The following is a 72,089-nucleotide window of genomic DNA, read 5'->3' as shown; positions in this document are numbered from 1 at the left end:
ATCATGGATTCCTTCTTGCATAGGAACTCTCCCTTTTGTTTCTTGGAGACCAAGCTGAGCAATTTGGAAATGTATTTACAAATATTCCCTCAGAAGGCACCTGTGATTCCAAGGCTCTCAGCTGCTGTTGACTCAGACAGTACTGGGCTGCCAGTGGCCATGTCAGAGGAGTAGCAGGTGGCAATTGGGGTTTTAAGATGTCAGCCCACCAGAAGAAAAACTGATGGGTACATCTTGTTTAAAGCAAGGCTTGGGAGAGTACAGACCCCAGAATCTTTTACTTCTGCTGTACCTTTACGTGCTTTCCTCTGGTATTTGATATGATGTATAGGAATGTGGGGAGTCCCCCACTACCTGTGTTGTGTGTTTATCTCATGAAAACATCCTGATCTACTGGGCATTTTTATCTGGATTGCCAAGAAGATGATTCCTCCTTAAACTGTATAATTTTGATGAATAAAAATAAATGCAAGGATTTGCTACATAGTCAAAGTCCATGTATTCCCCACAGAAGCTGCTTCTGATCACAGCTCAAATTAATGATTAACTGGGAGCCAGAATGGTTCAAATTTCTTTCATTTTACTGCTGAGCACCACTAGGTGATACAAAGCTTCAAAATAGCTTTAGAGTAGCTTCAGATGCCTTGCTAATGTTTTTAAGATAAACATTCCCAACCTTTAGTTCACAAAGACATATAGCTGAGCTGTCTGGCTAGGTCAAATACAAAAACAACCCAATGATTGCTAGCTGGCAAGTGCTTAATTCCTTGCACCCAGTCCTGATCTCAATTTGTGAAAAATTCTGACTAGTCAGGGCTACAGAAAATCATTTGACTCTATAGGACTAAAATGAGGTGGTTTTCTTGGATAGTCAGGAGTTACACACAGGGCAGAAAGTACATTTTAAGATTTAAGTGTTATGTTATAGTATCATGAGCAGGCTGAGGGGATACTAAATATATACAGTTCTTGAGCCTGAACTAGAGGATTTATGACACTCTAGTGTCTTTTTTGTCTGAAACACAGCACTCACCAGGCAACTCTGAAATCTAGAAGAATTCAGAATTTATGACTTCTAATTACAGAGTTGTCCGTTCAAAATGTTGACATAGTCATGGGTTAGTTTGAGTTGCCTTTCCCCTGCCTGGGACATGTTTTTATCTATAATCATTCACTTGAGAACTGTGACCTTTTTAATGATTCTTGTATTGCCTGAAAAAGTTTGTTGGGATATGAAAGTGGTAAAAAGACAAGAGTAGAGAGCAATGAGAGAGAACATTAGAAAATAGTATGATGAGAACATGGGAGAATAAAGAAAAACCATCAGGAGAGTGAGTGAATCCCCCCCCCAACTCCTCAGATAGAAAAGTCATAGCTTCACCACACTGTGGATTTCCTTTTGAGCCCCGAGTGCTGCCTTAGAGGCTAGACCTTCTAAACAGCATTACAGAGGCCAAGAAAAAGTCTATCTTGCTAGTGACACCAAAGATTCTTCTAGTTGAATAGTTACATTCAAGTTCCGGTGCCAGATTCTGGTAGATGTAAGGGAAGCACCATCTCAAAGGAAACCTACAGAGGAAGGCAACACAGCACCTGGCCCCATTGGCGAGAGGATTTCTTGACTCAGATAATGAAAGGTGCATCTCCCAAAGTAAGGCCAGTTTCATAGGGTTCTAACTCGAAGTTCCAAATATTTGGAGTTTTCTACCTTCAAGTGGAAGTGAGCTTTCAAATAACTTGGCTCCAGTATCAACTCTTAGAGTTGAGAAGGCCAGGGTTGGTCCTTAAGACTAAACCACTGAAACCAGGAAAGGAATCAACTCAACTCAGGTTCAAGATTCTGATGTCAAAACCATATTTTCTATATAAAAAAATGGGTCCTTGCAGACTCAACTCAGCACCTGTTGAATAGGCTTGGACCACCTTGTTTAGGTCAACTGGAAATCTAAATTATGAAAACACAAGGTGATGTCAGCCAGGGAAGTGAGTAGGATAACCACAGACTTTCACTTTTTACTCTCTCCTCTCCAAAATCCATTTCCCCAGTCTTATACCCCAGCTTTTTGGCAGACCACCTGCAGCAGTACCCCATGCCCCATCTCTAGTGGATCACACAGATCCACCCCTCCAAATTTCCTTCCCTTTACCTCAGCCTCCAACTCCAGCAGTCACTTCCCAGGAACCCACAAGGCCACTCTAGCCAGAGAGGTAGGTGATACAACTGCATATCTTCGCCTCCCCCCTCCTCTAAATACAATCCCCCAGGTATCTATCTTCTCTACCCCCATTTCCTGTGAATCTTATCCAACCTTCCCCCAACACTCATTCTGTTATCCTAGCCCCACATTCCAGAGGACATTCCCTAGGAACCTGCCAGCCAAATCTGCAGTTCAACTTGGTAAGGTATAAGAGTCTCCCATGTGGTATTGGCTTTGAAAGCATTGAGGGGTCACGAGAAGCAGTTACAACTTTGTAGCATAAGAGGCTGCATCTTCACCAGTGACCTCTCCTGATCTAAGTTATGGTGGAAACCCCAGGATGTAGGAGACCTACAAGTTTGAAGCTTGGCACTGTGTGGTAGGGTCATAGTCCCCAAAGAGGCCAGGAAGCTATTGATGCAGTCTGTAGAGAAGCCAGCATATTGGAGATTCTAGGACTCTGACAACTACAAGGACAGCCGCAGCTGTGGAGTGGAGCTGGCCTGAGCCTTTGGGACAAGCTATGTGTGTGCTCAGGATTACAGCCTGAGAAGTGGAGCTGCTCAGGTACTTTGGAGCCCAGGGCATCATGAATGGGTTCTAGACCCTAAGCACTGAACTTCTTACAATGTTGGGTTTGGGTTTTTACCTAGATTTGATAAGACACCAATTCCTATGTTGAAGCCACTTGGAGTCCCATGTGTCTTCCAAGACCAATAACTATGCAGCTGAAAGGCCCTGTTCTTTCCTCTTGCTGTAAGATAGCATTCAACTTATTTTATGGGAATGCACAGTTACAGAATCCATTTTTAAACACAGGTTAGATATTTTTCCTGTACTTATTATATTTATGTGCACAAGTGTTTTGCCTGCATGTGTGTCTGTGCACCACAAGCATGCCTGGTACTCAGGGAGGTCAGAAGAGGGTGTGGGATCCCCTGGGGCTGGAGTCACAGTTGTGAATTGCCACTTAAGTGATGAGGATCAAACCTGGGTCCCTCTAGAAGAGCATCCCATCTAGTGCTCTGAACCACTTCATTTCTCTGCCCTCCCCACAAAACCGGTTTCATAATATGGTAGTGACTGTGCAGGTTATCTGAGGTATTGCAATAAGCTCTTAGTATTCCTGGAGCTCAATTGTGGGTTATAAGTTCTAAGCCTCTGGTTCTCTTTTCCATATCAGAACTACAAGAACATTTCTCTGATTTGCCTACAGCCTACTATAAAAGGACTGAAGCTACCGTATTCATCAGAGTCACAGAATTTACTGAGTCTGCCCCCCCAACTCCGAATTTACTGAAATGACTTGAGGCCACAGTCCAACAATTGCTAGCTATGAATGGAAAGAGCAAGAATGTAGCAGCTGCTCTGTCCTACAAGGCTGGGTGTGTTTCAGATGGTCTGCTGGGATCTGGAAGAACAAATGGATGTGCTGACGATAGATGGGGCAAGCAGGTGAAGAACACTCCCTTCTCCCATTGTCCTTATATAGGCTTCCAGAAGAAGGTGTGGCCCAGATTAAGGGTGTGCCTTCCAGACTCAAGGTCTGTTGTCTTTCTGCCTCAAGATCCGGATCACAAGTGTGCCTCCATTTCTGGGTTATAATTCATTCCAGATTCATTCCAAGTTGACAACCAGGAATAACCATCACAGCCACATTAAAAAAGATCTTGAAATGATCTAATTGTAATTGCTACTTTTGTATGACCTAGCACTAAGTAATATTTACAATATTTTGTCCTCTAATTTTTGTTTTTTCCTTTTAGTGAAAATATGTTTTCCTCACATTAATATATCCTGATTATAATTTCCTCTCCCTCCCCTTCCACCCAGATTTTGCCTCCTCTGTCTCATTAGAAAACAAACAGGCTTCTAAGGGATAACATAAAACAGAAACATCAGAACGAGACAAAACAAACAGAAGGAAAAGGCACAACAGAGACCCACTTGTTTGCATGCTCAGGGATCCCATAAAAACACCAAACTGGAAGCAATAATATATATGCAATACAGGGTAAATATACATATATGTATACATATATATTTGTAAGATTGGGGAATGTTTTATATTGTGGTATTAACATGAACATTTTGAAATAAAGGGTTATTGGTTTACTAGTGTCAATTTGACATAAACATGACAAAGGGTCAATTGTGCTGGTTTGTTTTTGTCAAATTGACACAAACATCTGAGAAGAGAATCTCATTTGAGGAACTGCCTCCATTAGGACTGGTCAGTAGGCAAGTATGTGGGCAGCAGGAGGGGGCATTTTCTAAATTACTGATGTGGGAGGACCCTCTGAGCAGGTATATAAGTAGGCTGAAAAATAGGTGAGCAATCCAGTAAATAGCATTTTTCCATGGCCTCTGTATCAGTTCCTGCCTCCAAGGTTCCCCCAATGATGGGCTGGTGCTGTAAGCAGAAATAAATCTTTTCCCCCTCCAAGTTGCTTTTGGGCATGACCTTTATACAGCAATAAGAAACCTAGTTGTGGCACACCCTTAGCTCGGGATATTTATCCTAAGTGTGGGCAGTATCTGAGAACTACTCATGACGTGTATCTATTTGTTATGCTTGTACTTGGACCAAACAAGCTGACTTGTGAGTTCTAGGTGCATCTATAGGCATCTGAACCTTGCCCATTCTCCTGAAACAATGCGCATGTGCAGGGACAGTCCATTGTATGTGACAGACCTTTGGATCTAAAGTAATCAATGCAGAAGGGCAACTTCAATAGTCAGGGCACATTTTGGAGTCATTGGATAGGCACGACTTTGTAGCATAGGGTAGGGACTTGGTTGATGCGGCTCACTTTAGGAGTTCTACCATCATTCTCTGCTCAGAACGACATCCTGAGTCATGTAAGTGCCCTTCTAAAGCCTGCCTTGAGAAGGGCTACTTCCTCCTACTCCTCTAGATTGCTCCTTCAGCCTTTATTAGCGCCAATAACCACAGCAAAGGTGAGGCTGGGCCACTCTTGACAGTCCAAGCTGAGAGCTGTCCTGTGGACAATACCAGCGCCGATTTGTGATTCCATTAACTCCTCATGTCAGTTGCTGTTTTCTGTACTGGTTTGTCACAGACATTAGCCTTCAGAACTTAAGCAGACAACTTTTCCATCCTTTCTGATAATTGGAAAATTACCTGCAATGTCCCGTGATTATCAATGACCTCAAATATTATTTGAGGAGCCTTAAGGCATTCCATAATTGTGATGAAAGGATTATTTATATTAATGATTCCAATATCCAAGGCTGGGCTTTGAGCATCACTTTCTCAGCACCTGACACCTGTCATGTCTTCCGAGAGGAAACACCCAGGATTCAAATTCTTCACCTGGTCCTATAGCCTCAGCCAGAAAATATGCTCAGTTTCCATACCTATGGTATATGGCAGAGAAGGCTGAGGGGGTCTCACCTAACAGCTATGTTGATGTGGGGATCCGCACTCCAGGGATCACGCCCTGTTCTAGACCAACAGGGTTATTACTATACCCAACACCTTTAGCTCAATTTATCCAGTCATGCCCTCTACCCTTTACACTTTCTTTTAAAAAAAGTGCATTCAGTTCTCGGTGGCTTAAAAAGGTCACTCCAGAATTTCCCCCAGGTTCTCTTTAGGGATCAGGGCATGGCTAATCTCTTCTGCAAGCCCCAATAATTAAGGCTAAATTCTTCACCCTCCTGAACGTAGTTGAATTTTTAAAACTCTTGAGGGAGACTTATTCTTACTTATGAATGCTCAGGCTTAGTTTGTTTCTAGACAGCTTTTCTTAAGTTATCCCATCTACCTTTTGCCTCTGGACTTTTTACCTTTCTCTGTTCTATTCTACCTCTCTTTCCTTCTTACTGTGTGGCTGGCTCCTGGCATCCTCTTTTTTCATTCTCTCTCCTCTTGACCATTTCCCTACATTTCTCCTATTTCTTCTCTCTGCCCACCAGCCCCACCTTTCTTTCTCTCCTGCCTAGCTACTGGCTGTTGAACTCTTTATTAGACCAATTAGGTGTTTTAGGCAGGCAAAGTAACACGGCTTTATAGAGTTAAATGCAACATAAAAGAATGCAACATATCTTTGCATCATTAAACAAATATCATGTAGCAGGAATCTAAGAAGGTCTTATTAAAAAAAAAAAATCAAACCTGAGGCAGGTATTGGGGTGAATGATGGAAGGTCAGAGAGAGAACAAGCCACAGCTAACCTCACCTGGCCAACTTCTCAGCTGATCTTGTTTCCTCAGTCTGGAAGCCTCTGAGTCCTCATCTAAATGAATCTCAGCTGAACTGCTGCTAGAAGCCTGAATGCTTAACTAGTCAAATGCCTCTAGTTTCTGGTCCTCACGCCTTATATATCTTTCTGCCTTCTACCACCATTCACTGGGATTAAAGGCTCGCTTTCTGGTATTAAAGGTGTGAGTTACTATGCTTGGCTGTATCCTTGAACAGATAGATTTCTGCCTCTGGAATGCTAGGATTAAAGACGTGTACTACCACTGCCTATCCTAAGTATCTAGTGGCTTTTCTAGTCTGACCCCAGATAAATTAGAGTACACAATATTTTGGGGAACACAATACCACAATATCCCACAGCATAAATGAATGTAACACGTCTTAAACTGATACTCCACAACACCTGAACATGTTCTCAAGTCTGTACTTCAAAGGGAGTTAGATTCCAGAGCCTACATTTCTGCCCTTCTACAGGCCTAAGGGATGTCAGGGATAGTAGTGCTTTCTGAGAGTTCATATCTAAGAGCTACAGTGTCATGGTTCTCAGAATACTGGATTTAAGCCCCAATTTGGCCTTGGTGCAGATGCCATTATGTTCCACTATTATCTTTAGTGGTCATCTCAACTTGCTCAAGTCCAGGCACTATCCACTGTGATCTGGTGATGCTGTTCCTCTGCCTGGGCCAGGGGCCAGAAGAACTCAGTCATCAACCCCTTCATCTGGGACACACTTGCCAATAGGCTCCATGGCTACCATTCAGCTTCAAGGATGTGCACACAGCACCAGCTTTAGCTTTATTATTAAAGGTTACCTTACAAAGAGACAGGAGGCCAAGTCAGAAATTTCCATTGTCATTTGCCAGTGAGGAGGCTCCTATGGCTTTGTGGATTCTATATGGCAGCAGCCTTGGGTCTTGATTGGATGCAGTTAAGTTTTACTCTTTCAGCCCTGTGGTATATTTTGCAGCAGAATTTCTAGCTCTTGCCTTTCGTACCTGCCTCTTGCAGTCCTGAATCAAAGATCCTGCTGATTTGCATTTTTAATTGCATTTATCCTGTGGTTGCCACTTTGAACTTAGAATACCCCAGAAGATGCATTTTTTCAAATATCTTCTGGCCCAGGTAGAAGTGGAGAGCTTAAGGGCTGACAGTAGAGGAATGGGCTGAGCTATGGTCTGATGTGGCCTTTTAGTAGGTTCATGAGTAGGAAGGGTGTGCAGATGACACTTGCTGAAGTACATCTGGGTATACCAGCTGTGTTAACTGGGTGGTGCTCGTCAATGTCAGGATGCTATCCCCTCCCCTAAAATTCTAGGGACAGATTGTACAACTTTGAATCAGTGCAACTAGAGAATGGCTGGGTCTTCTGGGCACTAGGAAATACCTGCTTACAGCTGTCAGCACTTTCTTGGTAAATGCTTCATAGAAGTCCGTGGCCCATCAAAGGCTGAGACAGAAAGGCAAAGCTTCAGCATTAGGCATATGGTGACATCGTTCTGTCCTCAGCTTTGTCCTAAGCTCTCTTACTGCAGCCAGGCCAGCTACAGCAAAGTACCTCACCCTCTCCCCATTCTTAGGTCAGCATTAGGCATCTGGCCATCTACTCAACTGCAGAAGACACTCATTCACATTCACAGTGCTAAGAGTGATTAGTCATCACTAGTTTACTCTTCACAAAGCATGGCTACTGGGTTGGTACCCCTTGTTCCTATCTGCTCCCTTCTACAGAAATACATAAACTCTTGAGTGACAGATGGATGATGCTTACAAACACTATACTGTGTCCTTTATGTTGCCTTCCATCATTACATATTACAAATGCCCTGCCACCTCCCCAAACAACCCAATCTAGATCATGTGTGTTCATTGTTGAAATGAAGGGTTCACATGCCAAGTATGGAGCAATCTTTCTAGGGTAGTCAAACCAGCCAGTCGTTCTGCAACAATTTCTAACTTTGATACAGCAAAAGCAGAGGCTCATGGTAAGAGCCTTGTTTCATGCTCCTGAACTACTGAGAGCTGTCTGCTCTTCTATAGGGTGTAGAAGAGCCTAGCTCCCACCCCACGTCTCTCACAATAGTGAGGAAATGCTCCGACTCTGTGCAAACTGGGTGGAAAGCGGTCATGTAACTTGTGGGTCCAGAGTAGTGTGCTCTGTATTGTGTTCCACAGGACCAGTGTGCTCAAAGCAGTGCTTTCACAGGCGCTCCAGTGTCCAGTGAGTTAACAGTTTGACTCTAATACAAGGTACTCCTTGAAGCTCAACCCTTCATAGTCAGTGTACTCATTAAGAGTTAGAAGCATTTCAGGTTAAGTAAAAGATTAGAGTTATTCAGTGTGGGGGCCCACAGAGGCTCACTAGTAAAGCCTTACTCAAGGTCAGAAAGTTTGACCTTGCTTTGCCCAGCAGGGCTGCATAATAGGATGATTTGGCCAAAGGTGTGGTTACCAAGTGTTTTGAAGGATCTATAATTGTTGATCCTTTATACCTTGACCTTCAAAGGGAGAAGGTCATTTGTCCCTCTTCCCTTGCTGATGTATGTGGTGGTATTGTATTCTCCAAAATATTGTGTACCTTAATAAACGTACCTGGGGTCAGAGAACAGACAAGCCACTAGTTAGGCAGTGATAGCACACACCTTTAATCCTAGCATTCCAGAGACAGAAATCCCTCTGGATCTGTGAGTTCAAGGCCACATTGGAAATAGCCAAGCATGGTGACACGCCTTTAATCCCAGAAAGCCAGCCTTTAATCCCAGGGAGTGGTGGTAGAAAACAAAAAGATATATAAGGCGTGAGGACCAGAAACTAGAAGCATTTGGGCTGGTTAAGCATGTGGCTGGTTAAGCTTTCAGGCTTTGGAGCAACACAGTTCAGCTGAGATTCATTGGGATGAGGACACAGAAGTTTCCAGTCTGAGGAAACAGGACCAGCTAAGGAACTGGCAAGGTGAGATAGCTGTGGTTTGTTCTGTCTCTGATCTACCAGCATGGACCCCAATAACTCGCCTAAGGTTTGATTTTATTAATAAGAACTTTTAAGATTCCTGCTACATCTGTATTAAAAAACCCATTAGAAATAAAATCCATTCTTGCCGAGGCTGTGGGGCTCGGTCAGCCATGGAATACTCGGGCCCCGGCGAATCGCCGGGCGCAGACGCGGCGGGACCCGACCCTCAGCTGGCGGTCACCATGGGCTTCACAGGGTTCGGGAAGAAAGCTCGCACATTTGACTTGGAGGCCATGTTTGAGCAAACTCGAAGGACAGCTGTGGAAAGAAGCCGGAAAACACTGGAAGCAAGAGAGAAAGAGGAAGAAATGAACAGAGAGAAAGAATTAAGAAGACAAATTGAAGATGTTGAACCAAGACCGTCGGGCTCAAGTGCAGTCAGAGAGCACTCAAAACCATCGCCCAGGGACACAAGCAGCAGTGGCAGTGAAGACAGTTCTGACTCTTCTTCTGATGATGAGTTAATTGGCCCTCCTTTACCCCCTAAAACGGTAGGAGAACCAGTCAACACTGTGGATGAAGATATCTTGGGCCCTTTACCTCCACCTCTCGGGGAAGAAGGAGAAGATGATGATGATGATGAACTAGAGGATGAAGGAGAAGAGGAAAACCCTGTCCAAAGGATTCCTGATTCTCACGAGATAACACTGAAGCATGGCACTAAAACGGTTTCTGCTTTGGGTTTGGATCCCTCAGGTGCCCGCTTGGTCACTGGAGGATATGACTACGATGTTAAATTTTGGGATTTTGCTGGAATGGATGCTTCTTTCAAGGCTTTTCGATCCCTTCAGCCTTGTGAGTGCCATCAGATCAAGTCACTACAATACAGTAACACAGGAGACATGATTCTTGTTGTATCTGGAAGCTCACAGGCCAAGGTGATTGACAGAGATGGTTTTGAAGTAATGGAATGTATAAAAGGAGACCAGTATATTGTAGACATGGCCAACACCAAGGGTCATACAGCAATGCTTCATACTGGCTCGTGGCATCCCAAAATAAAAGGAGAATTCATGACTTGCTCAAATGATGCGACTGTAAGGCTCTGGGAAGTTGAAAATCCAAAGAAGCAGAAAAGTGTTTTTAAACCTCGGACAATGCAGGGTAAAAAGGTCATTCCCATGACGTGTACGTACAGTAGAGATGGGAACCTTGTTGCAGCTGCCTGTCAGAACGGAAGCATACAGATCTGGGACCGGAACCTGACAGTTCATCCCAAATTCCACTATAAACAGGCCCATGACCCTGGTACAGATACTTCTTGTGTGGCTTTTTCCTATGATGGTAATGTCCTTGCCTCTCGTGGAGGTGATGATACATTAAAATTATGGGACGTCCGACAATTTAATAAGCCATTATTTTCAGCCTCAGACCTTCCCACCTTGTTCCCAATGACCGACTGCTGTTTCAGTCCTGATGATAAACTCATAGTCACTGGTACCTCTGTGCAAAGGGGATGTGGCAATGGCAAACTTGTCTTCTTTGAGCGCAGGACTTTCCAAAGGGTGTATGAAATTGACATCACAGATGCGAGTGTTGTCCGCTGCCTGTGGCATCCAAAGCTGAACCAGATCATGGTTGGAACTGGAAATGGATTGGCAAAAGTGTATTACGACCCCAACAAAAGCCAGAGGGGAGCAAAATTATGTGTGGTTAAAACCCAGCGGAAGGCCAAACAAGCTGAGACACTCACCCAGGACTACATCATCACGCCTCACGCCTTGCCCATGTTCCGTGAGCCCCGCCAACGAAGTACGAGGAAACAGCTGGAGAAGGATAGACTGGACCCCCTGAAGTCACACAAGCCAGAACCTCCTGTAGCAGGCCCAGGTCGTGGTGGCCGAGTTGGAACTCATGGGGGCACCCTGTCGTCCTACATTGTGAAAAACATTGCTTTGGACAAGACTGATGACAGTAACCCTCGAGAAGCCATTTTGTGTCATGCCAAAGCAGCCGAAGATAACCCATATTGGGTTTCGCCGGCGTATTCCAAAACTCAGCCTAAAACCATGTTTGCCCAAGTGGAATCTGATGATGAAGAATCAAAGAATGAACCAGAATGGAAAAAACGAAAAATTTGAAGAATCTCATTTAAGAGCTGTTTGCATGGTGCAAGAGGATAGGGTGCAGTGTCCCGCCCCGCCCCCCAGTGCTTATGAAATAAAAAATACATTTTTTCAAAAAAAAAAAAAAAAAGAAATAAAATCCAGGCGACTGGGTTTTGACCCAGAGTACTCCTGAAGCTATGTCTTTTTTATCTCCATCTATATTTCTATTTGATACTTCCTCATTCCTCTCTCCCTCCAAAAACCTTTCAGTAGGTCAGAGGTGGCCTCTGATAATTCAGTAGACTCACATCACAGTTACCAGAAAGGATTCAGAAAGAACACCATTGCCCAATTAGAATCAGTTATGATACAATAGAAATGGACTTCAAAGCAACCACATGGACATCTTGGTAATGAATACATAAAGTTTAACGAGCCGGGTAAATAGAATAGGGATAGAGGGGCCAGTGTATCTGAAAGTTGATCAATAAAGGTAATAGTATCCAAAAAACACTATTGAGGTTGTCTATACAACCAGGAACGACTTTCTAGTAATTTCTATGGTCCCATTCCCATTTATGAGGGAACTTGTGTCAGTCTAGAGATTTTTACTTCTCCCCTTCCCATTTTTCTATGGTTCTTCAATCTCCCCAAACACCCATTGAGCAGTGAGAAAATTTCAAAGAGACCGAGACTCAGCATTTTAATGGAACTTCAGCTCAATTTAGTGTAAACAATGTCATTATAAAGAACATCTCAACTGTGGCAGGCTCATGTCACTTCTGTCAAGGTTTCTAGGATAAACAGGTATCTCAGACATACCATGATATCTCTCCTTTAGCCTTCGGGTACATGAACAATGCAGATACAGAATCCATGGCCTTAGTGGATGATACAAGATGATAGTGGGCTCCCTGTACCACACTCAAGCTAACTGGAGCAGAAACATCTGGGACAGGTGTTTCATAACAGCTATTTCATACTGGCCGCAGACTGATGAGGAAGGTATGACTCTTAGTTTTCATCTCACTGACCAGTCTGGATGATCATTTGTCAGGAAGCTTGCCTGTACTGATCAGAGATCTTTCTCCAATGTTCAACATAAGCAAAACATATCTAGGGATTACAAAGGCTGTGAACACTGCTTTCCACACAAGTGTAAGAGTTCCTTGGAGCAAAGTTATCCCAAAAACCTGCTAAAATCAAGGGTGTTATGTCACTGTGGTTGGTTTTAACATTAACTTGCCACAAAATTAGAATTATAGTAGGGAGTGTCAACTGAATGACAGTCCGATTTTCTTAGTTGAGGCCAGAAGACCCACCCGGATTGTGGGCAGCACCTTCTGGTAGTAAGCACTCCAGATACAAATGGTGTTGCAGAAGGAAGATTTCTTAGCCTTTTCTTGTTTGGCCTTTTCTTTCCATCAAGAGGATTTGTGATGCTCTTGCTGTTGCTGCTTCTGCTGCCTTAAACAGATAGCAGAACCAGAACTTCCATGCTTGTATTGTGGACTAAACCAGTGGCTCTCAAAGAACTTTCAGATTTCTGGGATCTCATTGGGACTACTGAGGCACCCAGCCTTGTGGACTGTGCAGTGACTGGATGGTCTGCTCTGTGGGGCTACTCCCAATGCTCAGATTCCTTCCCACAAGGACCAAGCAACTACAGGATTCTCACCCTCTCAGGTATGATTCAGACGTTATTTTACTATAAGGAAGCTTAGTAAATTCACATGCACACTTTCATTTAACTTGACTGGTTTTGGTCCTCCAGAGAACCCTGACGGATGGATGTGGCTCTAACTTAGGATATCCTCACAAGAAATGAGGCAGAGCGGGGACACAAGCAATGGAGATACAATAGCCATGTCCTTAGAGGATGCTACAAGAGGAGATAGAGTGCACAACACTCTAACCTGAGCATGTCCTACAAATATGCATAGATACTCTTTGGTGGGCCTCTTGTGGTATACATGAGCCACCTGTGAGTATGACCCTCAAAGGCTGTAACTAGCTCCCTCTCAGAGCTGCCATCATTGACACCGGTACAGTAGGAGCCAGAACTTAGATGTGAATTTCCTTGCCAGACTTTGCCACAATAGGTGTGACACCTGACATAAGGAAGGAAGAGATAGTAACTGTGTGGATCCACAGGAAAGCACCTAGAACTGTGCTCTCATTTACCAGTAAACAGTATACTTGAAAACCAACTTTTCATCTGTTCCTGGGTCTCCACACCCTGTAAACACCTGAGGATAGTTAATCCATGGAATATCTGGTGGGACATCTGCCGAGGGCAGTCTTTGGGTACACTACATCAGTGTTATTGTACTGCTCAGCAGATCATGCCATGAAGAAACACAGACTGTCAGAGGCTCATGCTGGAAGGCCCAGGCAAACACTCCCAGAAAGAAGTTCCTATGACAGACATGGAGCCATTTCTCACATTGAGTTCCATTTTCTACCCCATGGTTCTAAGGAGGGCAAGGGAAACCTAGCAGCTATTTCATAAATTCATCTTTCTCTTTGACCTCTATGTGAAACATGGATTACCAGTTTAAAAAAAAAAAAAATCACAAGCCGGGCGGTGGTGGCGCACACCTTTAATCCCAGCACTCGGGAGGCAGAGGTAGGCGATCTCTGAGTTCAAGGCCAGCCTGGACTACCAAGTGAGTTCCAGGAAAAGGCGCAAAGCTACATAGAGAAACCCTGTCTCGAAAAACCAAAAAAAAAATCAGAATATTTGGGAAAGCTAGTCAACCTTATTTCCTTATGACAGTGATTATGTCTACTCAAGTGTGCAACCTACTACTGATGTTCTAAGTGAGTAGATATATAGCATCACATGAGGCCTAGAGGATCATTTTTGTGATACTACTAAATCCATTATATATAAAGGACATTATCAGGCACTTAAAGACCTTGACAGCAATCAAGTCTATATGGCCTTAAATATCGATGTAGGATTTCTGTGAAGACTTCCAAGTCAGGATCTCACAGGTTGAGTTTAATGTGACCTCACCAATGGTGACTGATATGGAAGTGATTTTGTCATTGAAAGTTAAAGCATATTAAACCATGGCAAGTCAGTCAAGGTATGCAGCCCCAAGACAAAAAGAACTTGGACTCATCTATTCCAACCAAAGCCTCCCATTTCTGAGGCTCTCTTCTGATGCCATATGTAACAGACCCCAGTCTAGAATGCCTCAGCTGCTTGAGTCATTGTGGGAAGACTATGGTGCTCTGCTGGAATACCTCCTCGTGAAAGGCAATTTCCAAATCTTAACATGCTTGTCCCGATTTGCCCCTCACAGGGCTCAATGGTTTCACAGCAGCCAATAGAACTGTGGCTCCATGGATTTCTGATGCATCAGACAGCTGTCACTAAGAACACAGGACACTAAGGTAAGTGGCTCAAATAGTTGTTTCCAGAGAATAATCCATATGGAACAATGCGAGCAGCTGTGATCTCTGGGGTACCTAGCCTCAGTTTCACCCATAGCAGACATGCTCAGCCCTTGGAAACCACCTGCCTTTCCCAAAGCATGACAGATTTTTAAGCCTCACCCAAAATATCGTTTGGAGATTGGTACACATTTCTACTTCTAAAACACTCTCAGGTAACTGATGGTTTATCAAATAAACTAACAGTGCCACATGCAGGGTTTATCCATCCCAGGCCAGGGACACAGAACAAAATCCACTATCAAAATGGAACAATGGAGGGCAGGAAGTATGAGAGATTTGGATTCTGGAATATTCTGACAATTAAGTAATTACAGAGCATATCTAATCCCCCACTCGGTATAAACAAATTTGTATGAAGAGATCATAGAACTAAGACCATCCTTTCACAGGGACAGATATGACACTCGAAGTGGGGATCCGGGTCCTAGAACAGCACAATATACCAGTTATCCCAGAAGCTTTATTAGATGTCAATCTCACAGTGGGGAAACTAGATTAAACCTATCACTAGCTTGATAGGTGTTTTAAAAGATTTGGGGTTCATATATAGAGACAGGATCCTATAGTGTTCTTTGGTTTAGATTGGATGCTATTAGTCCAATATTTTAATCTGTGCTATACAAAGTTTGGGTTTGTGCAGTCCTCCCAGTCCTGAGTCTAACTTATTAATTTGATAATTTACTCCCAGCTTGTAGTTAATTCAAGGTTAGACCATGAGGAGAATCACACGTGGTTCTATAAAACTTGTCATTTTTACCTTTGGTATATGATATTTAAGAATGCCTGGCAGAGGCCGATTTGGGTGACCAGTGTTGTCAACCGGGGTCATGGTATTGTCCGGACTAGGGCTATGGTGAAGGGCCATGTCTGAGTCCATGGCCCTGCTGCATCAAGGGTCTGTGTTCATGTCTGTAGCTCCTGATACTTTCAAAGACCAAACTGATGCTGGGGGTCTGGGCTACCACCTGGGACCATCTGTGCCTGGGCTGCTGCTTAAGACCACATCTGGATCCATGGTCCTACCACAGCCAGGGTCTGTATTGATATCCGTGGCCCATGTTGCCACCAAAGATCACATAGATGACCAGGGTCTGGGCCACAATCTGTGGCCATGAGGTTGTCAACGGGTTGTGCAGCCACCAGGGACAGGCTGATCTGAGTGGCTTGCATTGTCACTCAGGGCCATGGTGTTGTCCAGGCCAGGGCTGTGCTTCTGAGGGCCATGTCTGGATCTGTGGCCCTACACCAGCCAGGGTCTGAATTGATGTCCATGGCTCCTGTTACCAATGAGGGCCATGCAGATGACTGGGGTCTAGCCAGCCACTCGAGACCACGTCAGTGTCTGAGGACCATGCTGCTGCTGCTGGGGCCATACTGATCTGGGTGACCTTTGTTACCAGTGGGCCATAGTGACATCTGGACCTAAGCTGCTAACCGAAGGTCATGTCTGGATACATTGTCCTGCTGCAGCTGGTGTCTGTGATGACGTCCATGGCCCATGCTAGCACAAGGGCTCATTGGAGCCATGCTGTGCTGACCCAGCCCCACCCTTCACTGACCCTAGGATAGCTGACTGTGCCCCTTGCTGGATACTACAGTAGGAGAGCCAGCCCTGCCCCCTCAGGGAGAGTTCACCCCATACTCAGGGAAGATGACCTTATCTCTCACCACAGCTGTGCACCTACAGCAATTGGGAGGGGGACCCTGCACCTTGCCTGGGCAAAACAGAGCTGGCCCTGGTGATGTGTGGGGAACCCAGATCTCCTGCTCTCAGGTCCTCAGAACTGGTCCTGCTCCTTGCTTCAGGGCTGCATTGGGTGAGCTAGCCCAGGCAGCACTTGAGAGCTCACCTGACCTGGGTAGTAACCATGAGGAAAAGGTGGGCTGACCCACCCAGCTACCATTCACGCCCAGAACCAGGGCTATCAGTTGGCCCACCCAACATCCACTGAATCGATGAACTGTTGGAGCATGTGAAGGGGTTGAATCTATAGATCCAAAACAGGATTCTCCATGTCACAGGAGAACAGGATATCCAAGAGGACCCCTAGTGAGAGACCATTATCGGTGATGAAGAAACCAGAGGCCTCAGGCCAGACCAATGACTCAAGCCAATGAACACTTGCAAATAATGGACTAAAGAGTAAACTGTGACTCAATGGGCCACAACTTCCATGACAAGATTTGTTTTCTTTTTGTTTTTATTTTTTTCTTCAATTTGGATTTGGTTTGTAAGGGGCAGGTTGCAAGGGCAGAGGGCAGATGTGAGGGGACAGGGAGATAAGTGAGATCAGAATGTATGATGTGAAATTTAAGAAGCATCAATAAAAGGTTTTCAAACTTTTAAAAGAATGCCTAGCAGTAGGAGAAAAGGCTGTGCTGCATTCTGGCATGACATTTTAGAGGGGTCAAAGGACAAAGGAAATGCAAAGGGCAGTGGCTGGAGAGCTTTTCCAGGAGGAGCCAGATGTTTGTTGGCAATAGGTCAGAATCAAGTTGCTGTTCTCCTCTGGGGTCGAATTAAGTCACGGTTCTCTTGAGTACAACTTTATAGAATCTATACATGGAAAGGGAATCTATGACAATGACTTATAAGACTGTGGTTCAGATAATCCAACAGTAGCTGCCTATGGATGGAAGACCCAATGATCCAGTAGTTGTTCAGTCCATGAGGCTGAATGTCTTAGCTGGTCCTTCAGGATTTGTTGGAATTCTAAAGAAGTAGGCTCTAACGTCAGTAAAGAATGGACTTGCTAGTGAGGGCAAGAGCAAGCATACTAAGAGGGAGGCTTCCTTCTTCCTTGCCCTTTATATAGACTTCCAGCAGAAAGTGTGGCCCAGACTAGAGGTTGGTCTTCCCACCTCAAAAGATCTGGTTTAAAAGGTGTGTCTTCCCACTTCAAAGAACTAGGTTAGAAGTGGATCTTCCCACTTCAAGTGATTTATATAAAACAAAAATTCCTTACAGGTGTTCATAGCCATTTTGGGGTTTTAGTCCATTCTAGATATAGTCAAGCTGACAACCAAAAATAGCCATCACAGAGAGTACGGAGACAGATCAGTCTTTGAATGACTGCATACTAGAAAATGCTCAGGTTCTTGATGTTTCTGGCATCCAAGAAACACTTGCTTACAGTTAGTGCTTTTTGGTCAATGGTCAGCAGTTCATGGCCAAACAAAGGCTTAAATACAGAATTATAAAGTTGTCAGGGCTGGGCACAGATTGCCTGCTGTGCCCCAGTCTTTCCCCGAATCCTCACTCTTTAGGTCATCTATACATGAATGAAGGGTTTCACCCTCTTTCTACATTCACATCATTTTCTGGTCACCTACTCAAGCAAGGCAGTCAGACATAGTGTATGTGTGTGAGTGATAGGGGTCATTGTTATGGGAAAGCCTGAACTACTACAGTGTCAGAATTTTAACTCTTACACCCATAGGTCATGGGAACATTAATCTTGTGACTTCTAGACAACACTTATGATATGTTGTATAACATTTCACATCAATATGAAACCAAAGGATCAAAAGATTACTAGAGCACTCTATGATCCTTGAGGAAATTAAGCATAGTATTTTCAGCCATAATGGCCTATTTCAAGTGTAGCCTACTTAGTTTCTATCTTTGTGGATGCAGCTGAGGCTCATTGGAAGAGCCTCCTGTGGATCTTCTGCCTTCTATCATAACTTCCTCTCAGTGGATACTCTTATGCAAACTAGAGGCTGACTACCTAGGTGAAGGAGATGGGATTGGCTCCATAGTGCTAGAGGACCATTTTGCTCAGAACAGAGGAACACAGCCCTAGGAAGTCATTTGGAGTGGAACTACTCAGACGTTCACTATCAATGTCTCTTAGGAAATGCATGAGGAAAACGTTAGGTGCCTTCCCCTTCCATGTCCCCTTCAGCAATTTTAAACAAGATCTCAAATAACTGATAGCTGAGGAAAAACTCTTGGGAGAAAGCTCACCCAGAAGTTAGCAACATAGGTTTTTGACATCAGAATTGTAGATTTCGAGGGTAGGAGACATTTAATAAAGGTTCATTCTAGAATATTGAGATATAATGTTTTGCATTCTAGCAATTGTCTCATGGGACATGGCCATCTGGGGATGATGACCTCTGACAGAGGCAAAAGCAGCATACACTGATGTTGCTGTTCTCCACTCTGACCAGAGAGCCTCCCCCCCCCCAGACCAAACAACAGGAAACAGAACATAGACAGCTGGTAGAGTAACTCCCGTGCAGAGGTAGCTTGTGTCAGGTAGCGTGGTGGAGAGGTACTGAAGTCATCACAGACTAGCAGAGCTGCCAGCAAATTTTGTGGAACCAATGTTTCCTTTTATGGCCAAGCTGCATGCATCCTCAATCTTGTCAGCAAAGGTCAATGCAGCAGTCACCCCTAAACTTGGTGTTAGAGGTACACACCAGGAAAACGTATCCCCAGGAGGCCTTCTTGAAGCTGTCATTCCCCTGTGTTACAGGATGCATGACCCCATTTGCTCTACTCTACGTGTCCAGGAAGACACTTGCTTCTCATGACCAAGCATCCTTGGTTTCATGGCCCTAGAGGCATGACCAGCACTAAGGAAGCTCATCTGGTTTCTGGGATCAGACATCTGACACCTGTAAGGTAGAAGCCAAGTCTGCAGGTCCTTGCTGTACCGTCATTTGCATCTTCACAGTAGAAGGCAGCAGTTCCCCATGACCTAGATCTCAGAGCTCATATTGTTCAGTGCTCAAGATAGCGCCTCCCCTCCACAACCCCCACCTATCCAGGCTTCTGCGTTGCTCTGCTTCCCACTTTTACTCCCATGATATAAGTCTGACTTTCCATAGACTTGCAGGCATTTTCAGCATCAGAGATTTCATAGTAGGCCTCTGCACAACCTCACAGACTGTTCAGTCTCAGCTGCACAGGTGACACATCCATGTGTCAAACTGAGGCGGTTTCCATCATCCCTGAGAAGGTCAAGACCTATGTTCATGTGATCCTTTCTCCACCCCACCAAGGATTGCCAACAGTGGACCCTCAAATGTTAGTACTCTTCTCTCTCTGGTATGCAAAGGCTCTGCCTTTAGTATAAATTGATCCAGTTAGAAGTTTTTATGGTAAATTTTTATTCAGAGCTGAAAGCCAGCAAAGTCACCCCTGTACATGTGGCCTTCAGTTGTGTTATTTCTGGATCTAATTCCAGTTACATGGTTTTATTTATCTTCTATCCAGGAACTTTCTGGTTTGAACTGATTTCTCTCCACATAGGACAAGAATCTAATGTGGGCACAGGGAACTCAGAATGCTAACGGCTGGTAGGGGGAGAATTGGAAGAGCTCCAAGTTCTCAGTTAAGGTTCCAATATATCTTCATCTGAATCAGGTTTATAAGGGTCCCACTCTGTCCCATGGCTATAAACCTAAGGTGGATGAATTCTGTCTTCATAAGGGACACTTTGGTTAATTTGATATGGAGTGTCTCAACCTGCACTTTTTCTTGGCTTCTGATGTAGGAAGTCCTACCTGCCTCCTACCCAGTTAGTTTCCCATTTCTCTGGGTTGCAGAATATTTGATTAACTATGCAAAGATGTGTTGCATTTGTTAATCTTGCCTGCCTAAGGCATTGATTGATCTAATAAAAAGCTAAATGGCCTATAGCTAGGCAGGAGGTACAGGCAGGACTTCTAGGCAAAGAGAGTAAGTAGGAGGAGGAATCTAGGTGAGAGAGGGAGGCGCCAGGGAGATGCCAGGGGCCAGCCAGTCATTAAGGAAGCAGGAAAAGACATACAGAATGAAAGAAAGGTAAAAAGCCAAGGCAAAATATATATGAATAGAAACAGAGGTTAAGATATAAGAGCTAGTGGGGCAAGCATAAGCTAAAAGCCAAGCTTCCATAATTAATATGTCTCTGTCTTTATTTGGGAGCTTGTTGGTAGTCCAAAGAAAAGTCCAGCTACCTCTCAGTCAGGGCATCAGGCACTTTCCAGGGCAAAAACTCAGTGCACTCTATGGCCAATTTTCTAGTATCACCTGTCACAAAACACCTCTCTTCTCCCCTGCTACATACTAGAACCTCATGCTTGAGGGGACCACCCTATTCTTGTGAAGAACAGGATGCCCAAAGGGCTTGCTTTCCTCAGCTATGCTAAGGACAGCTATGGCACCAGCTTTTTTGAATAAGTATTAAAAGGTTACCTGACACAGAAGACTTATGTCAAAACTGTCACTGGCTGGTAAAGAGTTCCTAAGAGTGGCATCATTTACAGCCATAGAATCCTTAAGTGTCTTGGGTTGACTAAATGCTGTTATAAGCATAAACCTAATAGCAAAGACCTCTCTCTCCCCAGGGAGCATCAACCTTGGTTTGGGGCTGTGGCCTGAATTTAAGTTCCTGTTGATTTGACATTTTTTACCTTACAGTAAGTCTTTGGTCAGGTATTGGAGGAGGAACCACTATGAGAAGTGGTTTAATCTTAAACCATAGTTAGAATGGTAATTAAAAAATTTGGAGAGAGGAAGGGTTGAGTTTTGCCCCAGTGTGGGCAATGGCAGAGTCAGGAATCAAAAGAGCTCTTGCTGGAGTGTACATCTAGAAGACGACAGTGGTGTTTGTCATCTTGCAATGACCAGTCAGGATGCTGTCTTCTTCTGGAGTCTCAAGACAGGTTATACTCTTTGGAGGCCTACTGTCTTGGGAATGATGCCAGGTCTTGGATAGATGCTTCTGGGCTCTGAAAAGCACCTGCTTAGAGCTGTCAGCTCCTTTTGGTAAATGCCCAAGCAGAAGTAAGTTTGTGTCCCATCAAGCAAAGGCTCAGAGAGGAGGCAAAGCCCCACTGTTACAGTAGAGGGTGATAGCCCCATTCTGCCACATCTTGAGGCCATCACTATTGTCAGGCTGTCTCCAACTAAGAGTGTCGCCTTTTTTCTCTTTATCATACCTCACTTTCTAGGCATCTGCTCAGAAACAGGGAAGACAGTGCTATTTGGAAAGTCACCTGCAGGTTCAGGAACATTATGCCTTCCTCCCTGTTCACTGTCATAGGAGCATTAAACCCAGGAGGCTGAATAGTGTCCTTTCACATCTTGCATCGTCAATACACACACATCCCTCCTCACCTAGGAACAAAGTCACCTGTGGCTCCTGATGGTATTAACGACCAGGATTCTACCAGTTATAGGGATCACACTTCAGTGATTGAGGCTCAACTCTTCATCTTAAAATAGTTTCTACATCTTGGATACAGAAAGCAGAGGTTTGTGAAAAATCTTTTACTACAGTCTGATGAAATGAAGGCCTTCAGGGAGAAGTCTGTCTCCCACCAACCTTTCGTTTCCATAGCAATGAGATGGTGTCCCTTTCCACATAGGCTGGGGCTTAGGAAGCCCTACATAGACTCTGGTCATTCTGGAACAGGACAGATTGTATAGAACTTAGAGATCAGTGGGTTTAGAGGCATGTACTGTGACAGAATATAGATCAAGCATCTATGGAGTTGACAGGGGAACAGGATACCCCCAGGCTATGGCCTTGGTGGCCTGGCTGCTAGTGGTTTAAAAGCTCAGCCACTGTAACAAAGGTAGAACAGCACTGGGCTTCATGGATTTCTGATGTATCATCCAGTGTCACCAAGGAAACTCATGGCTTTGAGTTCAAACAAGGGTTTACATACTAGGTATCTTGGGTGGAGGGATGTGAGCAGTCAGAACCCACAGGGAATATAGCCACGAACTGTGTTCAGAGCAGCAAAGGGGGGGGGTGTTCAGTCTTTGAAACTCTTTAGGAGACATTGACTACTAGACAGTTCTTGCCCTCTTTAAAATTTTACTTAATTGACCCATGAACAGATTTCCAGGTGAGTCATGCCAAGGAAATAGATCGTACAGAGCTCTATCCCTGTGGGAGCGATGGATTACCACCAGTGCTAAACTATTGAAGAGATGCGTTCTTGGAGATTTTGACAAATGATGCCTCAGTTTACTTTGTTATGGATAACCTTGGTCATTAATTTGACACACCCGGCCCGGACACGGACAGGATTGACAGATAGCTCTTTCTCGATTCCGTGGGAAGAGGAATTGTCTATCAGATTGGCTTTTGATCATCTTGCAGGGCATTTTCAGTTGCTGGTTGGCATAAAAGGGCACATCCTGCTGTATGCCGTATCATCTCTAGGCAGGTGGTACGGAGAAGTAAGCTCAATGTAAGCCTTGGAGCAAGCCACTACAGTTAGCATTCCTTGATGGTATCTGCTTTAGTTCCTGCCTTGAGGCCATTCTGGATGAACTAGCCAGTTTTATGATCAACTTGACACCAGCTGGAGTCAGTAAAGAGCCTCCATTTAGAAAATGCCTCTATTAAGATGGGGCTGTGAGCAAGCCTATAGGACATTTTCTTTGTGAATGATGGGGAAAGGGCCCAAATCATTGTGAGTGATGCCATTCTTGGGCTTATGGGTCCTGGGTTCTAAGAAAGCAATAAGCAGCACTCCTTCATGGCCTCTGCATCAGCTCTTGCCTTCAGATTCCTGCCCTGGTTGAGTTCCTGTCCTGACTTTTTGATGTTACACTATGATGTGGAAGTGTAAGCTGAAGAAACCTTTTCCCAAGTTTTTTTTTTGGTTATGGTGTTTCATCATAGCATAGTAACTGTAGCTAAGACACTGGATTCCCTCAATGACTACGTTCAATAAAAACCTTTCCTCCCCAAGTTGATTTTGGTCACAGCAGAGAGGCAAACTAGAACAGCTTCACCGAGGGTCACTGGGTGGCTGGAGATCAGCCCTGATGGCTGAGGCAAGGGACACACACCAACCCCACTGCTTTCTATTCAGTCTCCGGTGGAGTCTGCTATTGGCCAAACCCAGGAAGAAGGCAAAACACGGGCAGTGGCAGTGAGTAGGAGGGAGCTTGGGTGGAGAGAGAGAGTCGAAAGGAGGGCTCTTTCCCATATCAGGAGTCTTCAGGGTGCATAGTTGCTTCAGAGGAGCCAGTGTTATCCCATCCCCAAGCTGAACTTCACATTTCATTCTCAGCAGAGCCCATGCTGCAGAGTCTGTCACACACAGTGGTAGCCAGGTGTTTATAGAAGGAAGTGGTACCTAGGGAGGCCTTCCTTTACCCTAGAGAGACTGCTGGAGTTTCTCCCATTGGGAGTGGCTCCCAGTGGCCATCTCACTCTTTGAGGTTCTAAGAGCACTGGCACATTCCTTTCACAGACCAGGCTGACCCCCCACATAATCAACAAGTCTCCATAGTGGGATTAAGCAGTAAAATGTCTGCACACTAAACTGTTTGCATACTCTGTCACCAGCTCTATCCCCATCTTGTCCTCAGTGGAGACAGATGTGCAAACTCAGAAATCCCAGTCATTGGCTCCACCAGGGACAGTTTATTGGTGGAACCCCCCCCCCAAAGCCATGTGATGCAATCCCGGCATCAACATTAATAGTGCCCGAGTCCCTCCCTCTTTCCAGGGTCATAGGAGATGAGTCTGGCTATCAAAAAGCTGGGTTGATGAATTCCACTACAAAGAAACAGTATGTGGGGATCTAAATGCCCACCCAATGACAAATGACAAAAGGTTAAATTGAGCTTTGGAGCACTTAGACCTTAATAGGACATCTTTACCAACCTCCTACCCCCATCAAGATTCATGGATCTATATGGAAGAGTAGTGAGAAAAAGATGACCAAGGAAACAGTGTCTTCCAACACAACAGGGCTGATGCACATATGAACTCAGACTGACAGCAAGCACAGGACATGCACAGGTTCATGCTAGAGCAAATCCCAACACTGAGAAGTTGAAGTGGGTATAAAGTTCCATACCTTAACCAAGATGCCATTTACAACTAATTATAATACACAATTAACACTGAAATGGCAAACCAGTTTTTTTCCAGTGGATGTCACTGGGTGTTATCAAACACACTGCAGGGCAGGCTCCATGGTTAGACTTCATATGTGCTTTACTTGGTTTTACTGTGGTATTTTGTTTTGATATTTTTTATTTTGTTTTCAAAGACAGCATGAAGTTGGGCGGGTAAGGACATGGAAATATAATTGATATAATATGATCAAAATTGTTTTTGAAAAAGTTTTTTTTGAAGCATTTTAGTTACAGAATTAGTAATAACTTATAAAAACTGTTTAGTTCCGAATAAAAAAGAAAATTAGTTTGAAAAGGAGTGTTCAGTTTTATGCACAATTAACTACAAGGCTATTCCTTCACAAAAGGAAATGCAATGCCCAAATTAAGTGTTTAAAAACGTAGTTTTAATTTTGTATTTTTTAGCTTTAATCATCATTATACAATGTATTTTGATCATTTTCCCCCCTCCAACTCCTCTCAAATCCTCCCTACCTCCTTTCCCCACCCAAACTTTAATCTTTCAACAGAAGCACCTTAAGGAAAATACCAAGCCAAAACATTTAAACAAAACCAATTTTAAAAAATAGAAAGCCAAAACACCTCAGAAAGGCCATCAATAGACATGGCAGGACATGACCAAGCTATAATTTAAGAGTCACCCCTCACAGTAAGGGAACTAACTGTTTCTTCACCTGAGTTTCTGAAGCTGGGGCTCAGTATGTTATCACTTTTCTTTCCTGACATTTAACTTGAAACACTTCATTCCCCAAATTCAAGTGGATCCTATTTCAGTAGTCATAGCACATACTTTAACAGCCAGGGAAAGCTGTGTGTATGTAGCCTCTTACTATTGTCCTCTGAGTGTAATAAATATCCAGTTTCTATCTTCCAGCTGTATCCAAGGCTTTCCTCCTCTGACTAGTCCTCACAGGATGCAGCTATAGCCCAACCTCCAGCCCAGTTGGCTCTCAGGGTCCTTGGTAACCACCCCTCCCAACACACACACCAAGGGAAGCTACAGATAATGACTTCCCCTTCCTATGGCTCCATTTGGTCTCTTCCCTTTTCTACCAGTAATCATGATAACCGGAGAAAATAAGTCCTTCGACAAACCTCAAGGTTTAATTTCTCTTTTGAGACAATGTTTTACAACCACCAGTCTGCCTGGGATGACTGCCCATAGCACCTCCAAACTCTACCTCATAAGAGGATCCAGAGAGAAAAGCATGGAAGTCCATTGCCTGAGGAACCCCATTCTGGAAAGTCTTTCCTTTTACCAGACCTCAATGGGACCCCAACACTGAACAAGGTAAGGGGGGCTCTCAATACCTATTGCTGGACTCTGGTGAAAAGTCTTCCACAATGCTGCAGAAAGCCCACAGATCTGTCTATAGTTAGTGAAGTTTTGCAAGGCCCAGCTGAAACTTCTATGTTTCTGAAGAGGCCTATTGATCCCAAAATCCCAGAGAATAGAAGGCCAGTCAACATAGCCTTTGTCACCCAGTTGGCCCTCCATATTAAAGAGAAAAAACTTCAGAGGCTAGAAGGATTTGAAGAAAAGATATCAAAGTTTTTGGAAGTAGCTCACTGAGTCTTTAATACTTTCCAGAAGACAGGCAGGCACAATGGTTAGGCAGAGCAATTGTGCTAGTGCTGAGAGAAGTGGATGATAGTCCACCAGAAGGAAGTGATGAAGCCTCCAGAAGCAACCAGGGGATGGAGCAGGACCAGACATTCTCTAGCCTGAAATCAGTGTGTACTGATTTCAGAGGAAACCTTTTCAGAAGAAGACATCCCCCAAATCCTAGGACTACTAGAGGCTATCTGGCTATCAAAGAAGGTGGTCAAAATATACTGTAAAGGACATCAGCAAGGTCACTTTTATGAGACTATAGCAAAGCAATCAAGTTTGCCAATCAAGAGGCAAAGGAGGCTGCCCTAGAACCAACGGGGGTGGGGGTGGGGGCTCTGCAAAATTCTTGTGACCATACCCAAGTCAGTTTTACTGCTTCTTCCCATGTACAGAGGAACAACAGCTATCTATCTAGCTCTAGGCCACTTGTCTTCTATCAAGTCAAGACAGGATGGAAAAAACCTTCCAGATGGACATCTTTCCCTTCCATTAAGTGACCTGAGTCACCAACTCCATCAAGGAACCCACTTGGAGAGAATAAAACTAGTAGAACTATTAAGTTTTATGTGCCACATCTAGAAAATGATACCGGACACTGTGCACAAAACTTGTACACCACCTAAAAATCACTGGGTCACCATCCAAGATACCCAAGGGAGTTAGAACTCCAGGCAAGATACCTGGATAACACTAAGTGAACTTAATGAAAGTAAAACTAGGCCAAAATGGGTATAAGTATCTCCTTGTATTTGTAGATACTGTCTTGGGTTGGGTAGAGGCTTTTTACTACTAATCAAACACAGATAATAAACAAGCCATTACAGAAGTTAATCCCCGAATTCAGCCCAATAATTGGGTGTGAAAGTGGCTTGGTTTTCATAGCTCAAATCTCTAAATTACTGGCTAAGTTCTTAGGAATAACCTGGAAATTACACTGTGCTTACAGTCCTCAGAACTTAGAACAGAAAGGATGATCTGAACCCTGAAGGAGATTCTAACCAAATCAATAGAGACACTGGTGAAGGTTGAGTGAGCCTTTTTCCCTTTACCTTCTTATGGGCCCTATATATTTCCTTGTAGAGGTAGATTTGTAGAGGGGATTTTTGTTTTAAGTTTTTGGCAGACTTCCCCCTCTCTCCAACCTATAAGATGTATAAGATGTACATTTATCTGGAATTTTTAACCATTCCCTTCTCTAATCCCTCCAGACTCTGCAATATGTTTTACAGCATGTCTGCAAAACTATTAGAGACCCAGCCAAGGGACTCCCAACCTAACCCCACATTGTCAGGCCAGCCACACTATCTGGGTTAAGAATATCATCCAAAGACACTTGAGCCTTGCTAAAAGGGACCATATCCTATAGATCCTTTACCATACCCAGTGTATAAAGTTGCTGGAATCACTCCCCCAGATTCATGACAGCCAGCTCAAGTGGGTAATTGTAATTGGTTCTTACTCTTTGGGGACCTGCCACCTAGCTCCCAAATAAATACATGGAGACTTATTTTTTTACTTATGAAAGCCTGACTTTAGCCTAGCTTATTTCTAAGTCAGTTTTTTTCTAACTTAAATAGTCCCATTTCTCTTTACGTTTTGCTTCTGGCTTGTTTTTTACCTTTCTTTATTCTATGCTATCTTTCCTTCTTATTCTGTGGCTAGCTGTGTGGCTGAGTGGCTGGCCCCTGATGTCCTTTTCTCCCCTTTTTCCTTGCTCCTCTCACCCTAGATTTCTCCTTTTTATTCTGCTTGGAACCCCCACCTAGCCCTCTCCTGCCTAGCTATTGGCCATTCAGCTCTTTATTAGACCAATCAGGTATTTTGGGCAAAGAAACAATTTTACAGAGTTAAACAAATGAATTGTAAAAGAAGGGAACACATCTTTGCATGTGTTTAAAACAAATATTCCACAGCATAAATGAATGTAACAAATCTTAAATAACTATTTCAAATAGGCAACAGACACTGACTGGTGGACCATCCATCACTTGTTTGGTGAACCCTTTAAATCCACCCAGCTCCCAGAGGTGGATCCTGGCCCACAATTTCCAGTAAGACATAAAAATGCCCTGAATCCCCTTCCCCTCCAGGTCCTTGGACATTCCCAGCCTTCCCAGGCCCACAAAACAACCTAACTTAAGCTGGGAAGCAAATAAAGAGATTTCATCACGCTTATCAATAAAAGGCTGGAATGTTAAGATTCAAAGGAAACACTAAATTCCTAAGGCAATAAAGTGAACTCAGCCTGGACTATATAAGGCTTTCTGGTGGCAAGATTAAAACAAATAAACCAGCATTATAAGCTATGAGACTGGATCCCCTCTACCAAAAGGGGTCATTTTCCTTATATCTGGTAGAAAGGCATCACTGGTAACCATTTGTCCCATTAGTATACTGAAGCTCTCAACATGCTGGTGACTCCAGGCTCCTTCAGGTATCATAAATACCTGTTACACATTTCAAAGTCCATGCTGGCCTCCTATTCCTTCACCTCCTTCCCGTCTCCTATACTTAAAACTCCATCCAGGTCACATGCTGCCCTGCCCAAAGCTATTCATTCTCCTTATAACACTACTATTCCTGTTAAGAGCAGAGCATAGAGTGAAAACTTGTTTCTCCCCATGTTTCCTCTATTCTCTATACCCTGCTGTTCTCAAGCTCTTGCAGATAGCCCTGACTTTGTCAAATAGGATGTCCATGTTCAATCTTCTGTCTCCCTAGAATCTTCCAGATGCCTCTGGATATTAGCAAGTCAGGGGGAAAAGTTATGAGAACTTTCAGAAAGGGTTACTCAAGACGGAGTGGGGGGAAAGGGGGGCTGGGATTTGATTGGCTTACTTCATGGTTACCAATTTTTACTCCAGTAAAGGTGTTTTTCTATCTTGCTGTTTTATGCACCCTAACTCTTATTTCTGGATGTCAATTGCCTACTCCTTTTTATTCCTCCCAGCCAATAAAAATCCTGTAGAGACCAGGGGCCCTAAAATTCCCCAGACGATGACTTGACAATTTAACTCATTCTCCTAGAACCAGTGGGGAATAGAGTGGTGTGGTGGTATTGTGTATTCTAATAAATTTATCTGGGGTCAGAGAACAGACAGCCACTAGATACAAAGGCTAGAAAATGGTGGCACTCACACCTTTAATCCTAGCATTCCAGAGATAGAAATCCCTCTGGATCTCTGTGAGTTCAAGGCCACATTGGAAATAGCCAAGCATGGTGACACGCCTTTAATCCCAGAAAGCCAGCCTTTAATCCCAGGGAGTGGTGGTAGAAAGCAAAAAGATATATAAGGCGTGAGGGCCAGAAACTAGAGATTTTTGGCTGGTTAAGCATTCAGGCTTTTGAGCAGTAATTCAGCTGAGACCCATTCCGGATGAGGACTCAGAGGCCTCCAGTCTGAGGAGACAAGACCAGCTGAGGATCCGGCAAGGTGAGATAGCTGTGGCTTGTTCTGTCTCTCTGATCTACCAGCATGGACCCCAATAACTGCCTCGAGTTTGATTTTATTAATAAGAACTTTTAAGAATCCTGCTACAGAGTGGGCTACTGAACTTAAAGTTATGCCATCTCATGGAAGTATTCCCAAGACTGCTTGAAGTGCTAAAACCATCTTGGGTAAATTGATCTCTAGTCACATAGACCAGCCATAAATTCCCCATAAATTCCTAGAGTAAACTAGTCTTTGTGCCAGCCACAAATTCCTATAAAGTGTGCCCCTGACCTCTGGATTATGGAAACTACCTGACCAAACTAACTGCTATCTCTCCACTTCTGTAAACAATACTTGCTTGTTGCAGATGTCCAGATGCTTTCCTGTATATGCCACTGTGGTGATATTGTGTTCCCCAAAATATTGTGCACCCTATGGATATAAGATAAAAAGGGAGATTATGGAATCTACTTTTAAAAAGGAACTACTTGTTTTAAATAAGATAAGTAATGCAAATTTTTTGGTCTGAGTTTATCAGATGTTACTGGACTGGACATTGTTAATATATATAATGGGAGTTTTTTTGTCTGGATCTGTCAAATGTTAATGGACTAGACATTGTTAATGTATTCTTGACTGTATATTGCATATACTTATTGAAGATAGTTTTTCTTGTATTAGTTATAAGCTTTTTTTAATTTTAGACAAAAAGAGAGGAAATGTGGTGGTATTGTGTTCCCCAAAATATTGTGTACCCTAATAAATTTATCTGGGGGTCAGAGAACAGACAGCCACTAGATACAAAGGCTAGAAAATGGTGGCACTCACACCTTTAATCCTAGCATTCCAGAGATAGAAATCCCTCTGGATCTCTGAGTTCAAGGCCACATTGGAAATAGCCAAGCATGGTGACACGCCTTTAATCCCAGAAAGCCAGTCTTTAATCCCAGGGAGTGGTGGTAGAAAACAGAAAGATATATAAGGCGTGAGGACGAGAAACTAGAAGATTTTGGCCTGGTTAAGCTTTCAGGCTATGGAGCAACACAGTTCAGCTGAGATTCATTCTGGATGAGGATTCAGAGGCTTCCAGTCTGAGGAAACAGGACCAGCTGAGGAAATAGCAAGGTGAGATAGCTGTGGCTTGTTCTGTCTCTCTGATCTACCAGCATGGACCCCAATAAATCGCCTCGGGTTTGATTTTATTAATAAGAACTTTTAAGATTCCTGCTACAGCACCCTAATAAACTTATCTGGGGTCAGAGAACAGAACAGCCACTAGATAGACAGAGGCCAGAAAATGGTGGCCCCCACACACCTTTAATCCTAACATTCTGTCTGCATCTCTGCGAATCCAGTGTCACACTGGAAATAGCCAGGCATGGTGACACACGCCTTTAATCCCAGGAAGTGATGGCAGGAAGCAGAAAGGTATATAAGGCATGAAAACCAGGAACTAGGGTTGGTTAAGCTTTTAGGCTTTTAGCAGTTCAGCTGAGATTCATTTGGGTGAGGACTCAGACTTTCAGTCTGAGGAAACAGGATCAGCTGAGGAATTGGCAAGGTGAGGTGGCTGTGGCTTGTACTGATTTTCAGCATTCACCCCAATACCTGGCTCCAGATTTGATTTTATTAAGACCTTTTAAGATTTGTGCTACATGCCACAGTGGTTTTTGTTTTTAAAAACTTGAACAAATTGGAGCTTGCTGCTACTGCTTCGTCTACTCTACCTGGGACAGGCCCCTGGAGGTGAATAAAAGTTTTGTATAATTTGACTTATTCAGCCCTCTTTTTTCTCCTTCAGGTGTCCCAAAACATTTGTTATTTGCTCCTTAAAGACACCACTAGTGGACTTTTCTGACTGCTCTGCCTTAGCTATGCCGAAAGTCGTGTCCCGGTCGGTGGTTTGCTCCGACACCCGGGACCGCGAGGAATATGACGGCGAGAAGCCCCTCCACGTTTACTACTGTTTGTGCGGCCAGATGGTCCTGGTGCTGGATTGTCAGTTAGAGAAATTGCCCATGAGACCCCGGGACCGGTCTCGCGTGATTGATGCTGCCAAACATGCTCATAAGTTTTGTAACACAGAAGATGAGGAGACTACCTATCTTCGGAGGCCTGAGGGCATTGAACGTCAGTACAGAAAGAAGTGTGCAAAGTGTGGGCTGCCGCTCTTCTACCAGTCCCAGCCAAAGAATGCTCCTGTGACCTTCATCGTGGATGGAGCCGTAGTGAAATTTGGCCAAGGCTTTGGGAAAACCAATATATATACCCAGAAGCAGGAGCCTCCTAAGAAGGTTATGATGACCAAACGGACTAAAGACATGGGCAAGTTCAGCTCTGTTACTGTGTCTACCATTGATGAAGAAGAAGAAGAGATAGAGGCTCGGGAAGTTGCTGACTCCTATGCACAGAATGCCAAAGTGATTGAAAAACATCTGGAGCGCAAAGGCATGAGCAAGAGGCGACTGCAAGAGCTGGCTGAATTGGAAGCCAAGAAAGCAAAAATGAAGGGGACCCTGATCGACAACCAGTTCAAATAATCTGGATCTTTTTGTGTTCAGACTGGAGGCTAGCACTTAGATCAAGATGAAATAGCTTCTTGATTTCATGGTCTAGTTTCTATGTCCCAGGAAAAGATTGTCTGACCATCCCATTGATTTTTCCTACATTGTTCTTCTTTTCTTTCATTGAAGTCCTTGACTCCATTTCACTTGCTTTCTGGGTGGCAGATTGTTTTCAAAATCTTTGTATAGGCCGGGCGATGGTGGCACACACCTTTAATCCCAGCACTCGGGAGGCAGAGTGAGGCAGATCTCTGTGAGTTTTTGAGGCCAGCCTGGTCTACAGAGTGAGTTCCAGGAAAGGCGCAAAGCTACACAGAGAAGCCCTGTCTTGAAAAACCAAAACAAAAAAAAACAAAAAAAAAAAAAAAAAAAAAAAACAAAAAAAAACAAAAAAAAAAACCTTTGTATAAATAAGTTTTCTGTCTTCCTTGTTACATACTGGAGGATAGTCTTGAACTTGTGATCCTGTCTTAGCCTCTCCAGTGCTGTAATTACAGGAACGCACCATCGTGCCTGGCTTCTGTACCAGTCCTCTTCATTTGAAGTACCCTTCTTCTGTGATATATTTAGGGCTAGCTAAGTGTCTAGTTTCTAAGGTAGGTGTTTTTTATTTCTTCAAAGCTAATACAATGTCTAAAGACTTTTGAAAAAGTATGGTATAGGAGGAAAGTTGCAGGAATTAAATTTAAAATTAATTACTTTTCATTTTTAAAAGGTGGATCCTTTAAGAGACTCTGTCTCTGATCTTCGAACTGTTCTTAGAATTGACTATGCTTTGAATCTTTCTCCTGTCAGTAGAAATCAGTCAGAAACCTGAATCTGCAGAAATATTTCTGTGTGGTGGTATTGTGTATTCTAATAAATTTATCTGGGGTCAGAGAACAGACAGCCACTAGATACAAAGGCTAGAAAATGGTGGCACTCACACCTTTAATCCTAGCATTCCAGAGATAGAAATCCCTCTGGATCTCTGAGTTCAAGGCCACATTGGAAATAGCCAAGCATAGTGACACACGCCTTTAATCCCAGAAAGCCAGCCTTTAATCCCAGGGAGTGGTGGTAGAAAACAGAAATATATAAGGCGTGAGAACCAGAAACTAGAAGCATTTGGCTGGTTAAGCATTCAGGCTTTTGAGCAGTAATTCAGCTGAGACCCATTCGGATGAGGACTCAGAGGCCTCCAGTCTGAGGAGACAAGACCAGCTGAGGATCCGGCAAGGTGAGATAGCTGTGGCTTGTTCTGTCTCTCTGATCTACCAGCATGGACCCCAATAACTCGCCTCAGGTTTGATTTTATTAATAAGAACTTTTAAGATTTCTGCTACATTTCTGTACTTAAAATATTAGCGTTATAGGTGAGCCATGCCATATCAAACTTCAGAATTAAAAAGGAAAAGCCATGTGGCTGGGGGTGTAGCTCAGTAATGGAGTGCATGCTAGGCATGTGTGAGGTCATCCCCAGCACCGGAAAAAGAGAGCCAGATTGCAGATGCAGGGGTAGGATAGCTCAGGTCTGAATTGAAATATGGCCTTGCTAAGTAACCCAAAGGAGCTAGTCAGTCATCTGGGAGAATTACTGTGTGAGAACACAGGAGGGGGCATCGCGAGAGTAGCTTATCTATTGGGTGTCTTGTTTTACATTTGCTGTTTGCAGAGGACTGTTTGAAGTGTCGCTGCTTCAGTGAGGTCACTATCCACGTGGTTCTTCCCATAGTCTTATCTGTTTGCCTGGGATACGAGGTGTGAGCAAACATGGAGTGTGTTGCCCTCCTCCCGTTATCCCTGACCAATTGCACTTTTTAAGCACCCAGGGCTTGTGTGTGAGGTGCTGCCGGGAAGGAATTTTCTTTGCCTTTTTTCTGATTTCATTACTTGCAGGGAAAAGTAGGTGAGCGTAGAGGTACAGTTGAGCTCGCCAAAGCTCGGCTAGAGGATTGGGGATCGCGGCAGTGCGCAGAGTGGTACCGTGTTACTCCGCAGCCAGTGAGGAGGGTCCTTTGTGACTAATTCTCTGCACCTCAGTTCCTGTCCTAGTTGGGAGACAGAATTACTATTGTATGAATGACCAACTGTGTCTACCAGCCAGTGGCCTCTACCTTTACTCCACTTTATCCCCAAATTCCTATATGCAAAGCTTGGATATACCTACACCACCTCAGAAATTCAGGCTTCTAGTCTCAGGCCACAGCCTCTGATTATTGTTAGTCTCCTGTACTTCCTTCCTTGTAGACCTTTTGAGGTGTGTGTATGGATTTGAGGGGTGGTTATTTTGTTAGTAATGCAACATAATAGTAGTAATAGCAACATTAATACTCCGTACTCTCCACTGAGTACTTGGTGTGTGTCAGATGCTGTGGAAAGCACTTTAGAGGTATTAGCTCTTTCTAACAATACCTCCTATGAGATAACTCTTGTCATCACGTTTTTCAAATGAGCTCCTGAAGCTCAGACTTCAAGTTCCAAGAGCCACCAGCCAGTAATTGGTAGAGCCAAAAATCTGACTTTCAAACTCAAACTCTTTACTATGCTGAACTGCTTCTGTGGAATCCTTATTTATATGTATATGTATAGTTAGATCAGAACGTAATTCATTTTGCAAAACCAAGTGAAGTGCAATGTAAAAATATTCAGCTAGAGAACCCCCTAAAGCAATTCTGTGGTTATACTTCTACATATTTTCTGAAATATTTGCTCTTAGATAAATCCCAAGCATTTCAACATCTGGCTCAAATTACACATTTTGCTTTCTTATAGAGGAAGATGTATGTTTTGCAATATGTCATTAGTATCAAGTGAGCTTGTACCTTTCATTATATTTTATTCTTTTTATTGAAAATTATTAAAACAATATGACGTACTTTCTCTTATTAGTTTCTAGTGTTTTTATAGCAACAGTGTTTTAATAAAAAGAGCCCTATTGAAAAAAAAAAAAAAAGACACCACTAGTGATTAGAGGGACAGAGCTCTTAACCTTGCCATAGACTCCATGTGGTACTTATAGACAGTAGAATAAAGAATCCTGGTGTCTAGTGAAGTCACAGAATCCTCTCTTCATGAGGACAGGGAAGGCAACAGAGCAACCCTAGCTTAGCAGGGAACCTAGAATAAGCAGGCAAGTGCCATCTTATGAATGGTGACCTGTTACGTTTAGTCTGGCTTCAAACCCTGGTCATTTTTCTGCCTGTGTTCCTACCCAACCTAGGGGTTTAGCCTCTGATCATTCTTTTTGTCCATTTGAACTAGGGAGGACTAGGGTTAGCACTATATGCAGAGATGCTCAAGTCCCAAGTTGAGGAAATGAAGGGGAAATGGACAGTTGGGGTGAGGACCAACCCAGGTCCAGGATTTCTGATGTTAAGAGTTCCCACACAGATTAGCAACACCCTTTTAGAGGCTATGTTTAGCATCCTAGGTTCTAGACGGATCCATATCATCCCTATTACAGTTCCAACATCTTCCTTTATGGTTCTAGGAAGACCTAGTTTCCTACTTACTGGGTGGGCAAAAAAACTAAGAATGGAGGGCTCCACCATGCCTGTGTCTACAATAAGGGACCAAGACCTGACCTAAGTCTGTGATCTGCTGTCTCAAGCTATATAGCACATGTAAGGAAAGAGGTATCTTCCATGGCTCACTAAGAGACAGGTGGTTTCTTGGCAATGGTTAGAGAGCAGTTGTGAATCCATGGAGAATTGTTTTTATCTGAATAGTTATTACCCATGGATGTGGGTCACATCTTTCCAGAGGCTGGGAGAGGCTGTTCCCCAACATACCATACCAAATCCTGTGGTATGTGGGACCTGAATGAGTTTGCCCATCCAGATTTGGGTTTTATAATGGAAATGAGGTATGTCATAACTTCTGATGCTACACCACCCTCCAATTCATATACCACAACAAACACTCTGTTTGTCATAGTGACCACTCTGGACTAACCAGCATGCAAGAAGTCTGCTCACCAGGCATCTGTTAACCAAGCAGTTCCATTTTTTTGATAACCCAATATGTTTACTTCCAGATACCTCTTGAAGACACCATTACAGAACCCTAAGAGGCTGGCAACCAGAGCAAGCAACTTAGAGGTGCTGCCCTATGCAGCTGCCATGGGGTGGGCTTCTTGCTCATGAGAAATAAGTCATTCTCCCAATATAGGTCAAAAAGTGACAGCAATATGGGAGAACAGATCCATGTAGGATGCAGGTAGCCTGAGTTCAGACAAGCAAACAGGCACTGAGACCCACTTTCTAGAGCCATATAATCAAGTGACCCCCGCCCCATGCCTGTGGTACAGCCTTTAATTCTAAGTTCAAGGTGAGAGATGGGTTCATGTTGACGTTTTCTTAGTTTGACTTTTGCTTTGTATACACGTGACCACACTTCTGTGGTCCTTAGTCTCCGCTTTCATGCTCACTTGACCAAGCTTCCTAGAGTGAAGCTGAAAGATGAGTAAGAGGTTCCAGACCTGGATCTCTATGGCATCCCTTGACCAACTGAGATTTAGCCTTTGTCCAGCCACTCTTCTCTATATACAGTGGAAGCCTGGCATGACTGCCTTTGGATTCCTGGACCACCATGAAGGAAGGTGTTGAGTATTCAGAGTTCTATGGCTACATCATCTGTGTTCTAGACTAAAAGCCTCATTAGTTAGAGCAGACTGGCAAAGAGGATCTCAGTACACAAAGTTGATAGCCATTCCATACTCACATGGACAACAAGGAGATTTTTATTAGGCCCCATAAAACCCCTAAATTCAAGGTCCTTCATCCAAGATTTCAGTTATCAAAGTTCTGACTGTTCATCAGAAGAAGGATGCTACCATGTGGAAGCCCTTGGCCCCATGAAGAGACTCACTTCTAACAGAGCGCATGTGACTAAGGTTAGAGTTGCAACCTGCCTCTGGCCAGCTGCTCACGTTGTAGCCCATGATTCTTTCTTCCACTTCATAGCCAATGCTTGGCCCCATTGTGTTTGGTCTAAATTCAGATTTTCCCACTGTGTTCAGTAGAAGCTTTCAGCTTAGGAGTAGAATCCACAGGAGTGGCTGGTTCCTGGACTCAAGTGAGACACAGGAGACACATTGCCTCCAAGGCCCTGGAGATACTATACGTGCATGCATCTTCGATACCAAACCCAGACTTGGGCCACAAAGTCAGAAAAGGATAAAAGACTGAACTTCAGGTAACCCAGAGCCATGAAGGTAACAGTTATGGCTCCAGAGTCACACTTGTTTAGAGCCTAAACAAAATCAAATGACAGACTAGACCAAGGGGTTTTCAAGACCCTATAAGAGACATGGTTTAGACTGTAAACCAGGAGTTCCAGATACTTGAACTTAGATCCCTAACTTAGAAGCCATTGACATCACTTTCAACTGTAGGTACAGTGATGTGAAGGGAGCCCAGGCTGTGCTATCCCTGTTGAGGTTGGGAGCATGCCAAGCCCTGATATTTTTTAAAATTAGTTTTTATTTTATGCACATTGTGTTTTTACCACTGATGTCAGACTCATTGGAACTGGAGTTAGATCGTTGTGAGCTGCCAGGTGGGTGTGGGGAATTGAACCTGGGTCCTCTGGAAGAGCAGTCAGTGCTCTTAACTGCTGGGCCATCTCTCCAGCCCCCAAGCCCGGATCTTTTACTCAATACTCTTGAAAGCTCCTTGGCCAGTAGAATCTGTTTTCAAATACTTAGACAAAGAACTCATGCTGGCCAGGCTACCTTAGCCTATGTTGCCCTAGAGACCATGTGGATGTCGGCTGTTCATGCTCCTATTGAGTGTAGAGAGCAAGGAAGCTAACTTTTGCAATGGCATCTGTGGACTGAAGACTCAGTTGAGAGAGAAAGTAGGGCTTTTGGGACAACCACCACCCATCCCCAAAGTAACAGCCTAGACAGATAGCCATTGAAGAAATTCCTAAGAATTGTGATAAGGATGCTGAACTGTAGCCCTTCACTATTGATGGCTTCTGGTGGGGGTTCGGGTGGGGAAGGGCTTCGTTTTAAGTGGCTGGCTGCCGAAGTTTGACCATTTCCCAGTGAGCATATGGTCAACCCAAATTGGACTTTATTGGGGGGTGTCACTCAAGGCCAGGAGGGACAGACCTGAGAAGACTGGGAGGTGGGTGATCGGGTGTAATCAGGGTACATGATGTATAAAATACCTGAATAATCAATAAAAATATTGTTAAATCTAGAAATTCTAGACTGTGTGTGTGGGGGGGGGGTGGAAGTCAGGACGGTAAAATCTCTTTGGAAAAACTTTCGTCATGGATTCTACACCTGAGCAGCTATCTCCAAAGCAGTAATTTTCAAAGTTGTCACTACCTTCTGGAAAGGTCTTCCAGGCTTTTAGAATTACCAGGGACAGGCCTCACTTCTCTGGAGCAAAGTCTGTCTTCTGGAAGCTTTGAACCTTCCAATTCAACTACTAGGATCATTTGAAGCCACCAGGTCCCTAATAAGCAAAGCACCCGAGTGGTTCCTGCCCATTTGACACGCTGTAGCACCTCAGAGATTGACCTCTCAGCTACACGCATGACCTCAGAGGTCAGCAGAGCACATCTCTCTACCGCAGGAGAGGCCTCTACACAAACTCCATGTGTATAGGCTTCGCTGTACGGAGGTGGCAGAGGTGTTACTAAGGTGTTTCAAGACGTTTTTAAGAGACATGCTTAGACTGAACCGTGAGTTCGAGAATACCTCAACTCTAGCCACTGCCAACACTTTCAACTGTGGGGACAATGACGGGAGGAGCCCAGGGCTGTGCTATCTCCATCCCCTCAGGTTGGGAACACGTCAAGCCCGGATATTTTTTTAAGTTTCTTTATTTTAGTTAGGCACATTGGTATTTTACCATGTGTATCTGGTTCACTGGAACTGGAATTCCAGTGGACATAAGAACTTGTATTCTGCCCATGTTTGTTCCCTCTCCCCCTGCCTCCGGCCCCTGCTCACACTTCCCTTTTGGGTCTTGCTCTCATTCATGCAAATGCTAGAACCACTGCCCATGCTGGTGCTGCCTGAACTAAAATAGAGATTTCTATGCAACTAGACTAAGCATTCTGCAAACAACGCTGGTTTCCAGTGTACTAAACTGGAAACTTGTCCAAGGTGATCCTTGGAAGCCTTTGGAATTCACCGTTCAGCCTCCTGTAATTTTTTTTTTTTAAATCACTCCCACGCTTTCATGTCTGGAGAGTAGATAAGAGCTATGGAGAAGCCCCCTAGAAATGGGCTTTGCTTTGGAGGAGTCAGCAGAGAGAACTCCAGTGACAAGAAAAAAACAGGAATCTGAAGATACTCGGCTATGCCCAAGTTTCAAACAGGCCAGCGGAAGTACCCCCACACCTAATGTCTTACTCTTCAGGGAGCATGTCAAGACCTGCCCCTTAGCCCTCCTGTGTCTCTACCTTCATGAGGTAGAGGTGTTCCTCATCTGATCACTGACAGCAAGCTGCACCTGTGGGTAGCTTTTATAGCAAGGAGGGGGATTGCCTCTAGCCGTCTATTTAGCATCCATTCCCAGCTGCCTTTGTGTGGCTGCATCCACAGAGGCCTTTCAGCTGTTGCACTCTGAAGTTAGATAGCCGAATGGATCTCGGGAATGATCATCCCGGCTCTCTCATCTCTCAGGTGAGGGCACCTGTCCGTGTAGGTCGGACCCCAGGTTTGTGAGTTAAAGAACCAAAGCCGTAGCTCTGTCTATTTGGCTCTTGGCATAGGGTTCAAGGGTTGGAGGACTGAACAGAGGTACATTTACATCTCTCCTCTACCAGCTGCTAGTTGGAGAGCTTTTGAGGAAGGTTCAAGGTGGAGAGAAAAAGCTCTGCTGACCTTGTATGTACAAGAGGACAGAAGTATGACCACATCTCCATGAAACAATGGCCTGTCTAGAACACTTTTCCTCAAGGGTGGCCAGCATCTTGATACAAGTATTGCTGCTGACAAGGTACACTGAATGCTGCTTGGCAAGACAGTCTGGTATTTGACCTTGTGTCTTTTGAAAGAAACTCTACACGTCTCTAAATACTACCTAACAAACGAGCTGTAGGATGCCGAGTATCTAAGTCCAGGGTACGTGTTTCTGTAGCAGAAGCGGCAAGGCCCCCACTTCCTAAGCAAATGGGAAAGCTTTTTCATTACTTTCCTGGCTTCCAGGAACAGCCCACAGTGGCCTCAGACTCCTCAGTTCTTAGCACCGGGATATTTGGTCTGACTTCCTAGGAAGGCTTAAGGACCGAATCTACTTTCTTTAGTTAGAAAGGCAGTCAAATGTCTGGAACTTCAGCTCCTGGCAAAATCTGAACTCCATTCTGCTGGGAACAGCCTTGATCTGAGATTTTTCAGATCAAGGGGCTAGTTTGCTGGTTCTAGACGTGTGATCAGGGTATGGGGTTTATGCCCAACTAAATGCTACATCAGGGCGCCTTGCCTTATGTCCTGTAAAGTGAAGCTCCCATTTCAGGAACCCCCAAGAGGACACACACTTAGGAAGATCTCAGATACAGGAGTCCTGGCTTTACGGCTGACCTCACTGTTTGGGAGTTGAACAGCCTCAAGAGAAGGAACGTGACCCGACTTCTTGGGTTAGTCTCCTGTTCCGAGGCACTTCCCTTTTGATCCAAGGAACCGGTCTCAGGCACTGGATTGTTGAGGTTATGGAATAGAGTTTGCCACAAGATTCAAAGCCCAGGTCCCCCTATGTTTCCCAGCTTCTGAGCTCTTAACATGGGGGCAGCCCACCCTGCTCTTAACACGGAAGGGGCTTTCCCCCCCTCACGCCCCCCTCCCCGGTTAAGGTCTTATCCCCACCCCACCCCCCCACCTTTGCATTGAGTTTTTTTTCCTGGTTATAAGGTCCCATCCCCACCCCACCCCCCCCACCCCCCACTTTTGCATTTGCCCAGCCTGCTCCTTCCCAACCTTCTTTGAATTAAACACCCAACCATCACTTCCACTTTCTGACCCAGCCACTTTGGAAGAAGAGACCCAGAAAAACTTTTTTTCCCCTCAGGTCTTAGAGGTTGAGAGAGAGAGAGAGAGAGAGAGAGAGAGAGACAAAGTCAGGAGCATTCTCAGAGAGTGAGAGCCGAGCTCTCTCTCAGCAAGCTGACAGAAGGAGTGAGTGAGGAGAGCAAGGCTTACAGCTTTCCCTTTTATACCCTTCCTGTACCACCCTCCCATTGACAGGCTGGAGCACCTGGGCCCCAGCATCTCACCTGTCCTAACTCTTCAGCATCCTGATGGCCTGACTTTCTAGATGGATCAGAGGCAGCAGCTGGGCACATTGCTAAACTTACAACTTGAGGCTTGTGAATAGTTCCCAGAGAGGCTAGCAGCCGACTTGGGTCGATGCAAAAGCAATTCTCATCTCACAGGGAATAGGAAATGGATTTTACTGAAGCTAAGTATGAGTGATCACAGCTTAGGAACACATATTTAAGTTACTCTAAACTCTAAGTTTTGCTAGCAAGGCTAACAGTTTCGTGAGATTTTAAAAGTATGTACCCCGAGTCCTTGTTGGAAAAAAGTATGTACCCCACTTGTGTCCATGGCCATTAGTTTCTAGAAGCCTGGTTATTATTCCCTCTTGAGGGATTTAAATGTCAGATTTTCAGTGTTATGATTTTGTGTGAAAAAAAAAAAAGTTGACCCCATAAAGAAAATGTAAGTGGCTAGAGTTAAGGATTTGGAATATTAATGCTACCATATGTGGGGTTGACTTATTTTATTTGACTGAGGAATGCAGCACACTCCAGGAATTAAAATAGTTTGTTTCTGTTGCCAGTGCGGATGCTGGAATCAAAGCGGCTTGAACTGCCTTAAACTGTGAAGCTGTCCCTTAGTTGGTACATATGTTGCTGAATTTAGTTCGTAAACTTTAAACAATCTTTAAATGCTACATAAGGGCGCCTTGCCTTATGTCCTGTAATAGGCATGTGTAAGCAATACAGGAAGTCTGTGTAGGTGAGTTAACAGTTAAAGAGACTAAATGAGTTTCGAAACCACCTTCATGTGTTTCTAAGAAGCATTAAAGCAAGTTTGCATCTGTGCAAGGAGGCAGGTGGTTGGCTTGAAAGAATGTGTTGATGCTGCTCTTGTGTGACAGTGAGCACCTCATCTCTACCCCTTCCTGAGTATAAACTGAGTTTAGAGCCCCTTACTAGCCTGGGTCCTTCATTCCCAGCTCCCACTCTTCACAAAGTAGGTGCAAGGTATCGCCGGCTGTCATCATATCTGCCTCAGAGTGAAACTTTGACCCTCTTTTTGAATCCCTGAACAGACTGTAGACCTTAACTTCCCCTGAAGTTTGGAAAGCAGGGTGTGGGGCTGTTGGGGGTTTGATTAGTTGTAAATGCTTGTGTTTATCAAAATGAGCTGTAAAGGCATGGGGTGCTCTTCTGGATTGTATGCATACATCCAAACACAGCATGCCACATGGTGAATAGATTCCATTTTTATTTGTCAATTGCACTTCAACAAAGTTGGAGTGAAGAAAAAAAAACAGGCTCTAAGTCATTATTATGATCATAGTTTGTAATAGGGTTTCAGGAGACCCCCTTATGGTTCTGCCTGCTTCTGTATAGGCCTAGTATTGATTTTAAAAACATAAACATTAACAACATAAAAAGTGAACCATTGCTGAGTGGTCCAAATGGCCTTAAGTGATTTTGAAATAACATTTTTAGTAATCCCAATTTTTTTTTCTTGTACTTGGCTGACTTGGGTTTAATCATTTGGACTGAAGAGATTTTTATGAAATTGGTTCTTTATGCTCTGTTCACAGAGCGGCTTGATGCCAGTGATCAAAGGATGTATGTCAGGCCAGCCGGCTCAGATCAGGGCATCTCCTTGTCTTTAAACACTTTGTCTCCACGATTTGCAGAGCACCTCTGCTGTACAGAGAAATGATGTCGCTACCCCAAAGAGCAGTGGATGTAATAAACACCAACCTCGGCGTTGGCAGAACTTGCATTTTAGTGGGGGAAGCAGATAATAAACAAATGATATGCATTCCCACTTGTCAGAGGGAGATAGGGCTGGAGAGAGAAGCAAAGCAGATTGATGGTGTTCCAGGATGTGTGTGGGATGCAATTTAAAACTGAAGGCGAAGGTGACATTTGGCGAGGGTTGATGGAGGGAAAGGTCTGACCCTTGTGTCTATTCAGGGGAGAACCTGCTAGTCAGGGGAAATTATTTCTGCAGATCTCTGGGTGGATTATGCTTGGCTTATTCTAGAAATATCTATGGGTCTAACACTTCTTGTCAGTGGGAGGAAGAAGATTAGGGGATAAGAGAGAGAGACTTCAAGGCCACACCACATGGGCTTTCAAAAGCCATTTGTCAGTGGGCTGGGGAGGACGGCTCAGTCAGTACAGTGCCTGCCACAGAAGCATAAGGGTGTGAGTTCAGATCCCCAGCACCCACATAAAAATCCAGGCATCCCTGAAGGGGAGGCAAAAGAAAGAAGGGTCTCAGGTGCTTAGCTCCTGGCCAATCTTCAGCTGGTGAACTCCAAGTTCAGTGACTGACCCTGTCTCAAAAACAAAAAGAAGAGAAATGACTGGGGAAGCCAATGGATGCAGATCTCTGGCCTTCACACTCACACCATACAAACAGGCACCCTCCCCTCACACACATGTACACATGTAAACATACACAAGGGGGCACACCCTTGTTAGGATGTTATGTTGGCTTTTCCTATGACAAACTTAGAAAGCTCTAGAAGGTTTGAACAGCACAATCTGACACATTTATAAAGAGACAGAAGTGGATTTCAGTATCTATGTGTCTCTGAATCAGCTAAACCCAGGGGCCTGTTAGAAGAGCACATTCCTGGACCCTGCTTCAGGCCAGGTGACTCAGATGGAGCAGTCTGAATTTTAGCACACCCTCCCGGGATGATATCAATTACAGCATCCCCAGTTAAGTTTGAATTTCAGATGACAGTGACTAATTTTTTTTTTTTTTAGAATATCTCATGGAATATCAAGTAACCATTAAAATTATTTGTTTGTCTGAAATTCAAATCAAACCAGGAAGCTTGTGTTTTTTAAGTTGTTAGCCCTGTAGCCCCACTTCTGATGCCTGTGAGAACCACAGTTCTAGAAGATGCTGGGGTCTGACCTAGATGCCTTCACGTGACCAGGATAATCACTCTGGCTTCTACCACGTTGACTGCTGATGGTGCTCAGCTGTCTCTTTTCTGCACAACTGCCTAGAATTAACCAGGATCAGTCTCCATGGCTCAGTGACTGAAGATTGCAAAGGGCTGGACCTCCTGCTTGGGGCCCGCCACGTGGTTTAAGTCGCAACCCACCCTACCACAGGTGAGTCAAGTCAATGTGCCTGACTCCCTTGGCTCTCCTCGATCCTTAGAAGAACTTAATACATCAAATGAATCCAACATCTCCCAAGCACTACTTCTAGGCTCCTTCCTCCAAGGTAGATGTTCTTTGCTATTTGGGGGGTCAGATCATTGAGGCTCGTATAGAAATTGGCATTTGACCCAGTGGTGTGGCTGGGGTGGTGGTGGAGGAGATGGTGAAGTTGAAAGAGGTCTGGAAACCAAGACATTTGACTTTTGTGGTAAGTTTGGGTGAGATGTGAGAGAAGTCATTAAAGATAAATCCAGGGCTTTGCCTTGGGGGAGAGGCAGCTTCCTCCGGCAAGCAGCCACGGCTGCTTTTGCATGTAAGTTGCAGCTGCCTTGCAGTGGTCCAAAGAGATGTGTTAAGGATCACGTGTTACACCACTCTGAGACTCATCTAGATCAATTCAGGGGCTTTCAGCACGACAATAGAAATTTCTAATGTGACAGGGATCAAGTTCACCCTGGATGGAGTCATTGATGGAGGATGGAGTACCTAGAGAGAAGTCCAGGGTCTCCTTGTTCCTTGTCAAGACCCACGAGGCTATGGAGACACTGAAGGGAGCAAACAGGAGGAGCCAACAGTCCTACAGGGTGTCATGGCTAAAGCCGTCTTAGTAATGACATGAAGCACTTATGGAGACACCATGTGCTGAAGTCCACAAGTGCCATTTCACACATCGGCATGCCCCCCTCCCCTGCATTCATACATAGCCATACAAAATAACAGACAGGCATAGGCACCACCCCCAAATACTGGCGACTGCAACCATGTGCATCCTCATGGGAATGGAAGAAGGATACTAGGGTGAACCTGGGGAGAGCAGCTGAAGGAAAAGACCAAGGGGGACTTGACTGACAACTGCACTGATGTCCTGTGCAGTTGTCAGAGGGGACATCAGCGAGCCCATCCAACCTGTAGTCCACAGACCACATGCAGCCCAGAATACAGCCCCCCACAAAATCATGAGCTTACTTAAAACATTATGAGCACTTTCTTTCTCTTTCTTTCTTTCTTTCTTTCTTTCTTTCTTTCTTTCTTTCTTTCTTTCTTTCTTTCTTTCTTTCTTTCTTCCTTCCTTCCTTCCTTCCTTCCTTCCTTCCTTCCTTCCTTCCTTCCTTCCTTCCTTCCTTCCTTCCTTCCTTTTTTTGGTTTTTCAAGACAGGGTTTCTCTGTGTAGCTTTGCACCTTTCCTGGATCTCGCTCTGTAGACCAGGCTGGCCTCGAACTCACAAAGATCCGCCTGCCTCTGCCTCCCGAGTGCTGGGATTAAAGGCATGCGCCACCACCTCCCAGCATGAGCATTTTCTTGTAATTTGATTATACAGTTCGGAAGCACAAACTTTATAAATGACAATGTCCCATCATGAAGTCAATGTCCTAGTCACACCAGACACATTGCTGGCTTTAATCCACTAAGTTTATGGTAGTTTCTTACAGTTCTACTCAGTCCCTCCATGCAAGGGGGTGGGTTAGTGGGGTGGATGTGGGTGGTAGGGTGGGTATGGGGGTGAGCTCTATCTCCTGGCCTGGGCCCTGGGCTCAGTGGCAGGGCAGAGGGTGAAGTCTCTTTCCTTCAAACTGGGCCAACCAAATCCAGGATGGGTAGTGATCTTTGTCTTATCAAGGACCTGCCTATTCTGTCCAGTGCACAGTATTTTCCTCTTCCAGCTGGGGAGGAGAGCACACTTTCACATTGTCTCAATGGGTCGATGTATTTTCAGTGGGCACCCTTTGATGGCTGTTCAGCTATTCCCTAAGCCCCTAGAAAGTTGCTTCTGTGTCTGGGATAGCAAAGATGAATGGTTAACCTATGAATAATGCTTCCTTAGTAAAAATGGCTAGAATGCTAATGATCACCAGTTTCTGAGAAGGATTATCTGCAAGATAATGCAAGAGGATATCATACCCTCACCAGCACATCCTATATTTCCAGAACACAACACACAAGGCTGTTCTGAGTGATCAACCTGGTTTGGGGTTTTTGTTTGTTTGTTTTCTTTTTCTTTTCTTTCTTTTTCTTAACCTCATATGAAGGACCTGAAGGCTGGGGAAGAAGCAGGAGGGACTTGGCTATAATCTCTGCCTTCAAGACTCTAGGCTGGTCCTATGGATGTTGCTATCACCCGAGCCAGGTTTTGCAATGCATGCTGCCCGGGTCTTTTCTCAATGGAAGACCAACCTTGAAGGGTATTGCCAGTCCTCAGCTTCTTCATCTTTGGGGTTGGTGGTCCTGTTCTCTAACTGCTTAAAGTGACAATGAAGCATGATGGGGACATCAGAGCCAGACTCCTCTACGTGTGGCCTTTGCCTTAGGCCATCCTGTTGGCCTAAATGGAGCTATACTCAAGTTTTTTTCTACTTAATTTCCTCCCCTCCCTCTTTTCATAGGTAATTGGCCTGAAAGACCCCTTCCATGCCTATGAATGCTCCTCCTTCATATTTTTCATAGATTTTCCCCAATTAACCTTAATCATGATGAATTCCTTTAGCATCTGCTCCCTAAAGGACCCTGACAGTCACACCCACATGTGGAAATGTGCGTTTTCATCAGTATACAAAGCCCACGAGTTCTCACAATTCGAATACACCCACACCCGCAGCACCCAGATCAAGAGAAAAACATTGCCAAGTGCCAGAAAAGTTCCCCCTGCTCCTTTGCAGCCTCCTCCCACATAAAGTAACGAATCACCACAGTCCCGACTCTTGAGCAGCACTCTGAGCTGCAAGAAGAATGCCGCGAAGATGGGAAACGAGAGACCACCGTACCTTCTGGAGACACACGCACTGCTCCTCAGCTTCCGCAAACCAAAGCCAGCCATCTGACCACTTGGGACGGTAGAGTAGCTATAACTGCTGTCCTTGTCACCATTCTTTGGCTGTAAATGAAATTTGGAAACCCCATGATGGACTTCAAGAGCTTTCTCATCAGTGAAGACTCCTTTCTGCCTCAGACGGAGTGACCAGCCTTGACTGTCGTGACAGCCTCTTTGATTTTCCTTTTTACAACACAGGGATCTGTTGTGGTTTGAATGGGAAATACCCCCCACACCCCCCACCCACCCCCACACCATAGGTTCATGTGTTTGAACACTTAGTCCCCCGTTGATGGAGCTTTTAGGACTAGATGGAGCCTTGCTGAAGGAAGTTTGTCACTGGAGGTGGGCATGCTTTGAGGGCTTATAACCTTACCCCATTTCTTGTCTGTCTGTCGGTTCTGTCCCCATCTCTGTCTGTCTGTCCCTTCCTCTGTTTCCCGCGTGTGGGTGGAAATGTGATCAGTCAGCTTCTTGTTTCTGCCACCATGCCTACTTGCTCTGATAGTCTCCATCCCTCTGGAACCATCCGCTAAAACAAACCTTTTCTTCTCTAACCTTGCTTGCCATCCTGGTATTTTATCATAGCAACAGAAAAGTAACCAATACAGGAACTCACCCAGGATATCACATGTGTCAAGCACGTGCTCTACCGCTGAGATACATCGCAGCTACCATGAGGAGAATCTTGATGGCTTGTCCAGGCTAAGCAGTGACGGATGACTCGGGAAACCCCAGATAGCTGCAACTGAGAATTGTATGAGTATCATATCCCTATTAGATTCTCCTGAGTGTATTATCCTGGCTTAGTGTCTTGCAGGCTTTCAACTTGCTTGACCTCATCCCATGGTTGTTAACCAGTCCCTGGTGATACCGTGATGTCTACATCTGTCCCATGTCCCCTGCCATGTATATTCTACTTGTAGTTTCTCTGATCAAACCTTAGTGGGAACAATCACCCACTGCCGAGGCAATTATTCTGCTTGCAGTTTTCAAAAAGCCCCCGGGTGATACCACCATTATAGGCCAGGATATATCTTTAGTGACAAGTTTGCAATGTGGTCTGATGGAGACCACTAGACACGTGATAGAAGAACTCTCCAACCCGCGAACACTGTCAGGTGAGTGGACAGCCTAGAAAAGACCTGTAAGTCCTCTCTGGTGTGCCCTGCCTTGTGGGCAGAATTTGAACTCTAGCGTCACTGTTCTCTGCATGGCTCCTGTAGCCTGGCATTCTCTTGGGCTCTATGACATCTGTTAGAGCCCGTGAATGGATAGAGATGCAGACAGAGTTGTGACTTTGTGATTTCACTTTCTTATTTCAAGGTTGCTCTTTTGTTCGGTGACCTCTTCCATTCATCATGTCGCTTGGAGTTTGGGCTTCCTTGCTGCAGCAAAGAGGGAAAACAGATCCTTAAGAAGGTGAGTGTACTGGGGACTAGTTTGAGGGCGGTAACTGTCAGTGGATGGTGATGAATGGTACATTTAGTACAATCGATGACAAAGTTATAGATCTTATTATTTCATACTTCGCATTCGCAGCCCTTGCTCAGAGGCTCCAGAATATGAATAATGACCCTTTTACTGTGTAAGGGTCTAACCTTTACTTGGCAAATGAGATTGAATAAGGCGTATTAGGAATAATTTAAAGGACAAAACAGAGGAGTTTTTGACATGAGGTGGTGACCCAGAAAGGGGATAAACTTGTCATCTTTCTTAGCCTTACTTGACTGCCTGGGTTTCTAGAAAGTTCTTCCCACCAGGGAAGACTTGAGTCCAATGATTGATTCCAGCAGGGTATCCTTACCTTCCAACATGGACTGTGGTCCTGACCTTGGGCAAGTGATAAGAAGTCTCCCAGCCCAGACTCCCTCTTAGTAAAGACCAAACAGTATGATTCCTATGGCCCTCACATCCTTGTTCAGAGTTTCTCTGAGCATGCACTCTGGTTATGAAATTTCAACATCAGCTTTCTTTGAAAAATAGAATATGGAGTAATGAGAAAACCTCTCTGGCTCATTATTTGAAAAATGAAGGATTGGGAAGATTGATGTGTTTGCTTAGAAGAAAAACAAGCTTGGAGGTAAGGTCTGTAGAGTGTACCCTTTATGAAATTGTGGTTTTGATCACGAGGAAGAAGTTCTGCACTCCTGGGGTTGCTGCCTGACAGGAAGGTACAGGTTATTTATAGCTCTTGCCAGGCTAGAGAAAGGAGATGGACAGAGGGAGGGAGGTAGGGAGGTAGAGAGGGAGAGAAGGAGGGAGAAAGAGAGAGAGAGAGAGAGAGAGAGAGAGAGAGAGAGAGAGAGAGAGAGAGAGAGATCCTGCCAGCTTTGTGTGTTCTGCTTCCCGTCTCCCACTCTCTCACTGTGCGGGTCACATTGTCCCCTCACCTTGCTATCTGGGTCACCCTGCTCTACCCTGCCTCTGACTCTCTATTGTCACAGTTAGCCCCTTTGTCCTGTTGGCTCACATTCTTCCTGTGCAGGTTAGGGGAGGGTTGTGTTTTGCTAATCCCCCACCCACACAAGTTACAGAATATGGGGGAAGTCAAATGCCAACTAAGGCTGCAGAGATGTATAAACGGAGTTAGGTTCCACCAATATCTGCCACACATGTACAGGGTTCCCTTCTACTGACTGAGCTTCCAACTAGACTGCTGAAGCCAGCACTGGCTGAGGTAGAAGGATCACCACAAGTCTGAGTCCAGCGGGTTCCAGGCCAGCTAAAGCCATATGGTGAGAGCTTGTCTTGAAATACTCATATAAATAAAATAAAACAAGTAAATAAGCATGCTACCCGACAGGAGTCCTGTGGTGCAGAATGCTACCTCACCTGACCTGAGATGATGATACATTCATATCTACTCTCCAGACCTATGAGTTGTCTCATTTGGAAAGAGACCTTTGTAGATAGAAAGGATCTTGTGATATAATCATCCTGGGTTATCCATGGCCCTTGACCAACGAGTGTCTCATCAGAGTGAGGCAGAGTGAGATTGACACAGAAAGAGGTCCAGTCAGTGTGGCCAATAAGGTCGAGCTTGGACTTGGGCAACCACAGCCTAGGGTTACTTGCAACCACTGAATGCTGGAAGAGACAAGGCGAGCCTTCAGAGAAAGCCTGGCCCTGTCAGCAGCTTGGTTCTTGGCTCTGATCTGCAAGAAAATGACTGTCTATGTTTTAGCCACTGATCCATACAGGTGCCCACCACAGTAGGTGTTACTATAGCAGGGGTTACCAAGAAGAACCCTTGATAGCCCCAGTATCAGATTAATTTGCAACTGAGGTGTCTCTTTTGTAAGCCTGACTTCTTCCTTCCCAGGGAAACCTGCTTCTCAAGAAGTCCCAGAGACAGATGACCCTACCTCAGCTTGAGGGTGTGCACTCATTTCTCACGGGGGAACCTATGGCCTCATCCCAGTTCGATGAGCCTCCTGCAGATATTCTTGGATGTTCCCAGACAGCCCGGAGGTTCCATGAGCTATCACTGGGGTGTGGAAGAAGCTAAGCTAGTGGGCGTTGAAGCAGTCCTCCTCCTGGCATGAGGGTGAAGCCCTCACCCATGACAGCCAAGTGGAAAAATAAAAGCAACCCCAACCTATCAACCAAAAACCATCCTCGTGGATGTCCTGAAGGAAGTGCAGGTCATTTTGTATCTGGACTCAATAGCTCATGAGTTGATCAGGTTTCTAATTTTTACCCAGACTCTTCCTGATGGGAAAGAGGCTGGAGTATATTGTCTTCTTTCTTGGCTTTTCAGATACTGAGATGCTAGAGAGAGGCAACTATGCCTAGCTTCAGCATCACGTTAAGGGACAGCATGTCAGAAGACTGAAGGGATTGACCTAATTCAGTATTCTGCTGAAATAAACCATTGAAAATTAACTTAACATCTCGTATGAATTTCTATCTTAAGAGAAATCTGCAGGGGCTGGGGAGGTGATTCAGTGATCAAGAACACTGGCTGTTCTTGATGAAGACACAGGTTCAGTTCCCAGCACCTACATGGTCACTTACAAGCTTTCATAACTCTAATTCCAGAGACCCTGGTGCCCTCTGCTGACCTCTGAGAGCACCAGCATGCGCGTGGTGTGCATATATACATGCAGGCAAAACCTTCACACATATAAAATAAAGATAAATGTATTTTTTAAAACAGTGGTCAATAAATTTGGGGGTAAGAAAATATAATAGGGCACAGGGTGTCATTGTGGAAACAGCTTGGATTTGGTTCTGGCTCAGCTACTTACTAGAGCCTTAACTTGAGACTTTCAAGCTCTGTCAAGCTTAGTTTTCCTGTCTGCGTACTAGGGACTTCTCCCTAGCCCTGTTCTCAGGTTCACACAGGCAAATGTGCTTATATCATAAAGACAAGAATTTCGTTGTTAGCCCCTTTATTATTCCCCAGCCTGTCTGTCAGGAGAGCTACCACAACAGCTATTTGCACAGCACACATTTAATATAAAGAATTGGAGCCTAAAGTTGTTGACTTAGCAATCGGGAGGGTAGAAAGGGCATGCCCAGGACCACAAGGCATTGCAGGGCACAGCATAAAAACAGGCTACAATGATGCACGTTGAAATCTGCATACTAGAAAGAGGGGTCATGAAAGCTTCTGGAGATGGGGCTCCCCAGTTTGTGCTCATATCTCTGAGGTTAATGGACATGACAAAGTTAGTTGTTTCAATGTTGGGAACACTGTAAACTGGATTCAACTCTTCTTGTGGTGGGAACATCAAATAGGTACTTACAGCAGAGCAGAGAAATCACAGCTATAGGACCCAGATGCTGTCTGATGATACTTAACCTTTTGGTTGGTAGACGCTATGGTTTTGTTATATTAACACATTTCCAAAAAAAAAAAAAAAAAAAAAAAAAAAAAAAAAAAAAACTTTTTTTAAAATCTGTTAGTCATAGGATATGGGTCTGTCACAGAAATAGGCAAGGGATGACTATCTAGAAGGCTAAAGATAGCACAAGATAATTTGTAATTAAGCTCTGGATCTGCAACATTCCAAGCTCTCCACGGCCATTGATGCTCTAATCAGTCAATCAGCCTTGGGAAGGTTCAGTTGGAACTTCTTTGTAGGAACTTACCCTCGTGGAAGGAACAAATCCCTGCCAGGCTGAACTTGGGGGGCTGAACTCCTGGAAGGTGGGGATAGGTAGGAAGTCAACAGGGAAGGGAAAGGAAGGAAGCAAGACCCCTTCTTCTGCCTCAGGCCTATCAGCTTGGCTCTATTGGGCTGCTGTTGGCGGCGCTTAACGTGGAGCCAGGCAGAGTCAGTTGTCTATGTGAGAAATTGTACAGTTTTAGCCTGTTTACCGAGACACAGTAACTTAACAGTTGGCATACAGTCACCCTTCTAAGACCCTAAAGGGCCTCAAGAAGTAGCTACTTTGGGCTTCACTTTTGTGACATGGAAAAGCAGAGTGAGCAATCTCAGATCTCAGTGGAGGTGTTTCAGACTCCAGGATTAGAATCCAGTTCTGTCTGACTTTGAAAAAGTCTCCAAGGGTTAGCTTCTGACTCATTTGACTTCATATTCCATCGCACTGTTCAATAAATATTTATCACTCTCCTGATGTCAGGCACTATTACATGGAAATGGGAATATAGTAGTGAATAATTCATTATCTATCTCCCGCTGGAATTTATAGCCCCGGTGAGGCATTACAAACACACACACACACATTGCTAATGGGACACATCTCACAATGCTAATGAATTTAATGCTATGTTCAATCTGTAAATAGCATATAATGCTGCAGTATTTTACAAGTGAGGGAAACAAGGCAAGGCACCTTGGAATAAAATATTAGTAGACTCTCGCTTCCCTGTATTGCCCTGCTGATTTACTCTGATTTCTCTGGGCTGTTAAACAATTGGCTTCCGCACGTGCCTCCTTGTTCTTGGTTTCCGTGGACACATGTTTTATTCTCTTTAGTTTTTCTTTTGCAAATGTTGCCATCTTATTCATTGTCTCATAGAAAAGATTCACTGAACAACTTTTGTGAGTCTGTGGGAGGCAGAGTGAGTTTATTTATTAAGCTGTGTTTCTTCAGTTTAGTATTTTACATTAAAATACCCAATGCAATTATGGATTGCAAATGTTCTTAAATTTTTAATCAATTTAATAAAGTTTGAGGCCACATATTGTGTTCAAAGATATAAACAGGGTCCTTGGTGTGATATATTTTAGGTGAATTATATGCTTTAATCCTTTGGTCGGTTTCAATTGTTTTTTAAAATTCTTTTAAAGTTTTGCTCTTTCAGTGTTTTGGCTAATACTTACTGTTAAAACAGCTTTCTTACGGTGTATGACTATACAGTTGTTTTCCATACCCATTGTCCAGTTATATTTATTAAAATAGCAACTAGCTAGCTTTACATAATGCTTCTATTACCAAACGCCCTTGTGTACACAAACGCACTCAGCTTTCACAGCTCTGTAGAAGAGGTGGTTGTCTTCAGCTAGAAAAACCAAAGCTAACCCTGCCCTAGACTGCACAAATGCTCCCCCGCTGGCCTGGAGATCCATGTGGTCTAGTTTCAGAGCTATGGATTCAACTAGAGCTTTCCATTGCACATAGACTGTGGTGTGGTTACGATAGACTTCGGGGTTCACAGGAGCCTCCCTTTGGCACTTGGAAGTATTATTTTATTTCCATCGGCAACTGTGTTCTTGCTGATGGGAAATCTGTTCTCCAGTGCAGCTCTCGATGGGTCATCTATTCTCTGTGGAAGGCTCTCCTAGGCCTTACTCGTTTCTCTTCAGGCTATCAAGTTTCTTGACAGTTATGCCTATTACTTAGAACTCTAACCACCCTCCTCTAATGTGAGAGCCTACGCCTTTAAAAAAATGCTCTTTTCTTTTGGAACATTCCAGGTCGTTATCTCTTTTGTCAACACCCATTTATTTCCTTCTTCTGGCACTTTCATTAGAGAAGTGATGGAGGTTTCCAGCCTAGCCTTTGTGCTTGCCAGGCACTGCCTTTCCTTTTTCATTTTGTTATTGCCCTGCGCTGAGTCCGAGGTGATTTCATCAGTGCCATCTTCCTACGCACTGTCTCGTCTGCCTGGTCCTAGTCAAGTGTGTACCCAGAGGAAATGAAATCAGATGCTGGAGGGGACACCAGCACTCCCAGGCTCACTGGAACGCTGCTGGCTGTGTCCGCGACATGGACTCAACTCGTGTGTCTGTCTGCATCTATTCCCTTTCTCGTTGCTGTGACCAAATATGAGACGAGAAGCAACTTAAGGAAGGAAGGGTTTGTTTCAGCTCACAGTTTGATGGGAAAGTCCATCTTAATAGGGAAAGGCATGGTGGCAGAAGCGTGAGGCTGCTTCCTCCTGTCTGGGTAGATTAGGAAGCAGAATCTAGACAAGAAGTAAGGTCAACTTGTAAGCATCAAGGCCCACCCCTGGAAATCCACCCCAGCCCACCCTACCCATGGCCAGCCTCCCAGACACCAGCAGCAGCTGGGGGCCGACTGTCAAAGCAGAGCCTGTAGGGGACACCCCACATTCAAATCATAAGCACTGCCCCCAGTGAATGAATAGATGAAGATAATATCATAAATATATATTAGACTATTGTTATTCAGCCCTAAAATACAAAAGCTATCATTTGTGACAACATGAGTAAGTCTAGATCACTACAATATGTGCAATAAGTCAGGTATAGGATGGCAAGTGACCCAGGATCCTACTTTAACAAGTGGTAGATAGATCTGATCTTATAGCAGCTGAGAATATAAGATGGTTTCTAGAGGCTAAGGAGGGGTGGGGGTAAGAGGGATGGGGATAGGTAGGTCAGTGGGAAAAAGAAACTTTCTGGTACTGCAGAGTAGGGTGAACTTGCTTATTAACAACTATTGTCGATTGGAGATTTAAAAAAAAGTGGAGTTTATCTTAATGTGATTTTTAAAGATCACTGTGTAAGAATACAAACTACAAGCTTAGGATCTCACCTGCTTAGGATGTGCTTGTCAATACTTTTGTGTTTTATATTCAGGGAGGAGTGTGATGATCACCACAGTTTAATTTGGGACATGTTCATTATCCCCGCTCCGCCTACACTCTCTGTCCCCAGCTTGTGCTAATTTACTTTTTGTCTTGTCAGTTCACCTGTTCTGAACATTTTGTACAAACAGAACCATGTAATGTTTTGTGCCTGGCTTTTCTCAGTCAGCATAACATTTTCAAGGTCTGTCTCTATTGGAGCGTGGATTATGCTTTGCTCCTAGCATGAAGTCATTCTGCCATATGCAAACTCCACACGCTGCCTTCCCATCTCTGATGGACAGGCAGATTATTCACACTTGGGGACATTATAAGTAAAATTTATGTGAATGTTCATGTGCAAAATGTTTGCATGAGCACATTGCTTTCATTTCTCTTGGGTATCCAGTGGAATTGCTGGGCCATGTGGCAGTGCTGTTTAGCTTTCTGAGTTTTCTAGTGTGGATGTACTGTTTTCCAGTCCATCATCAATGTGTGAGGTTGGGATTGCCCCATCCTCTTGCTGATACTTTCTATTGTCTGTTGTCTTGATTCTAGCTGTGTTAAGAGTATACAGTAGCTTCTCACTCTGGTTTCATTGATATTAATTCATGTGGTTATTGGATCCTTTGGGAAAATGTTTATTGCCCATTATTTTTTCTTTTTCTTAAAGTAACAACTATTTTAAGCTTATTTTGTCATTATTATTGGTGCATGCATGCGTGCATGTGTGCGTGCATGCGTGTTTGTGTGTGTGTGTGTGTGTGTGTGTGTGTGTACCTACATGTACTGTGGTGCATATAGTATTCTAGTCATGTGACAGTCAGAAGACAACTTTGGGGAGTTGATTTTTTTCTTCTGCTTTTATGTGGGTTCCAGAGATCAAACTTAGGGTCCAGTGCTGTGCAGCAATCACCTTTATCTGCTTAGCCTCAAAGAGCTATTTGTAAAACATGTATTTGAGAAGCGTCCTCTTTCTGGCAATACAGATTGAAACATTTTCCTGATTCCATGAGTTTTCATGTTCTTGGTGACAGAATCTTAGCATATAAGTTTTCAGAGTTTGTTGACACATTTAAATGCATTTTAGAATCATTTTTATGAAGATGTGTAATATCATTTAAAGGATTACACATAATCTATGTATTCCATTGGGTATTACTGTCATTTAACAATATTAATTAAATCTGCTGGGCTGTGGACACAGAATCTGCCAATGGTTATTTAGGTCTTTCTTAACTTCTGTCAATGCATGTTTTAGGTTCTCTGTGTATGGACACTGCCCTTCTTGTGTTAGATTTATTATTGTTTTCCTCCTCCTGATGCTCACGTGTAGGGTTATGTCTTTCTTCGTGGACTATTCCTTGCCAGTACATAGACAAATAGCTGACTTGTGTGCTGATCTCATTTCTGCAGCATCACTGACTTAGTCATCATTCTGACTGTTTGTGATTCCTTCGTATTTTCTATTTCTAAATGTCATCTGCAGACAGAAATAGTTGTAACTCTTCTGTCCCATGACTTTTTTCTTACCCATCGCCCCTAGCTTGAAATCTCTATTAAAATGTTGACTAGAGGCAGCAATGGCAGACCTTCATGTTTTATTCCTGATTCGAAGGGAAAACCAGTCTTTGCTGTCAATTGTGATGCTGGTTGTGGGTTTTTTTTCCAGGATATACTTCATCAGGTTGGGAAATCTTGTTCTCAGCTTGGTGTTTGGAAATGATTGGTTGATGATTGGTTGCAGTGATAAGAAAAGAATGTACAGCTTCATGCATACTAAGCAGGTGCTCCAACATTGGGCTCATACCCTGCCCAGTTGTTCTTCTTTTCTAATATTGTAAAAGGATGTTGAGTGTTGCCAACTGCTATTTCTATATTTGGTATCATGGTCTTGTGAAATGGTCCTGACAGTAGTTTCTTCAACAGAGGTTTTAAGCTTCTGATTACATGCTGGGAGCAGCCAGTCAATGCTGAACACTCAACTAGATACAGGACTGAAACACAAACATTCTAATGAAGATTGGCTACCCCCAACCCTCTCACTCAGACCCCCTTTTCCTTGGGGGTTCTGGTTCTTTCTCTTAGCCAAGAAAAATCCTTCTCCATTCACCAGCATCCATCAGAATGGGAGACATTCCCTAGTTCTTATTTCTGATGGGTCTTAGATCTGAACTTGCGCTACTTGGACTCCTTTGTATAAAAGACTACTATATGTTCTGCATCTGTCTGTCCTAGGCCCAAGTATCAATGGAAACTTTGCATACAGAGCTGAATAGTTGGCTATATTGGCAGTGGTCATGCAGGGTAGAAAGCCTCATGATAAGTTTCTGAGACCACCAGCAGTCTCTTTTGGGAATCCTAGACAAACTGAGGAGGATGTCACACTTAGACCTGCTCCCTCAGTTCATTTTCTGTTAACATTAATGGCTTATAAAGAAAGACATTGATTTTGTCTCATGGCTCTGGTTCCACATTGAGCAACCATGTTTGATGATGGTGTTTTGCTGACAGTGCTCCAACCTGGTAGAAAGAATAACACAGTGAGTGAGGGAGTGGACCAGTAACTTAGCTTCCACAACAGACCCACCCTCCAATAACACATCAGCTTATTGATCCACTAATTTATTAATGACATGAGTGGATTAATATACTCATGAGGACTGCTCAAACTAGACTAGGAGAACATAGAGCATCCTGCTTACCCTACAGTGTTCTGCATACATGGTGGTGTGGTAAGCCACACTGGGCACCCCACTCATATGTATCACAAGTTGAAGAAAAGGCTTCATCTTTCCTTTTTCACACAGAGTTCAGAGGAACCAAACTGTATTGCAGCCATAGCACCTGCTGAATCAGAACCTCCAGGAATCTTGGCTGGTACCTCTCAGGCATGCTAAAGTTTGAGAACGATGGCAGGAGAATAGGGCACTGGGAAAGGCTATTCAAAGCAAGGGCTTTGAGCCATAGGAGGTAGAACCAGAGGACCAAAGAGCAGGGAATGACAGTGGATAGAAACACTGGAGGATGACTCTGGTTTGGGGCAGAGACGCTTGGTCATATCATATATACAATGGGGAAAAAGAGAGCAGGGAACATAATCTTGGAGAGGGAAGAAAACAAGGTGCACACCAGACTCACCATATACTTTGGAGTCAGGTGACCTTGCTGTAAATCCCTAAGGAACATTTTCAAGGCCGAAGATCAGGAGTTCAAAGTCAACTGCATGAGCCCTTGTCTCAAATAAATAAACTAATAAATAAAATTAATTGGAGGGGGCTATTGATCCTCAAGATAATATAAACCTGACCCCCACAGGGGCCTGCAGTTTACACATAGCCTATTAGGCAGGGAGTTAAGAGGATTTTAATTCTTACTACCCAATGGTTGCCATAAGAATCAAAATAAGGCACCCATTTGCCTACCACTTAGCTGGGAGCTTGGTGCTAATAGATGCTCAGAGAGTACCAATTTCCATCATGATTACTGGAAATAATATTGATGGCATATTGCTTGATATCAAGTTTTCTATGCAAGTTTCCAATGCCCATGTCCTCATGGGAGGCCCAGGTGTGAGTTTGAGCCAGGGGACACCGACACTGGTGGTTTTCTTCTGCGTGTCACAAGACTGGCTCAGTGCACATGGAAGCCACTTCAGAGCTTGATCTGGGGCCTTTGTGAAGTGTGTAAGTCTTTGCTCTCAAGGAGAGGATGATTTGCGGCTTCAAGAAGTGAAATCAATAATGTGGATCCAGGGTATCGAGTATTTTAACGGACTCCAAAGAAAGACCCTAAGTTAATTCTGATTAATCCCAATGGGCACAAGAGGAATGTGGAGTTGTGCTCTGTCCTCAGCATTATTGTGGCAGGACCTACTTTCTCCCAGGCCTATCAGTTGGGAACTTACACCATACAGCATTATCACTAAAGATCTCATGCTCCTCCCTGACACCAGCCCTGTGCTACCACTGGGGAATCAATGCAGAGCCCCTGGCTTGCTCTCTGGTGATGTTCTGCTGTGATTGATACTCATTTAAACATGTTGTGTGATATTCCTTCAAATCTCCATCCCCAATTCAGTGCTGTGGCTGTATGTTCCTTCAAATCTCCACCGGCAATTGGGTGCTGTAGCTATTGGTCATGCTCCTCTTCCAGCTTCTCCTGCAGAGTGAGCAGATAACAAGATGTCATAGGTTCTTCTCACCTCTCCCTTCTGATTTCTCTTTTCTGGTCTGCAGATGGTGTCAGTCTTCATTCTGTTCATTACCTGCAATGCCTTGTTGCTCAAAGAGCTGCCAGTGTACAGGGGAAATTAGTTTTCTCCAGTGGAGGGTTACTGGGTATATCTACTACACTCCAAAGCAGGCCTGAAGCCCAGGAGTAGTTGGTCTACACAAAATGAACTCAGTGGTATTTTTGTGGACTTTTGGTTTCATTTTGCTTTATTTTGGCATTTTTTTTGTCTTATTGGTCTTTTTCCTGTTTGTTTTGATTTTCATTTTTGTCTTTTTCTGTTTGTTTCTTGGTTTTTTTGTTTGTTTTGTTTTTAAAATTATAAAATGTTATAACCCACACACATATCATGACCATGGCAACTCTTATAAAGGAAAACATTTAATTGGGATGGCTTACTTACACATTCAGTCAATTATCATCATTCTGTGATATGTCAGCATGCCGGCAGGCATGGTGCTGGAGAAGTAGCTCAGAGTCCTATATCTTGCAGGCAACAGGAAATGGTCTGAGACACTGGGCAGTATCTTGAGCATATATAAGACCTCAAAGCCCACCTCCACACATGCATACGTACACAAACACACATATATATCCAGAGAGAGAGAGACAAAGAGAGACAATGAAAGAAAAAGAGAGATAGACACACAGAGAAAGACAAAATGAGTGAGAACATAAAGTTGGATGGGGAGGGAGGAGTATCTGGGAAGAATTGGGTGAAGAGAAAACCATGATCAAAATATATTATATGAAAAAAATTTACTTAAAAAATTAACTAATTGCTGCCAGCATTTCTGTTACTTCAGTTTCTACTGGACCAGATCTCCACTGCAGACTCCTTCAAGGGTCTATGCTCCCTTTGGGATCAATCATGGCCCTCTTCCTTAGTCTTCTGCAGTGGATGGCTCATCACAGACCCAACATCCATTGTCAAGGTCATTAGTCTGCCTCCCACCCTCTCTCCACACTTTCTGAGAGTCAGGAATGCTAGACATCATCAAGCTTTTTCATGAGGCTCAATGGTGACCTCATGCCGTAGAATGGCTCCATTCTCAGCACTGTGCTGGGATTTACATGACCCTCTTTGTATCCCATTGGTCTTCAGGATATGCATAAGAAATTATATGTGCCATAAAATAATCACTTATTCGCAAGGCACCTTAGCCACTTGCAGAAGCTATTTGGAAACAAATAGCCTAAAGATGTTCCTGCAGCTTTGGTTATGAAGGACCCATCTTCTTACATGGATAGGTTTTCCCCATCTATAGCAGCATCCTCTTTTACATCTTTTAGCCCACTTGCTCTCCGCTAGGCTTTGTAATAGAGTTGTAGCATTAACAGTAGCAATGAAATGCTATAGGGATGCGTTGTGCTCACTGTGTAGTTTGAGCACTGTAGATTCAGCCACTCTATGTGAGGTGGAGTTCTGATACAGTGCAAAAACTTTGCTGGGACCTGTCTCACACCTGGGCTCTGCAAGCTCATTTTCTGGACCTGGATCCACGTTCTACTAATCCTAGATAGAAGCCCTAAATAGCCCCATCTTTCCATTTGCTTTGGTTTCATCATTTGTCAGGTGGAGTTGTTTGAAGAATTAAATAATAATAATAAAAAATACTAGGTAAAGTACCTACCACTCTCTTTTCTGGTCAGCGTCAGTTTTTATTTGTAATGTTGGGGTGGTGGGGGAATGTCTTTCTGTACGTTGTAAATATGTGAATAAATAAATATTTATTTATCAACCAATATGTGATTGGTTGATAAATAAAGTTTTGGCTTATGGCAAGGCAGTAGAGGCAGGCAGGAAATTCAAAGAGAGAGAGAGAGAGAGAGAGAGAGAGAGAGAGAGAGAGAGAGAGAGAGAGGAAGAAGGTTGAGAGAGATGCCAGCCAGCCTCCCAAGGAGCAACATGTAATAGGACACAAGCAAAGCCACAAAAAACGTGGCAAAACATAGATTAAAAGAAATGGGTTAATTTAAGATATAAGAGCTAGCTATCAGAAAGTCTACCATGGTCATAGTTTAAAAAATAATATAAACCTCTGTATGTTTACTTGGGTCTGAGTGGCTGGGCACTGGGTGGGAAACAGGAAAAATTTGAGCTACATTGGGGCATGTCAGATTCAACTAGGAACCTATACCCTGAAACATTTGGCAAGCATGTGTTTCTGATGAGTCAGCCAAATCCAGCTGCTGACTTCTGTGCAGCTCTGGAAGGGACAGGGTAGGTGATATTCCCAGAATTACAGATGAAGAATTACATTCATCCATGCAGAGATAAGTGAACTTGTCTTGAAGGGTGATTCTTAGTTGCTATATATTCTCTTAGTGCACAATTATGGAGTCTAGATGTGACATGGAGATGCCCTAAAGACCAATTCTATAACATTAGTGCTTAGGCAGGTTCAGTGCATACAAACTCTCTCTCTCTCCTTCTCTCTCTCTCTCTCTCTCTCTCTCTCTCTCTCTCTCTCTCTCTCTCTCTCTCTCTCCACCATTCATTTCTGTGTTTCTTTAAGGAATAAGAGAGTCCAGATGATTTTGGCTGTTTACCCAGGGTCATACATCTTAATCTCTAGAGCTCATTTAAGAATCAAGTGCCTGGTTTTGGGAGTGATGTGATTCCAATTAGCAGAAACTAGGTGCTCTTGTTCCCTTTTCTGTTGGAATTTTGCAACCAACTTTTTATAAATAATAATGGTGTATATCAGCTCACTTATTGGACCTATTTGGGTCTGGGTCCATATTACAATGCCTCTATGAGCAGGCCATACTGATTTTTAACATGCTTTATCATCATCATTATCATCATCATCATCATCATCATCATTATCATCATCATTAGTGTGAGTGCACAATAGCCCACAAGGTAGTCAAAGGATAACTTTTGAGAGACAGTCTCTCCCTCTACAATGGGTTCCAGGGCTAGAACTCTGTTCTTCAGGCTGGTGTGGTAGCCTGATGAGTCATCTTGCCAGCCTTGAGTAACTATTATTTTATCCTAATTTTACAGGTTTGGGACATGAAGCACATAATTTCTAAATCGTATGCTCACTGACACCAGTGACGGAATCAGATTTCAGATCTACACAGGCTTCTCTTTTCTACTAAGCAATATATCCATGAAACTGCCATTTATTGGGCATTGGCCTGATACCTAGTATTTTACTAGGTACTTGAATATGTTAACTTCAGCATTTTATAACAACTCACCAAGTAGTGTGTCAGTCATGGAGACCCCAGAAAACAGATAACCATTCCCAGTGGTTCAAAGAGAAAGGCGTTAATGTTGGTCAGTGGTTAAGGAAGTGATTAGGAGACTGGCACATACTAGGTGTGGTAAATCAGCCTAGATTTGGTGACATCTGATATCACTGTCTATATTTTTCTGGGAGGACAAAGCAAACAGTGCTGTTACTGGATCCCAGTGCCAGAATCTCTCGGAAAAGTAGAGACCACCATATGTCCCATTCCCCTGAGAGTGAGTAGTCCTGTGAAGCATGAAGCAAGGAAACACTGTCTGGCCATGTGGAGGGAAGAGAAAAACCCCTGAGTTCCCTTTTCTTCAGGTTTATAGTCCTATCCTAGGACTTCTCATTGAATAGACATGAGAAAAATTGATCTTCTGGGGCTAGCCTTTTAAATAGAGGTAGTCAGGGAGAGAGTAGATTCTACTTAAGAGAACATGGGTCTAGGGTAGCCAACACATCTCACTTAGGAATCCTCTAGCTCCTCACTCATAACTCTTCTAAACATTTGTCGGCTGCTGCCTGGCATAAAGTAAGGCTTCATAGTGTCACTAAGGATATTGCTGCCATCTGGCCATGGACTGTTGACACAGGAGATGCATGAGTGAGATTGAGGTCAAGGAGCTGTAGGTGATAAGTGGTCCTTCCTTGGAGACTTCTCATGATGTATGAACTAGATGACATGGATAAGCATCAATAGCACTCTTGGTTAAGCATCAACAGCACTCTTCATTCAAAGAGAGGAAGGGTGTAGAAGAGGAAGAGTTGTTTTTTTATGCTAAAATATGTACAGCTCTGCAGTCCCCTTTATTTGTGCTGTTGAGGAGACCATTGCTGGCATCTGTTATCACCCATTTCTACCACTGTACGTTACTTTTATCCTTAACAAGCCTCCCATTGGGGTCTTGTGGTGAGAAAAATATACTTCATGTAAAATTTTTTCCACACTGGTATTTTTAAAAAGCACCAATTTCCAACCTGGTGTGTTTGTCTTTATTTCTAAAGTTTCTATGTCCTCAATAGTCCTGATTTTTATTGGGTTGCTGTTTCCTCTAGTTGGTACTAACTATGGAATATAGATACATTAAGAAGTGTCCTAATGACCTCCACTGAATGCCACTCACCATTCTCCTTGCTCTGCCCTGAGCAATAAAGCTATTTCTCCTAGGTAATTTTAATCAATCATCCCAGCCATAATGGAAAGCACATCTGTGCTTGGTATTTTATGACACGGGGGACCTGAAAAAGCCAGGTGTGGTTAGACCTGGTAATTAGACCAATTTTGTGTCCCTAATGGAAGAGTTTCATGTCCGGGACCTAAACATCTAATTCAACAATACCCAAAGTTTCAACATAGGATGTGGGAATTTTTTTTGTGAGTAGATTATTGGGTCCCATCAATATGATGAGAGTGCTTACTTTTACCCTCAATTTTCTGGATTCATGCATTTGCTTTTGGGAATAACAGCATCCTATTTTGGTCACTAGCTCAAAAATACATCAAATAGTACAGCCCAGGACTCCAATGTTGCAAAGTTTTGTCTTAGTTAATTCTGTCTTTTAGAGTTTAGTAGGACAGTCTAGTGGACTACTACTTCTGGATATAGCTGGTACAGGTAGATGAAGAAACATGATGAGTATGAGCCATGTGTATTGATTACAATGAAGCAGAATTCAAAGTCAGGACATGTAATACCATATAGATGAATGAAGAAGCCCACAAAAGAGACTATTAGCAAAAGTATGGTGTACAGTGGAGGTAGAATGGTTAGCATTAACTGTCAACTTGAAAAATCTAGGATCACCTGAGAGATGGGCCCCTGATCATGTCTTTGTGGATTTTATCTCATGTTATGTTGTTTTTGAAACCAGGAAGTAAAGAGAGATGAATGCTGGTCCTCTGCTTGCTTTCTCCTTTTTATTCACTACAACACCACAGTTCATGAATGGTGCTGCCCCCATTCAGGGTGGATCTTTCTATCTCTATTAGGCCTTCTGGGATTTCCCTCACAGATACACCATAGCTGTCTCCTAGAGGATTCTGAATTCCATCAGGTTGACAATCAAGACTGATTGTTCATCATAGCATAATAAGCAGGACATCTTGTCTACCTGGTAGGTGCATCTTTGGTATCGGGTACCAAATTGAGTGTTCTTTAGCAATTAGTCCCATAGGATGAATGTGAAGCAAAGATAACACATTTGGACAATAGCTTATAAGGAAGAGGAGGGTGAGAAATGCCTCTAAGGACAAATAGTTCAAGAGTGGTGGATAGGTTTGATTGAGTTCTCCACATCACAGGGAGAACGCTGGATCTCAGAGGCTAAAGTGATTGCTCAGGGCCACAATGCTAAACTCTGGGAAACTGGAGCTCAAGAATAGGGTACCTACCTGTACCTTGTACTGAATACATGTTCTTTAAAACCAGATGATGATCAATGACACTTACTCAATTTGGTGGGAGGTGGGGGGGGTGGGGGGTGGAGCGCTACAGCTTACCCTCAGCTTCTGGAGAGGAGAATGGGGCTGTGTTTTCTATAAGACTGGCTACCACACATCGTGCATAGTGTTTAGCAATATTCCCTCCAGTGCCTTCCCCTTGGGTGCTAATATGGCTGCCTAAATCTAGACATGAGAACAGCATTGTGCTCTAGGTTGGGTGGCTAAGTGTGGGAAGAGGGGAGGGCTGAGAGGGCTTACCACAGGGAGATCAAGAAGATTTCCAGTTTTGTGCACAGTAGTTATGTGAAGGCTGCAGTAAAGATAGTGTCACCCAAGTCCCTAAGGCCACTGTGTGCCATGGGAGGAGATCCAGTCTTAACTGTATATTTTAGTTAGTGAGAAAAGAGCTTCCATGAAGAAGTCAGTTTTTGATGTAGTTGTATATGTGATATCATGGAGTTTCAGTTAAAATGGGAAAAAAGCATTGAGTAGAGACTGTGCTCCTGTTTCCTGGAGGACAGCAGGAGGAGACCCTGAGTCAGAAAATATTTGATTTATTAGTCATTTCCATTTTCTGTGCGATTCATGAACTTTTTGTATAAAGACTCATTTTCATTCCCAATAGTTCAGGTTCCCAAAGGATACACACCTTCAGGATTTGGGCCTCATCTTCAGTAATGCCAGGCATGCAGATGGGCCCCCTGGTTTGGGACACTGCTGACAGGCCACCATCTCTGTGTTCTACTCATGTGCTTCTTACTGCCAGCTCCCAGATGGTGACTTCCAGACAACTTTTCTTTGAAACAAGATCTACCATTGTTCATTAAAACTGTCTTCATGTTAAAACCCACTAAAGAGAAAAAAAAAAAGTCCTTAAGAAAATGGGAACAATGGAATCAGTTTTCCTTTACAAGTAAAAGTATATTTTGACTGCAGACCCAAGATGGCAGGTCTACAATAGCTCCACCTTGTGGAAGAAAACCAGGAACATAGAGATGCTTGTTCATCCCAGGTTTCATTTTTTATCAAGACCTATCTTTAGGAGGCATTACTGAGAAATGTAATTCTTTTGTTTTTATACCCACAAGAACTCGTATCTAAGACTTATGTTGGGTTCCCTATACGGCTTAGATTGTATCACATTCCAAACTTAATGAAATCTTGGAAATGACTTCTACTCTACCAGTGGAGATTAATGACTGCCGCTTCCACCTCAGGCTGGCTATCATGCATCCGATGTCACAGAGCACAGTCACAGAGACCTTGGAGGCTCTCGGCTTGAATTTGATATTTAGGTAGATTTCTTAGCAAGCATCTATTGATACCAAGGTTATATTTCATTGCACCAGCTTTTGGAGGGAAAAAAAAGTGGCTCTTTAAAAACAATATCATGGTAGATAGAAAAATGCTGCCTGCTCCTGGTTCCCACCACTTGTTTTTCTTGTAATAGATTTTTACTTTTAATGTGTATGTAAATAATGACAATTTAAAGGCATGTTTATAGTAGTTCTCTGTGATGGCTAGTAGTGATGAGCAGCTTCGTGGAATCTTGAATTAGGAGATGAGCGCTTGGGCTTGCTGGAGGGGTCATCTAGACCCTCTACAGCAATGGTTCTCAACCTTCCTAAAGCTGCGACCCTTTAACACAGTTCCTTGCGTTGTGGCGACCCCCAACCGTAAAATTATTTTGTTGTTTCTGCATAACTGTAGTTTGGCTACCGTTAAGAGTCAGGATGTAAATCTCCGATATGCAGGATCTCCGATATGTGAACCCCAAAGGGCTTGAGACCCACAGGTTGCGAAGCTGTGATCTAGCGTATGCTAATTGAGATAGGAAGACCCACCCTAACTGTGGGCAGCACTTTTCCCTCTGCTTGAGTCCTGGACTGCATCCTGCATGAAGAGGAGAGAGCAAGCTGAGCACTGGCACACATCGCTCTCTGCTTCCTGACCGTGGATGTCATGTGACCAACTGCTGCTACCAGGACTTTCCTGCTGTGATGGATTGAACTGTGAGCCAAGACAAACCCTTTCTCCCTTAAGTTGTTTTGGTCAGGGTATTTTATCTCAGTGACAGGAGAAGCAGCAAAGACATTTTTTAATTGTTATTAAACATTTTATTATTATAAAACATTGCAAGGAGTGATAAATGAAGGTTTCATTTAAACATTGGCTGGTGAGATCAGTCCCGGCTCCATGGACTGTTGATACCCAATGTATCAACACACTGATGTATACACCAAGTGGACCCTGTGAATCCATAGCCTTTACACTAAAAGTCATTCATAGTAGGCACAGTGGCACATTCCCATAATCCCAGCACTCAGGAGGCTGGGCCAGGGGAATGGATAGGTCAAAGCCAGCCTGGGCTACATATTTGAGACCCTGTCTCAAGAAAATCATTCACATTGGAACAGAATTTCTCTTGAAAGAGTAACATTTTTAAAAAAAAAAAACTGTGTTAGCAGAATGATACATGGGTCTTGTGGAGCTTTACCTTTGAGTTAGCAAGTTGGCTCCAAACTTGGAATAGCTGAAGAGGGGAAACAAGGTCAGAACAGCTGGAAGATTATGAATGATAGAGGAAGGACTAGGCAAAGAGGACACTGTGGTTTTGTAGAAGCTCAAATTCTGAGGTTATCACCACATGGGGACTCATCCTTGCTCTGGGCACCAGTTCCCTCTGCTTACATCAGAGATCTCAGTAAGACCATAAAGCAAGTCTGTGCAGGGTGTAGACCAACCTTAAGTCTGTGTACTAAAGGTTTTTTCTGTTGAACAGAATATCAAAACCCAAATCATCAAAGAACTAAATAATCTACCCAAACCAGCATTTCCCAAGGGCTACTGAGTAGTGGAGTTGAGATCTGAACCCACACACCCTCCTGACCCCTATGCTGGATGCTCTGCTAATCCTTGCAGTCAGATAACAATAGTTCTTGGGAATTTTGGGAAAATCTCTTTGTGTTTGTTAATTTCTAATGAATCACAAATATTGGTTGTGGTTCAACCTGGATAAGGGACAGGACTTGGGAATCTATGCTGAGACTTCCCACCACCCGGAGAGGCTTTGACCCTGAAGAGAGCAGGGTATGGTGCCCTTAGAAGCAGAGTGCAGTTGGTGGGGGAGGTGCCTCCACCCCTGCGGCTGAATCACAAAGCTCCAAGTAAGTAGACCCTCACAGGGCACATTTGCTTCTTATTTGTTTAAACTTCCAAACAGAACAGTTGTGTTTTCACAATTCTTGCTCTGCTGTGAAGGTTTTGTAAGATTCATCAAGTCCGTATTTTGGAACCATCCAAACTATTTCTTATCAGATGAGATGGTCTCCAAGCAGCTCCTCCTCAATATTATCCATTCAAGCTGATTTTAGGCAGCTTGCTTACATGTAATTGTTTATGTGTGTGTGTGTGTGTGTGTGTGTGTGTGTGTGTGTGTGTGTGTGTGTGTGTACTGAGATAGAACCCAGAGCCTTTCGTACACTGGGAGAGTAGTCTACTTCCTAGCTACACTCCAGCCCTCCTTGTAATCTCCTGAATCTATACTGGAGAGTGAAGTGTCTACACAGTTCACATAGCAATGGTGCTCTCTTCCTGCTCTTCAGACTCTTACAACACAGGCTCCATGTCTCTTGTGCACACTGCAAATGCCCAGCACTTAGAATTTTGTGCATTTCCAGTGTTGGAGTGGGATAAATACACTCAGGATTTTAATTATATTTCACCTCAGCTGTCAGTGAATTAATGAAGTCACTGGAAGAAATATTTTCAAGCATTAGTCAAGTGAACAGATTTCAAAATCTGGTCATTTTTTTCCTTGACATAATCTTAAAATAGCTTCTTTACTGGATCCATGCTGCTAAACTGAGAAGACATCTTGCTGTTCCAGGCATGTCTATTTTATGTATAATCTGCTAGAGCAGGATCCACCCCATCTTTTGGGCTTGGGCCACTTTGGAGCACAGGTTGGTAGGGTGAATGATTTTCTATAAGGAGTGACAACTTCTTTGGTATCTTCAGGACCATACTTGACTTGCTCAGCACAGTGCTCCAAGAACCGCCCAATGATTCTCCACATCTGGTCAGTTTTAAACTCTATGCTGGGTTGTATGCCTGATAGGCACAGTAGGAAGCCCTTATTTATCCATAAGAAATTTATTCAAGAACCCCAACATGCCTTAACTCTGAGATAATACCAATTCCTGTATTTATCCAATGCCTTTTTTTTTCTTATACATAAACATTTTTGCTAAAGTTTTAATTTACAAATTAGGCAGAGTAAAAGATTTAATGTCAACAGTTAATCACAAAGTAGAATGCTTATAATACTATATTGTAAGATAAGTTATGTGAGTAGTTATCATAATCTGTCTTGTTAAAATTTTATCTTATTGTACATTTTTTTTTTGGTTTTTCGAGACAGCTTATTGTACTTTTATCTTTTCATTTAAAGGAAGAATTTGGTGGCTTCTCTTTGGCAATCTAAATTGCAAGCATGACTATTCTTGTGATTTGAGGTCATTATTAAGTAAAACATGGGGTACTTAAACATAAGCACTGTAATACTGTGACAATTGGTTTGATATCTGAACTGGCTACTTAGTGACTAACAGATGGGTAGCATATATCACGTGAATAACACCGGACAAAGAGAGAAGTTACATCATAACATAAGATTTTATGCCACTAATCAGAATAGTGTATAATTTAAAACCTGTGAATTATTATTTCTGGAACTTGTCATTTAATGTTTTCAGAATGTGGTTGCCTAAGGACATCTGAAATTGTAGAAAATAAAATCTGGATGAGGGAAGACTTCTCTACCGACATACCTCACTTTACTACATTTCATTTTACTATACCTTATAGATATTATATGTCTCAGAGATTGAAGATTTATGGTGAACTTGCCATGTGATAAGCAAGCCCATTGGGATCAGTTTTCCAACATTTAGATAATCAAGAGCCTTTTAATAATGATGTATGTTATGCATATGTACTTGTAGTGTATGCATGTGTGTCTGTATGTTTGTGGTGTATGAGTATGTGTGTGTGTGTGTGTGTGTGTGAGAGAGAGAGAGAGAGAGAGAGAGAGAGAGAGAGAGAGAGAGAGAGAGAGAGAGAGAAAGAGAGAGAGAGACACTGGGTATCCTATCACTTAAGGGAAAAAGATATTCTTGAGACAGGGTCTCTTACTGAACATGAAGTTTGCCATTTTGACGAGGCAGGCTGCCTGGCCATAAAGCTCTTGAGATCTGCCTGTCCCTACCACTCAATGCTGGGTTATAGTCATGTGCATTCTTGGCTTATCACATGGGTTCTGGTGATTTAAACTCATATCTCCATACATTCACAGCAATCACTAAGTCAACTCCTCAGCTCACTGGATTATTTTAAAAATTGAAGTATGCTGGGTATTTTTAGACATACTTGCACACCTAGATTAATGTAGAGTATAGATATAACACACACACACACACACACATATATATATGTATATATATATATGTATATATATATATATATATATATATATCAAAATAGTTGTGAGATTCATTCTACTGTGGTATTTGGTTTGTCACAGTGGTTTAGAACCAAAAGTGCAGTATTTCCAAGTCTGCCTATAGTCCTCAACTGTTGGGGGATATTTGTATACTGTATGAAGGTGTATCTTTGCCAAGGCACCTTCTGATTGGTTTAATAAAGAGCCAAATGGCCAATAGCTAGGCAGGAAGAGGTTAGGTGGGGCTTCTTGGGACAGAGAGGACTCTGGGAAGAAGAAAGGTAGGGTCCCCATCCAGTCACAAAGGAAGCAGGACATGCAGGAGGAGAGGTGATAGCCATGAGCCATGTAGCAGGATGTAGATTAGTAGAAATGGGTTAATTTAAGTTATAAGAACTAGTTAGGAACAAGCCTAAGTTACAGGCTGAGCTTTTATAATTAATAAGACGTCTCCATGTCATTATTTGGGAGCGGGCTGGCAGGACAGAGAAAGCCTTGTTATGCCCAACAAGGCAGATCTTGACCAATGCTCTTAATGCACATAAATATTTACCAGTTGACATCAGTCTAAAATATTCCTTTGCTTGATATACTTGCAGTATGTTCAAAAGAACAACATATATTTGTTGGAATTGAAAGTGAATGAGGGGGCTGTGTGGTGGCCTGAATAAAGGCTCCCAGAAATACCCATGACCCAGTCTCCAGAACATGTGACTCTTACTGTTGATGGCCTAGCATCTTTATAGCTCTGATGGTGCTAGGGATCTTGAGATAGGGGTGTGTCCTGAACCTTCTTGGGAACTAATGTGATCACAATGATCCTTATCAGAGAGAAGATATCCTGGAAGAGATTCAATGATGATTAAGAGTTATCAGAGTAGTATCAGGAGTCACTAAGGAACACAGTCATCTGAGGAACACAGGAGGTTACAAAGACTTGGAAAGGACTCCTGAGATGAACACCCTCAGGAGTCCACAGAGGGAAAATATCTTTTGACTCATTCATTTGACTACTAAGA

At 43.6% G+C, this 72,089-nt stretch overlaps 2 protein-coding genes across 2 annotated transcripts; both read left to right on the top strand.

The window, feature by feature from the left end:
• Window positions 1-9,526: 9,526 nt before the first annotated feature.
• Window positions 9,527-11,591, top strand: LOC114704654 (WD repeat-containing protein 70). Its single transcript, XM_028885991.2, has one exon. It carries the CDS (start codon window positions 9,546-9,548, stop codon window positions 11,514-11,516), a length of 1,971 nt encoding a protein of 656 aa, XP_028741824.1. The 5' UTR covers window positions 9,527-9,545; the 3' UTR covers window positions 11,517-11,591.
• A 20,169-nt stretch (window positions 11,592-31,760) lies between these two features.
• On the top strand, window positions 31,761-32,684 carry LOC114704646 (UPF0428 protein CXorf56 homolog). The gene has a single exon (XM_037197297.1). It carries the CDS (start codon window positions 31,761-31,763, stop codon window positions 32,424-32,426), a length of 666 nt encoding a protein of 221 aa, XP_037053192.1. The 3' UTR covers window positions 32,427-32,684.
• Window positions 32,685-72,089: the final 39,405 nt, after the last annotated feature.

This window comes from Peromyscus leucopus, chromosome 20 (assembly GCF_004664715.2).
Source record: "Peromyscus leucopus breed LL Stock chromosome 20, UCI_PerLeu_2.1, whole genome shotgun sequence".
Taxonomy (NCBI): domain Eukaryota; kingdom Metazoa; phylum Chordata; class Mammalia; order Rodentia; family Cricetidae; genus Peromyscus; species Peromyscus leucopus.
The sequence above is the reverse complement of the archived record's forward strand: the minus strand, read 5'-3'. Positions and strand labels throughout refer to the sequence as shown.

Excerpts from the sequence above, each read along its gene's own strand:
- LOC114704646 (XM_037197297.1), top strand. The coding sequence starts at position 31,761 with ATGCCGAAAGTCGTGTCCCGGTCGGTGGTTTGCTCCGACACCCGGGAC.
- LOC114704654 (XM_028885991.2), top strand. The coding sequence starts at position 9,546 with ATGGAATACTCGGGCCCCGGCGAATCGCCGGGCGCAGACGCGGCGGGA.